General features: G+C 33.2%; 4 protein-coding genes across 4 annotated transcripts; 2 read left to right on the forward strand and 2 right to left on the reverse strand.

Moving 5' to 3' along the window:
* Positions 1–10597: 10597 nt before the first annotated feature.
* On the forward strand, positions 10598–13443 carry LOC131607546 ((3S,6E)-nerolidol synthase 1-like). Its single transcript, XM_058879539.1, has 6 exons — positions 10598–10980; positions 11071–11443; positions 11546–11764; positions 11859–12000; positions 12163–12411; positions 12546–13443. Exons 1-6 carry the CDS (start codon positions 10599–10601, stop codon positions 12831–12833), a joined length of 1653 nt encoding a protein of 550 aa, XP_058735522.1. The 5' UTR covers position 10598; the 3' UTR covers positions 12834–13443.
* Positions 13444–27101: 13658 nt separating this feature from the next.
* Positions 27102–29673, forward strand: LOC131607547 ((3S,6E)-nerolidol synthase 1-like). The gene is made up of 6 exons (XM_058879540.1): positions 27102–27509; positions 27601–27973; positions 28076–28294; positions 28389–28530; positions 28657–28905; positions 29040–29673. Exons 1-6 carry the CDS (start codon positions 27128–27130, stop codon positions 29325–29327), a joined length of 1653 nt encoding a protein of 550 aa, XP_058735523.1. The 5' UTR covers positions 27102–27127; the 3' UTR covers positions 29328–29673.
* A 12050-nt stretch (positions 29674–41723) lies between these two features.
* LOC131605596 (uncharacterized) lies at positions 41724–52775 on the reverse strand. The gene is made up of 8 exons (XM_058877935.1): positions 52679–52775; positions 51113–51280; positions 45508–45641; positions 45172–45205; positions 43726–43789; positions 42892–42933; positions 42616–42797; positions 41724–42039 (listed from the first exon to the last, which is right to left on the reverse strand). The coding sequence occupies exons 1-7, from the start codon at positions 52773–52775 to the stop codon at positions 42779–42781; spliced, it is 558 nt and encodes a 185-aa protein (XP_058733918.1). The 3' UTR covers positions 41724–42039; positions 42616–42778.
* A 7925-nt stretch (positions 52776–60700) lies between these two features.
* On the reverse strand, positions 60701–66245 carry LOC131602772 (uncharacterized). The gene is made up of 3 exons (XM_058874957.1): positions 65923–66245; positions 64626–64788; positions 60701–64482 (listed from the first exon to the last, which is right to left on the reverse strand). The coding sequence occupies exons 1-3, from the start codon at positions 66034–66036 to the stop codon at positions 60989–60991; spliced, it is 3771 nt and encodes a 1256-aa protein (XP_058730940.1). The 5' UTR covers positions 66037–66245; the 3' UTR covers positions 60701–60988.
* Between the last annotated feature and the right edge of the window lie 3151 nt (positions 66246–69396).

A 69396-nucleotide genomic window follows, 5' to 3' on the forward strand; every position in this document is an offset into this window, starting at 1 on the left:
GGATAGACATCAAAATAAACTGGTCCATGACACATACTCGTTTCAATTAAAGCAGTTAAAGATTGTTTAAAATATTTACATCTACCATCCCTGATATATCCCAGGATGCTAGTATTTAATCCTAGCAAAGTCAAAGGTTTAACAGCAACTTGTATTAAACCAACATGGAAATAATTATAATTTTAAAAGGAAGTAAATCCTTTTTCGTTAAAAGTTTGATTGTCTGAGTACTTTCAGAAATTTGAATAGTTTGTTCTAAACTTGTTACAGCAAAACGAGATAATATATATATTTTGCCAAATTTATAAATTTGATTTGAAGATATTGATGGAATTGTCCATTTATTAAGTTTATCCAAAATTTTTGGATATTCCATAAGTTCTTCATGCTTAATCAAATTACTTTGATGATTATAATTCCAAAAACTTATCTTGGAAGAAGGCCCATGCAAGCATCTTTTTTTGGACCATGCATGCATCTTTTCTTGGACCATGCAAGCATCTTTTCTTGGAATAGTGAAAAATATTTTCTGCTTTTGTAAGAAAGTTTGTTTTGTTGTGGAAAATGGAATCCAAGTGCATTTTGTATTTAAATTTTTATTTATTTTTTATAAAGTTGCATGAGCACCATTAAATATACCAAAAAATTATTACGGATTAAACTCTACATCAACCGTTGGTACTCATACTTAATTAAATTATAATTTATTTAATTATTTAATTTGATGACCATTCAACTAAATTGTTAATTGAGAAGTAGTTTATATGATTATATATTAATTACTTAAAAATAATCATGTGCAAAATTATATCTTTTTCACTATGATAGTGACACGTTCTGACAAGTTATACTATTACTACTATATTACAAAAAAAATTGGATACAATACTTTATAAATTAAAATATATTAAAAATATCTAAATTGGATTTGGTTTTTGATATATACTATGGGGAATTTTGTTTTCTCTAAGTCTTATATTTTCAACGACTTCTATTTCTTTCTTAATTGAGAAGTTGAGGGTCTAGCCAACTGACTATGAGCAGAGTAAAATTTATTTATAGAATTCAGAGAATGTCTTCCAGACATAGATCTAGGTATTCTAATAATTCTTTTAGAGCTAAAATTTATCTCTAGATATCCTTCATTTGATTGGATTATTTGATCAACATCCTTATTAAGGATAGGTTTCAGTTCAATGGCCTGAGGGAGGTTCTAGGTTTCCGGAAAATTAATTTCATCCCATTTAAGTAACCTATTAGTTGCAACATCAGAGGTTAGCAGATTTGTTTGAACTAAAGTGGTAGTTCTAGGAAACAATATTTTTTAGCTTTAGGGTTTAAGGTGGTAAGGACTTTGCAATAAACCCTATACCATATAGCCATAATTTTACTACCAGGTTTGAAATTGTAACCATTAGTATGAATAGTTAATTGGAGAGCGTTGTTGAATTCAGTATAGGGCAAGCAACAAAAAAGATTTGGAAATATTGATCCGGGAATTATCGTCCACAGAGATGGAGAGATGTCATTCAACAGTTTATATGGTTTCGAGCTCGGGATTGAATGAGCAAAAAGTAAACAAAGATATAGGCAGGAAAAGAATAAACACATTTTTAGAAGAGAAATAACTTATCAGGAATGTAAATATATTCACTCTTCACAAACATACACTTACCAACCCGTTATACTCAACCTACGATACTCATTTATGTTATCACGTATCTCTCACATAAGCGTCCATCTCTGGAGCACAAACGAGATCATCTCACAACTAAGGTTATCTCTAACGCGAAGTCGCGAGAACATCCGCGTTCTCGCGTCGGTGATCTCTCGTGCGCCGCTCAAACACGAAAGCATTAAGAACAGATACAAACAGTGAATGCTAGCTCTAAATCTATCTCCAGAGTTCAGAACCAACAGATTATCATCCTAGATAAGGATTCAAGAAGTTTATCTCTAGAGCAACCCAAATCCCGAGCATAGAGCAAAAATCCAGGATAACATCAACACAGATTTGTAAAGCAAGTTAAATATAACATTATAATCGGTAAATATTCATAAGATTCAAGTAAATATACAAACAAAACCCAACCAAAGAGAAATACACAAAGAAGAAGAGAAATGAACCGAAAATCTCCTGGTTTGTCAGCTCCGTTCGACGCTTAATACACCCCCGCTCATCCTTATGCAACCTCCGAAGTTGTTTTCTAAGCCAATACTACTCTAAGAATGAAGTTGATGGTGTTGGGACTCAAAAATACCCAACCCATAACCTAAAAATGTGATTTTTGCCCCTTTTAACGAGCTACTGTCTTAGCAGGTCTACTTAGCGGACCCCCTCCGCTCAGCGGACTCAAAATTGCATCCAGACTCTGATTTGCTCCGCTGGAGCTCCGCTCAGCGGACCCCCTCCGCTCAGCAGACTGACAGCAAAAGTGAAATCTTGTTTTCGCCATAAGTTGAGAACCGTAACTCCGATTTTGTTCATCCTTATTTTGAGTCTTTGGAAGTCCGCTTGATGGTGGCTAAGCGGGCTTGCATCAAAATTGCGAAATCGAAGTCGTGCCTTTGACACTTTATTCCTCAAGGCTCCAATAAGCATGAATACCTATGAAAACAAAGGAAAAACTATCAAATGGTATAAAAGTATATGAAAATATAACTATTTACAAAGTATACGTATTTATACACAAAACGGAGAATTATTCAAACAGTATTAACAAAAGTATCGATAAGTGCCACTATTTACATACTCAAAATATCGATATTTTGGCACTTATCAAACTCTCCCCAACTTGAAACTTTGTTTGTCCTCAAACAATGTCAAATAAATCAAAGAATCAAAAGTAATAAACCAAAGAATTGTGAATCAACAAGTTTTTAAAACCAAAAACAAACGTATGGTTTAATACAAAAACGTATAAACAAAGTAAATACTTACCACTATCCTACAACGACAACATGTAAACGAAACGCATCTTAAGTACAAAAAGCATACAAAACATTCTAACACAATACATGCTCACTTCATGAATCAGACCTAGCAAAATTTCATCAATGGATGAAGAACATGCAAAGGTGAGGGACTTTTAACACTCATCCAACAATCTTGCAAACAAAAGATTAAATTATGCATTCATCCAAAAATCACATTGAAGATACAAAAGCAAGAATCACAAGGACTTTTCAAGGTTGTAATGTGGCTTGGTTAACAAACAAGGGATATATCCTAAGGCTAATTGAAACAAAAACTTGCCTAAACCTAAGGGAGTGATCAATCCACCAAATATTCAAACAACAAAATCTTGATTAAACCTCTTCCTTAACCACAAGTTTCTCAAACCAATCACAATACTTATTAGCACAATTATTCACTTCTCTTTTCTTTTTCTTTTTTAAAACTTTTTCTTTTTTTTTTTTCTTTTCTTTTCTTTTCACATTTTTTTCTTTTCTTTTCAACCTCATAGCAACAACCAAATAAGTAGCAACCATTTCTCTCCCCAACTTGAATTCAACCACACCATCATATGAATACTCCCTACTTTCTAGGCAAGGTAAGAATTCATACCAAAAATCATGGTTGAGGGTTCAAGAAAAAAAAGAATCAATCATCCATGCAAAAATGAGAACTAAACACTCAAAGATAAGCATTTAGCAAAAACAACATGGACATTGACAAAAAAGGCTCAAAAGGGTTAACAAATGATCACACACTCACAAAGTGAATTGACTATTTGGTTTTGGTGGTTGTGCTCAAAATGAAACAAAATGCCTTGATCCTTTTCATGCTTTCATAAAATCAACAATAACAAAAGATTAAGCATAATAAAATCCAGTTAAAACAAAGATTGTGGCCTCCAGCATATATGAACAATGGAAAGCTTCCTAACATTTATGGTTTGTGAACTAAAGTGATTCAATCAATAAGCAAGTAATGCAAAAGAATGAATTGTATGGTAATTGTACAAATGAAAAGTTTCCTAAACATGTTATGCTATAGAAAGCGATAAATGAGTACCTTGAATGATACAACTTCAAAAACAATATCCTACCATACATCCGCAGGTTGAAACACTCAAGCTTTGGAAAATCACCTAAAAAATCTTCGAATTACCGAACAAAATTTGAGTACAAACAACCAACAAAAGAATTAGAAAAACAAAACTAATATATACTATTAATTAGCCTTGGTGAGAGTGGGAAAAAGGAGTGAACCAAGTGGAATAGGAACCCCACTTATACAAAGCAAGAAAAAAAAATTTACTGTCATCGCTTAGCGGAGCTAGGCTCGCTTAGCGGATGACAGAAAAACCTGAAAAATCAAAACAGAAATAGTTGTTCCAACTTTCCTCCACTTCACCTAAATACTTCTTAATCCTAATTATAAACAACATTTACAACCGTTGGGGTGCCTCACAACAAGCGTTTGTTTTACGTTGTTAGCTCGACGCCTTTATTGTTTCAGTGTTTGGAAAGTAGCTTCCTCCCGTCATGCCATGGTGACGTCTCACCGCACAAGCCTAAAGAAATAACCAAAGCACTCAACAAACGTTACAGGTACAAATATATACAATGATTAAACGAACATAAAAACGAAAGTATACAACTATATACACAAACAAACACATATGTACAAGTATGGAACAAATACAATTATTATCATACAAAAAGAGAAAATTGGTGAATGTTGGATTCACAAGTTGAAAAGTGAAGATTTGTAAGTAAAGAGCTAATCCGAGATCAACATGTTTCACCAATATCCACCAACAAAAGTATACTTGTATGTAACATATACAAGTAAAATTATATGGTGAACATAAACAAGTAAACATGTACAAGTAAATATATACACGTGAAACTATACAATATATACGTTATATACAAAGCTTAAAACCACGAAAACTATTGCGATGCAATCACAACCATCCCTGACAACGGCGCCATTTTGTTGAATGCAGTATAGGGCAAGCAACAAAAAAGATTTGGAAATATTGATCCGGGAATTATCGTCCACAGAGATGGAGAGATGCCATTCAACAGTTTATATGGTTTCGAGCTCGGGATTGAATGAGCAAAAAGTAAACAAAGATATAGGCAGGAAAAGAATAAACACATTTTTAGAAGAGAAATAAATTATCAGGAATGTAAATATATTCACTCTTCACAAACATACACTTACCAACTCGTTATACTCAACCTACGATACTCATCTATGTTATCACGTATCTCTCACATAAGCGTCCATCTCTGGAGCACAAACGAGATCATCTCACAACTAAGGTTATCTCTAACGCGAAGTCGCGAGAACATCCGCGTTCTCGCGTCGGCGATCTCTCGCGCGCCGCTCAAACACGAAAGCATTAAGAACAGATACAAACAGTGAATGCTAGCTCTAAATCTATCTCTAGAGTTCAGAACCAACAGATTATCATCCTAGATAAGGATTCAAGAAGTTTATCTCTAAAGCAACCCAAATCCCCAGCATAGAGCAAAAATCCAGGATAACATCAACACAGATTTGTAAAGCAAGTTAAATATAACATTATAATCGGTAAATATTCATAAGATTCAAGTAAATATACAAACAAAACCCAGCCAAAGAGAAATACACAAAGACGAAGAGAAATGAACCGAAAATCTCCCGGTTTGTCAACTCCGTTCGACGCTCAATCCACCCCTGATCATCCTTATGCAACCTCCGAAGTTGTTTTCTAAGCCAATACTACTCTAAGAATGAAGTTGATGGTGTTGGGACTCAAAAATACCCAACCCATAACCTAAAAATGTGATTTTTACCCCTTTTAACGAGCTGCTGTCTTAGCAGGTCCGCTTAGCGGACCCCCTCCGCTCAGCGGACTCAAAATTGCATCCAGACTCTGATTTGCTCCGCTGGAGCTCCGCTCAGCGGACCCCCTCCGCTCAGCAGACTGACAGCAAAAGTGAAATCTTGTTTTCGCCATAAGTTGAGAACCGTAACTCCGAATTGCGCCCGATTCGAAGCTTGGAAAGCTTATTCAATGCTCTATCCAATAATGAATGAATGGAAACCAAATTGAATATTTTGATCATCCTTATTTTGAGTCTTTGGAAGTCCGCTTGATGGTGGCTAAGTGGGCTTGCACCAAAATTGTGAAATTGAAGCCGTGCCTTTGACACTTTATTCCTCAAGGCTCCAATAAGCATGAATACCTATGAAAACAAAGGAAAAACTATCAAATGGTATAAAAGTATATGAAAATACAACTATTTACAAAGTATACGTATTTATACACAAAACGGGGAATTATTCAAACGGTATTAACAAAAGTATCGATAAGTGCCACTATTTACATACTCAAAATATCGACATTTTGGAACTTATCAAACTCTCCCCAACTTGAAACTTTGTTTGTCCTCAAACAATGTCAAATAAATCAAAGAATCAAAAGTAATAAACCAAAGAATTGTGAATCAACAAGTTTTGAAAACCAAAAACAAATGTATGGTTTAATACAAAAACATATAAACAAAGTAAATACTTACCACTATCCTACAACGACAACATGTAAACGAAACGCATCTTAAGTACAAAAAGCATACAAAACATTCTAACACAATACATGCTCACTTCATGAATCACACCTAGCAAAATTACATCAATGGATGAAGAACATACAAAGGTGAGGGACTTTTAACACTCATCCAACAATCTTGCAAACAAAAGATTAAATTATGCATTCATCCAAAAATCACATTGAAGATACAAAAGTTTGTTTTGTTGTTGAAAATGGAATCTAAAGGAATTTTGTATTTAAATTTTTATTTATTTTTTATAAAGTTGCATGAGCACCACTAAATATACCAAAACATTATTTCGGATTAAACTCTAGACCAACCGTTGGTACTCATACTTATTTAAATTGTAATTTATTTAATTATTTAATTTGGTGATCATTCAACTAAATTGTTAATTGATAAGTAGTTTATATGATTATATATTAAATATTTAAAAATAATCATGTGGAAAATTATATCCTTTTCACTTTGATTGTGACACGTTCTGACAAGTTATACTATTACTACTATATTACAAAAAAATTGGATACAATACTTTATAAATTAAAATATATTAAAAATATCTAAATTGGATTTGGTTTTTGATATATACTATAGGGAATTTTTTTTCTCTAAGTCTTATATTTTCAACGACTTCTATTTTTCTCTTAATTGAGAAGTTGAGGGTCTAGCCAACTGACTAGGAGCAGAGTAAAATTCATTTATAGAATTCAGAGAATGTCTTCCAGACATAGATCTAGGTATTCTAATAATTCTTTTAGAGCTAAAATTTATCTCTAGATCTCCTTCACTTGATTGAATTATTTGATCAACATCCTTATTAGGGATAGGTTTCAGTTCAATGGCCTGAGGGAGGTTCTAGGTTTCTAGGAAATTAATTTCATCCCATTTAAGCAACCTATTAGTTGCAACATTAGAGGTTAGCAGATTTGTTTGAACTAAAGTAGTAGTTCTACGAAACGATATTTGTTTAGCTTTAGGTTTTAAGGTGGTAAGGACTTTGTAATAAACCCTATACCATATAGCCATAATTTTACTACCAGGTTTGAAATTGTAACCATTAGTATGGATAGTTAATTGGAGAGCGTCTAATAAATTTTTATCAGACATTGATAAGCTTATATTAGGAGAGACATCAAAATAAACTGGTCCATGACACATACTCGTTTCAATTAAAGCAGTTAAAGATTGTTTAAAATATTTACATCTACCATCCCTTATATATCCCAGGATGCTAGTATTTAATCCTAGCAAAGTCAAAGGTTTAACAGCAACTTGTATTAAACCAACATGGATATAATTATATTTTTAAAAGGAAGTAAATCCTTTTTCGTTAAAAGTTTGATTGTCTGAGTACTTTTAGAAATTTGAATAGTTTGTTCTAAACTTGCTACAGCAAAATGAGATAATATATATATTTTGCCAAATTTATAAATTTGATTTGAAGGTACAGATGGAATTGTCCATTTATTAAGTATATCCAGTTTTTTTTGGACATTCCATGAGTTCTTCATGCTTAATCAAATTATTTTGATGATTATAATGCCAAAAACTTATCTTGGAAGAAGTCCCATGCAAGAATCTTTTCTTGGACCATGCAAGCATATTTTCTTGGACCATGCAAGCATATTTTCTTGGACAATGCAAGCATCTTTTCTTGGAATAGTGAAAGAAAATTTTCTGCTTTTGTAAAAAAGTTTGTTTTGTTGTTGAAAATGGAATCTAAGTGCATTTTGTATTTAAATTTTTATTTATTTTTTATAAAGTTGCATGAGCACCACTAAATATACCAAAAAATTATTTCGGATTAAACTCTAGACCAACCGTTGGTAGTCATACTTAATTAAAATGTAATTTATTTAATTATTTAATTTGGTGATCATTCAACTAAATTGTTAATTGATAAGTAGTTAATATAATTATATATTAAATATTTAAAAATAATCATGTGGAAAATTATATCTTTTTCACTTTGATAGTGACACGTTCTGACAAGTTATACTATTATTACTATATTACAAAAAAATTGGATACAATACTTTATAAATTAAAATATATTAAAAATATCTAAATTGGATTTGGTTTTTGATATATAATATGGGGAATTTTGTTTTCTCTAAGTCTTATATTTTCAACGACTTCTATTTCTTCTCTTAATTGAGAAGTTGATGATCTAGCCAACTGACTAGGAGCAGAGTAAAATTCATTTATAGAATTCACAGAATGTCTTCCAGACATAGATCTAGGTATTCTAATAAATCTTTTAGAGCTAAAATTTATCTCTAGATCTCCTTCACTTGATTGGATTATTTGATCAACATCCTTATCAAGGATAGGTTTCAGTTCAATGGCCTGAGGGAGGTTCCAGGTTTCTGGAAAATTAATTTCATCCCATTTAAGCAACCTATTAGTTGCAACATTAGAGGTTAGCAGACTTGTTTGAACTAAAGTAGTAGTTCTAGGAAACGATATTTGTTTAGCTTTAGGGTTTAAAGTGGTAAGGACTTTGTAATAAACCCTATACCATATAGCCATAATTTTACTACCAGGTTTGAAATTGTAACCATTAGTATGAATAGTTAATTGGAGAGCGTCTAATAAATTTTTATCAGACATGGATAAGCTTATATTGGGAAAGACATCAAAATAAACTGGTCCATGACACATACTCATTTCAATTAAAGCAGTTAAAGATTGTTTAAAATATTTACATCTACCATCCCTGATATATCCCAGGATGCTAGTATTTAATCTTAGCAAAGTCAAAGGTTTAACAGCAACTTGTATTAAACCAACATGGATATAATTATAATTTTAAAAGGAAGTAAATCCTTTTTCGTTAAAAGTTTGATTGTCTGAGTACTTTTAGAAATTTGAATAGTTTGTTCTAAACTTGTTACAGCAAAACGAGATAATATATATATTTTGCCAAATTTATAAATTTGATTTGAAGGTACTGATAGAATTGTCCATTTATTAAGTATATCCAATTTTTTTGGATATTCCATAAGTTCTTCATGCTTAATCAAATTATTTTGGTGATTATAATGCCAAAAACTTATCTTGGAAGAAGGCCCATGCAAGCATCTTTTCTTGGACCATGCAAGCATCTTTTCTTGGACCATGCAAGCATATTTTCTTGGACAATGCAAGCATCTTTTCTTGAAATAGTGAAAGAATATTTTCTGCTCTGTAAAAAAGTTTGTTTTGTTGTTGATAATGGAATCCAAGTGCATTTTGTATTTAAATTTTTATTTATTTTTTATAAAGTTGCATGAGCGCCACTAAATATACATAAAAAAATTATTTCGGATTAAACTCTAGACCAACCATTGGTACTCATATTTAATTAAATTGTAATTTATTTAATTATTTAATTTGGTGATCATTCAACTAAATTGTTAATTGATAAGTAGTTAATATGATTATATATTAAAATATTAAAAAATAAACATGTGGAAAATTATATCTTTTTCACTTTGATAGTGACACGTTCTGACAAGTTATACTGTTACTACTACTCCCTCCGTCTCATAATAAGTGTCTTATTTGCATTTTTTCCCTGTCTCAAATTAATTGTCTATTTACAATTCCAATGCATCAATCATTATTATTTTTCCACTATTATACCCCTATTTATTAACTTTCACGCTATTAAACTACTATTAAATGGAGATTTCTAATAAATGATATTATTTTTTTTACTAAAACCAACACATTCAATCATTTTCTTAAAAACCGTGCATTGCTCAAATAAGATATTTATTATGAGACGGAGGGAGTATATTACAAAAAAATTGGATACAGTTATTTATAAATTAAAATATATTAAAAATATCTAAAATTTAAATAAATAAAATATATTTTAAATATTAAAAAGTTAAATTATTTATTAAATAATTAAATATAATAAAATAAATTGGTAAAATATTGAACATTTTGTGATAGATAGAAAAAATATAGCATGGTAGATATATGTTCTATCATGAATCCTATATATAGGTGTTGCTAGTGACCACTTGACTAAACTATATTTCTTTGCCATGCATTTCAAACTCTGTCTATCCTCTTTGAAACCACAAATTGTCTCAACAAATCCACAAATTCTCAAACATGAATCTCTTTCCAAGTGGAACATTGATAGTGTTGAAATAGAAAGGCGCAAGGCACTCATAGATATGAGCAACACTAATTATCCTTCCGAGAAACTTGAGGTGGTTAGGTATGGACTTAAGAATGTTAATGAAAATTCATTGAAAGGTTTGTACATGGTTGATGCCATGCAACGACTAAATATTGATTACCACTTTCAAGAAGAAATTGAAGCATTCATAACAAGAAAATATATGAGTCCTCATTGTGATCTTCATGAATCCGCACTTCGCTTCAGACTATTAAGACAACAAGGTCACTTTATCTCTTCAGGTTAGATTTTACACAAGTGAGTTTGCTTTTTTTTTTTTATAATTAATATTAGGAGACTAATATATTTGTTATTGGAAATTAACATTACAGAGGTGTTTAACAAGTTCAAAAATAAGAAGGAAAAGTTCAATCCAAAATTAGGTGAAAATATCAAAGGAATGATAGATTTGTTTGAAGCCTCTCATCTAAGCATGGAAGGGGAAGATATACTTGATGAAGCTGAAGAATTTAGTAGGAGGATCCTAAATGGAAAATTGGCACAGCTGGATAATCTTGAAGCTATGTTTGTAAAGAGAACATTAGAATATCCTTTTCACAAAAGCTTGCCTTTGTTCAATGCTAGAAAATTCCATGGTCACTTATATGGCACAAATGCATGGTTTGGTTCTTTGCAAGAATTGGCAAAAATAGATTTCACTCTGCGGCAACAATTATACCATCAAGAGATTGCTCAAATTTCCAAGTATGCATGCTAAATAATTTTATTAAATATTTTATTTTCTCATATTTTAAAAAAAATAAGTTATTCCTCACACAATTCTGTACTTTTCATTATTATGAACAGATGGTGGAAAGAACTTGGTTTAGCCAATGAGTTGCCTCTCATTAGAAATCAACCTCTTAAATGGTACATTTGGTCATTGGCATGCCTCATAGATCCTACCTTATCCAAAGAAAGAATCGAGCTCACAAAACCAATATCTTTAATCTATATAATTGATGATATTTTTGATATTTATGGAACTCTGGATGATTTAACTCTTTTTACCGAAGCAGTTTCGAGGTAAATTGCATGATAGTCGCTTATTACATTTCTAAGATGAAAATAAAAATTAAATAAAATGAATGATTGATTGATTAATAATTGTTGAGTGCAGTTGGAATATTGACACAGCTATGGAGAAACTACCAAATTATATGAAAACATGTTTCAAGGTTCTTTATGATCAAACAAATGAAATAAGCTTCAACATCTATCAAAAGCATGCATGGAACCCCAGAGATTCGCTTCGAAACGCAGTAATTAAAAATAAGTTTATATACATATATTAGTATTAATAGTCTATATATATATATATATATATATATATATATATATATATATATATATATATATATATATATATATATATAGCATTCTTGTAATTAAAATACAAAATTTTAAACATTTTTTTCATGCAGTGGGAGAGTTTGTGCAAAGCATTTCTAGTCGAAGCAAAGTGGTTTGCTTCAGGGAAGTTGCCAAATGCTGAAGAGTATTTAAAGAATGGGATAGTAAGTTGTGGAGTGCATGTAGTGTTGGTTCACCTTTTCTTTCTTTTAGGGAAAGGAATAACCAAACAAAATATTGAAAAATTAGACACAATCCCACCCATTATTTCATCTCCTGCTACAATTCTCCGACTTTGGGATGACTTGGGAGATGCAGAGGTAAACACATTTTATGATGTTATTTGTTAAAATATATTGCATATAGAAAATACATTGATATTATTTAATTTGTTGTATATATTGAGTACTAATTAATATTTTTTAAATTTTTTTATGACAAAATATATATAAAGGACGAGAATCAACAAGGAAAAGATGGATCATATGTGAGTTGTCTAATGATGGACCAGCCAGAGTATTATTGTAAGAGAAAAGCAAGAAACGAGGTTATTAGTAAAATATGCAATGCATGGAAAAGCATCAATAAAGAGTGTCTATTTGATAGCCATTTCAATAAAGAATTTAAAAATGCTTCACTAAATCTTGCAAGGATGGTACCATTGATGTATAGTTATGATGATAAACACTCCCTTCCATTGTTAGAGGATCAAATACATTCCTTACTTTATGATCAAGTTTAATAAGATATATTGTACTCTTGGAATTAAACTCAAAACTTTGAGTAATTCTTTATCGCTACATAATGATAATGAAAGAAGGAATAACGAAAGTTTGAAAAGAAAGGTGAATTAAGGTTTGAGCAAAATAAGAGGAGTATTAGAAGTGTGCATTCTATATATTCCATTATACTTGTACTATTCTGTTCTATATAGGTTATGCAGTTAAAATAGTTGGTTAGGTGGTTAAAAGTTTGTTACATTAAAGTTACTTGCTATGCCTAGTATATAATACTAGTAACTATTGTATTGTAAGTTGTGAAGTTTACACACAAAAAGATATTCAATCATAATGTAGAGCATTTTACAATTCTAGTATGGTATCAATCGCCTCCGATCCTTTCTCTTCTGCTACTCTTCTTTTTTTCCATCATCATCTTGCTTGAGTTCTGAGCTTCAGAGAAGCTCCGATCTTATCCTCTTGCACCTTCATCTTCACCATCAATTGCGGCTTCAACTGAACCAAATACACCACTTGGATCGTTTTCAAACTCCACAAATCATAGCGTCTTTGGACCGAAACTATCCATCAAGCTTCAGGAGAACAACTTTCTCCTATGGATAGAATGTATCATCCTCTCCCACAAACTTCACAAATTCGTGGCAAATCCGACAATCCCTCCGATCTTCAAATCCGATGATGATCCCATTGCTAACAAGGTTTGTGAAGAATATGAAACCTGGATCGTTCAAGATGAAGCTCTTTTCAAGTATTGGCAAAAATAGATTTCACTGTGCGGCAACAATTATATCATCAAGAGATTGCTCAAATTTCCAAGTATGCATGCTAAATAATTTTATGAAATATTTTATTTTCTGATATTAGAAAAAATAAGCTGGTCCTCACACAACTCTGTATTTTTCATTATTATGAACAGATGGTGGAAAGAACTTAGTTTAGCCAATGAGTTACCTTTCATTAGAAATCAACCTCTTAAATGGTACATTTGGTCATTGGCATGCCTCGTAGATCCTACCTTATCCAAAGAGAGAATTGAGCTCACAAAACTAATATCTTTAATTTATAAAAAAATGAAATAAAAGAACAAATCAAATTGATTGAGCAACAGTTTAAAAAAAGAAGTGTGTAATGATTTACCAAATGCTTTTTGGGATAGAAAGATGTTAGAACAAGATTTGTTCTTATCAATTATCTTAGTTTTGATGATAACAATAATATGAATTTTGCTTAAGATAATATGGTACTCTAATCCAATGCAATTTCCCTTTCAGGAAATATATAAAGAGTACGCATAATTCAGCGCTCAGAAGATGTGTCTCGAATGGTTCAGCATGCAACATCAGAACATGGTCTGGCAAGACATCAGAAGATGGTCGAAGCAGAATCAGAACATGGGTCTATGGAAGCATCAGAAGAACATGAGATCAGAAGCACTGAAGATCAGAAGATGGTATCACGCTCAGAAGCACTTCAAGGTCAGAAGATCAGAAGATGCTGTGCACCAAGCTGTTTGACTCTGATGATATTCAAACGTCGTATTCACAAACATCAGATCAGAAGGAAGTACACGTGGCAGACTACGCTGACTGACAAAAGGAACGTTAAAGCTACTAAAGGCTACGTCAGTAGACACAGCGTGAACAAGGCTCGAGGTAGTTGACAAAAGCGTATAACATTAAATGCAAAGCTGTACGGAACACGCAAAGCATTAAATGCATTCAACGGTCATCTTCTCAACGCCTATAAATATGAAGTTCTGATGAGAAGCAAGGTTAACGATCCTGAACAAAGACAATTCAAATTAACTTGCTGAAACGCTGTTCAACTCTAAACTCAGAATCTTCATCTTCATCAAAGCTCACTACATTGCTGTTGTAATATCTTAGTGAGATTAAGCTTAAATTGTAAGAGAAATATCACAGTTGTGATTATCGCTTTTAAGAAGCATTTGTAAACTCTTGAATAGATTACATTAAGTTGTAAGGAACTAGAGTGATCAGTTGATCAGTATACTCTAGGAAGTCTTAGCAGTTAGCTGAGCAGGAAGTCTTGGCAGTTAGCTGAGCAGGAAGTCTTGGCAGTTGGCTGAGCAGAAAGTCTTAGGAGTGAACTAAGCCTAGAGTGATCGTGTTGATCAGTAGACTCTAGAAAAGTCTTAGGAGTGAACTAAGCAGTTGTTCCTGGAGTGATCAGGTTGTGATCAGAAGACTCTGGAAGACTTAGTTGCGGCTAAGTGGAAAACCATTGTAATCCGTGCGATTAGTGGATTAAATCCTCAGTTGAGGTAAATCATCTCTGCGGGGGTGGACTGGAGTAGCTTCGTTAACAGCGAACCAGGATAAAAATAATTGTGCATTTTATTTTTATCACTCAAGATTTTAAGTCACACTTATTCAATCCCCCCTTTCTAAGTGTTTTTCTATCCTTCAATTGGTATCAGAGCGCCGGTTCTAAGGTGCAAGCACTTAACCGTGTTTATAAAAGATTCAGGAAGAGAAAAACGCTTCATCTAAAAGATGGTTGATGAAAGTGAAAGGACTATACCTACACCTGCATCTACATCTGGCTCTGCTGAGCAATACAACGGTAACAATGGTTATACTAGACCGCCGGTATTTGATGGTGAAAACTTTGAATACTGGAAAGATAAACTGGAAAGTTACTTTCTGGGTCTAGATGGTGATCTATGGGATCTTCTGATGGATGGTTACAAACATCCTGTAAATGCCAGAGGCGTAAAGCTGTCAAGGCAAGAAATGAATGATGATCAAAAGAAGCTTTTCAGGAATCATCATAAATGTAGAACTGTTTTGCTGAATGCTATCTCTCATGCTGAGTATGAGAAGATATCTAACAGGGAAACGGCCTATGACATATATGAGTCCTTGAAAATGACTCATGAAGGAAATGCTCAAGTCAAGGAGACAAAAGCTCTTGCCTTAATCCAGAAGTATGAAGCCTTCAAGATGGAGGATGATGAAGACATTGAAAAGATGTTTTCGAGATTTCAAACTCTTACTGCTGGATTGAGAGTTCTTGACAAAGGATACACCAAGGCTGATCATGTGAAGAAGATCATCAGAAGCTTACCCAGAAGATGGGGTCCGATGGTGACTGCATTCAAGATTGCGAAGAATCTGAATGAAGTTTCTCTGGAAGAGCTTATCAGTGCCTTGAGAAGCCATGAGATTGAGCTGGACGCAAATGAGCCTCAAAAGAAAGGTAAATCTATTGCATTAAAATCTAATATCAAGAAATGCACTAACGCTTTTCAGGCTAGAGAAGAAGATCCTGAAGAATCAGAATCTGAAGAAGAAGATGAACTGTCCATGATTTCCAGAAGGCTAAATCAACTCTGGAAGACCAAGCAAAGGAAGTTCAGAGGCTTCAGAAGTTCAAGGAAATTTGAACGTGGAGAATCTTCTGATGAAAGAAGATTTGACAAAAAGAAGGTCATGTGCTATGAATGCAATGAGCCTGGACACTACAAGAATGAATGTCCAAATCTTCAGAAGGAAAGTCCCAAGAAAAGGTTTCATAAGAAGAAAGGTCTTATGGCAACCTGGGATGAGTCAGAAGATGATTCAGAAGATGAGCAGGCCAACTGTGCGCTGATGGCGACAGAAGATGACGGATCAGAATCTACATCAGAATCAGATTCTGAAGAGGTATTTTCTGAACTTACTAGAGATGAGTTAGTTTCCGGTCTAACTGAACTTCTGGAACTCAAGTCTCAGATTAGTCTCAAATACAAAAAGCTGAAAAAGCAATTTGAATTTGAAACAAAGAAGCTTGAGTTGGAGAATTCTGAATTAAAAGAAAAACTTTTAAAATTATCCAATAATGTTGGATCTCCTTCTGATTCAGAAAAATCCACTCCTAGTCTGAACCATATTCTGAAAGAATATGATTTAAGTTTCAGAAAGTTCTTATCTAGAAGTATTGGCAGAAGTCAGCTAGCTTCTATGATATATGCTGTGTCTGGAAACAAAAGAGTTGGCATTGGTTATGAGGGTGAAACCCCATACAAACTTGAACCTGTTGATGAAATGAAAATTACATACAAGCCATTGTATGATCAGTTCAAGTATGGCCACTCTCATGATATTAGGCACACCTCACATGCACAAAGTTTTCACATAACACACACTAAGAAGCATGTGACACAACCTAGGAAATATCATGAAACTCACATTAAGAATTATCATGCTGTTCCTCCTATTGCTTATAATGTAAAACCCAAGTTCAATCAGAACTTGAGGAAATCTAACAAGAAAGGACCCAAAAAGATGTGGGTACCTAAGGATAAGATTATTCCTATTGCAGATATCCTTGGCTGCAAGAAGGACAAAGCACAACATGTCATGGTACCTGGACTCTGGATGCTCGCGACACATGACAGGAAGAAGGTCTATGTTCCAAGACCTGGTACTTAAGTCTGGAGGAGAAGTCAAGTTCGGAGGAGATCAGAAGGGCAAGATAATTGGCTCTGGAACTATAAAGTCTGGTAACTCTCCTTCCATTTCTAATGTACTTCTTGTAGAAGGATTAACTCATAACCTCTTATCTATCAGTCAATTAAGTGACAATGGTTATGATATAATCTTTGATCAAAAGTCTTGCAAGGCTGTAAATCAGAAGGATGGCTCAATCCTATTTACAGGCAAGAGGAAGAACAACATTTATAAGACAGATCTGCAAGATCTTATGAGTCAGAAGGTGACTTGTCTTATGTCTGTTTCTGAAGAGCAGTGGGTCTGGCACAGAAGATTAGGTCATGCTAGTTTGAGAAAGATCTCTCAGATTAACAAACTGAATCTCGTCAGAGGACTCCCTAATCTGAAATTCCAATCAGATGCTCTTTGTGAAGCATGTCAGAAGGGCAAGTTCTCCAAACCTGCATTCAAGTCTAAGAATGTTGTTTCTACCTCAAGGCCATTAGAACTCTTGCACATTGATCTGTTTGGCCCAGTCAAAACAGCATCTGTCAGAGGAAAGAAATATGGATTAGTCATCGTAGATGATTATAGCCGCTGGACATGGGTAAAATTCTTGAAACACAAGGATGAGACTCATTCAGTGTTCTTTGATTTCTGCATTCAGATTCAATCTGAAAAAGAGTGTAAAATCATAAAGGTCAGAAGTGATCATGGTGGTGAATTTGAGAACAGATCCTTTGAAGAATTCTTCAAAGAAAATGGTATTGCCCATGATTTCTCTTGTCCTAGAACTCCACAGCAAAATGGGGTTGTAGAACGAAAGAATAGGACTCTTCAAGAAATGGCCAGAACCATGATCAATGAAACCAATATGGCTAAGCATTTCTGGGCAGAAGCAATAAACACTGCATGTTATATTCAGAATAGAATCTCTATCAGACCTATTCTTAATAAGACTCCCTATGAATTGTGGAAGAATAGAAAGCCTAACATTTCATATTTCCATCCTTTTGGATGTGTATGCTTTATTCTGAACACTAAAGATCATCTTGGTAAGTTTGATTCCAAAGCTCAAAAGTGTTTCCTTCTTGGATATTCTGAACGCTCAAAAGGCTACAGAGTATACAATACTGAAACATTGGTTGTGGAAGAATCAATCAATATCAGGTTTGATGATAAGCTTGGTTCTGAAAAACCAAAGCAAGTTGATAATTTTGCAGGTTGTGATATTGACATATCAGAAGTTGTTGAGCCAAGAAGCAACGCATCAGAAGCAGAGCTTCTCAGAAGCAAAGAATCTGAAGATCAAGTATCAGCTTCTCTGGAGGATCTAAGTATTTCTGAAGAACCATCTGTCAGAAGATCATCCAGACTCATCTCTGGTCATTCAGAAGATGTCATTCTTGGAAAGAAGGATGATCCAATCAGAACAAGAGCATTCCTTAGGAACAATGCAGACTGTCAATTAGGTCTTGTATCTTTGATCGAGCCAACTTCTGTTGATCATGCTCTAGAAGATCCAGACTGGATAATTGATATGCAAGAAGAACTAAATCAGTTTACAAGGAATGATGTTTGGGATCTTGTTCCTAGACCAGATGGATTCAATATAATTGGTACAAATTGGGTCTTCAGAAACAAGCTCAGAATGAGAAGATGAGAAATTCTTACGTATGAGTATCCTTTGATATGAAATTTTTGTTAAGAAGTTCTGATAGAAATCAATTAGAAATTGTGATTCAGTTATTACTAACGTTTCAGTGTCTAAGTTGATTCAGAATCTCTCTTTAAAGCAAAACAGCTGTAACTGGCTATCCAGATGGTAAACACGTGTTCACTACTCCTGGACAAGCGTGCGTGCAGTTGAGGGGACGTCTACTTAGGTAACTGTGCAAATCACGTCTTTTGTCATTATTATCTCTCCTCATGTCACGTAACATTAAATGCTTTTCATCATTTACTCTCTTTCAGTTTTCTTTTTATACTCTTCAAACGGTTCTTTTCCCTCTCATATTTCTCTCTCTCTGCATTCGGTTTCTTTTTCATCTCTCTCTTTTCATATCAAAAACCCTAGCAATTTCCAATATCTGAAAGTTCATCATGAATCCATCGTCAAACTCTGGGAATCAAGACAATGATAGGAAACAAAAGAGAAAGGCATCTGCTGAACCAGAATCCAAACCTAAAAGAGTTAGGATCTCCTATGACCCTCTCAAAATATATCAACCCCTTGACGATTCTCGTCAATCACCTCCCTCTTCAAAGACCTCCACCACCTCTTCCTCCTCATTCATCCTCTCGGAACCACCTTCTTCACCATCTGATATCTCCTCTCCTTTAACCCTTCCTTCAGATATTTCTTCATCCCTCTCATACCCTTTTCCCCCCAGAACACCTAATCCCTATAGTGTTGTTCTTCCCGACTCAAGGATCACTGTCAACCCTCCAACCCCTCCCACTCAAACATATCTGGAGCTTTTACATGCTGATGTAAATGGCTGGTTGGAGATTCTTGGTGCCGCTCACCTTAATCATCTGGATGAGTATGCTACAAACAACCTCTGGAATACCTTTCGTCAGGATTTTCTGGATAAGGCTACAGACACTCAGAGAAGGATTATGTCTGAAGCCCCTGGTGTTCGTGGTCTCCGGTTGGAAGTTGGTGAGAGCAGCCATCACTGTCTCATCAGGAACAGAAGAGTTCTTGAAGAGAAGATACCTGCAGATGAGTTGGAAGAAGAAAATCTCTGCAGAGATATTGTGGTGTGGAAACCCCGGTCTTCTGTGCTACAAGCTACAAGCACTGACGGGATTCATGACATCAGTGGAAGAAGAAAAGCTCTGCAGATGAGTTGGAAGAAGAAAATCTCTGCTGAGTTTCGTTCCTTCATGACAAGGCAAGCTACAAGCACTGACGGGATTCATGATGTTCTGGCGCGGATTTTGCGTAGGCTAGGATCTTAGTCTTTTGGTCTTTGTAGTTTCCTTTCCTTGTTACATCTGTTTTCATGCATTCTTCTTGTAATCCTCTTTTGCTGATCAATGAAAAAGTTCCTTTGTGTTTTACATTCCAGTAAATGTTATCTTTTGTCGTTTTATACATCTGAATCTTTTTATATATTCTTTTTGATGTTATGACAAAAAGGGGGAGAAGATAAATGATAAATGATTTGATTAAATCTATCAGTTGCTGGGTAAAGGCTCCCACACATTCACTAACAAGAACTGCAAGTTCTATATGGTTTAAGTGTTTTGCAGGTACAGAGAAGTGAAGTGAATCTTCAAAGCAAACACTAGAAGCAAAACCATGGAAACTGAAGCAAGCTGAGTGCTGTCAAGCTTCAGAGATCAGAAGCAAGAAAGAAGAATGAATCAGAAGCACTGATAATAGAATTTGAATATCATTGTCTATCCTGTTATGACAAAATTCTATTTGCCCTGATACATATAATGTTATGGCTCTGATACATTATTTGCTCTGATACATGTTTTTAGCCTAAATGCTCTGATACATTTGGCTCTGATACATATCATGTATTTGAATATACATTCTATGTTCTAACTCGTTCATGCTGACTTTTGTCGTTTAGTTTTTTGTTCTGTAACATTTCAGGATGTAGAGATGCTCAGATGATGCTCTGGTACATTCAACAATGTTCTGATACAAATCTAGCATGAAGTGATGTTGGTAGACATTCAAAGTTCTGAAGCTATCCGAGGGAAGCAGAAATCAGAAGATGTGAATGCTCCAAAAGATCCAGAAATTCAAGTTCTGAAGCTGTCCTGAATGGAAGCAGAAATCAGAAGCTGTGAATGTTCTGAAGATCAAAGAAACTCAAGTTCTGAAGCTGTCCTGAATGGAAGCAGAAGTCAGAAGCTGTGAGTGTTCTAAGGATCTAAAGAAATTCAAGTTCTGAAGCTGTCCAATGGAAGCAGAAGTCAGAAGCTATGAATTCTCTGAAGGCAGAAGCTTATATGATCGTCTCTACCGAAATAATCAGGGAAGTCTTTTATCAAAGTTCTTCGAGTATTTATTTCAGGGGGAGATTATTTATCTCAGGGGGAGACATATTCATATGCTTATGCTATAGCTGTGTAATTTGTCTTTTGCCGTCTACTCTTTCTGATCGCAAATTCATATCATTTATATATGTTTTTGTCATCATCAAAAAGGGGGAGATTGTTAGAACAAGATTTGTTCTTATCAATTATCTTAGTTTTGATGATAACAATAATATGAATTTTGCTTAAGATAATATGGTACTCTAATCCAATGCAATTTCCCTTTCAGGAAATATATAAAGAGTACGCATAATTCAGCGCTCAGAAGATGTGTCTCGAATGGTTCAGCATGCAACATCAGAACATGGTCTGGCAAGACATCAGAAGATGGTCGAAGCAGAATCAGAACATGGGTCTATGGAAGCATCAGAAGAACATGAGATCAGAAGCACTGAAGATCAGAAGATGGTATCACGCTCAGAAGCACTTCAAGGTCAGAAGATCAGAAGATGCTGTGCACCAAGCTGTTTGACTCTGATGATATTCAAACGTCGTATTCACAAACATCAGATCAGAAGGAAGTACACGTGGCAGACTACGCTGACTGACAAAAGGAACGTTAAAGCTACTAAAGGCTACGTCAGTAGACACAGCGTGAACAAGGCTCGAGGTAGTTGACAAAAGCGTATAACATTAAATGCAAAGCTGTACGGAACACGCAAAGCATTAAATGCATTCAACGGTCATCTTCTCAACGCCTATAAATATGAAGTTCTGATGAGAAGCAAGGTTAACGATCCTGAACAAAGACAATTCAAATTAACTTGCTGAAACGCTGTTCAACTCTAAACTCAGAATCTTCATCTTCATCAAAGCTCACTACATTGCTGTTGTAATATCTTAGTGAGATTAAGCTTAAATTGTAAGAGAAATATCACAGTTGTGATTATCGCTTTTAAGAAGCATTTGTAAACTCTTGAATAGATTACATTAAGTTGTAAGGAACTAGAGTGATCAGTTGATCAGTATACTCTAGGAAGTCTTAGCAGTTAGCTGAGCAGGAAGTCTTGGCAGTTAGCTGAGCAGGAAGTCTTGGCAGTTGGCTGAGCAGAAAGTCTTAGGAGTGAACTAAGCCTAGAGTGATCGTGTTGATCAGTAGACTCTAGAAAAGTCTTAGGAGTGAACTAAGCAGTTGTTCCTGGAGTGATCAGGTTGTGATCAGAAGACTCTGGAAGACTTAGTTGCGGCTAAGTGGAAAACCATTGTAATCCGTGCGATTAGTGGATTAAATCCTCAGTTGAGGTAAATCATCTCTGCGGGGGTGGACTGGAGTAGCTTCGTTAACAGCGAACCAGGATAAAAATAATTGTGCATTTTATTTTTATCACTCAAGATTTTAAGTCACACTTATTCAATCCCCCCTTTCTAAGTGTTTTTCTATCCTTCAAAAGAAACATGTTATTTCTTTACCTTATCTTGATAACTTTAATGAAAGTTAGAATCCCACCAAAGCTAGGCCAGCTCAAATGAACCATGAGTATTTGGAGCTATGCAAAAAAGAGATAGAATCTCTTTTGGAGAAAAAATTAATAAGAAAATCCAAATCTCCTTGGAGTTGCACAGCCTTTTATGTTAATAATGCTGCTGAAAAAGAACGTGGGGTCCCAAGACTTGTTATTAATTACAAGCCTCTTAATAAGGTGTTAAGATGGATTTGGTATCTTACTCCTAATAAAAAAAGACCTATTAGATAGAATAAACAATGCTTTAATCTTCTCTCTGTTTGATATGAAATCTGGTTATTGGCAAATTCAAATTAATGAATCTTATAAGTATAAAACAGCCTTTATTGTACCCTTTGGACATTATGAATGGAATGTCCTTCCGTTTGGTCTTTAAAATGCCCTCTCTGTATTTCAAAATATTATGAATGATATTTTTAATCCTTATACCAAATTTATAATTGTTTATATTGATGATGTTTTAGTTTTTTTCTAAAACGATAGATCAACATATTAAACATTTGAAAATATTTAAAAGATTAATTAAACATAATGGATTAGTTATATCTGCTCCAAAAATGAAATTTTTTCAAACTAAAGTTATATTTCTAGGTCATGAAATTGACCAAGGAACAATAATTCCTATACGAAGAAGTATTGAATTTGCTTCAAAATTTCTCAATATTATTACTGATAAAAAACAATTACAAAGATTTCTTGGTAGTCTTAATTATATAGTAGATTATTATGAAAATCTTGCTAAAGATACTACCATATTACATGCTAGGCTTAGAAAAAATCCCGGCCCTTGGACTAATGAACATTCTCAGACAGTCCAAAGAATTAAAAATAAGGTTAAATGTTTGCCTTGTTTATCTCCTGCTAATCCTAAGTATTTCAAAATTGTTGAAACTGATGCTTCAGACTTTGGCTATGGAGGAATCCTTAAACTGGTTATACCTGATACATCAAAAGAAGTTTTAGTTAGATTTACTTCTGGAAAATGGAATCCTACTCAATCTAAATATTCTACTATCAAGAAAGAAATGCTTTCTATTATAAAATGTATTTCAAAATTTCAAGATGATCTTCTTAATAAGAAATTCTTATTAAAAATTGATTGCAGCTCAGCTAAATCAATTATTGAAAATGATCTTAAAAATCTTGTTGCTAAGCAAATTTTTGCTAGCTGGAAATCTCAATTATCTATGCTTGAATTTGATATTCAACACATTAAAGGTGAAAATAATTCACTTGCTGACTACCTAACTCGTGAATTTTTGCAGGGGAAAAATGATGACCCCATATAGGGGAAGAGGCCGCAGCTATGGTCGTGGTGGAAGAGGGAGTAACAATAGGTTACCTCAACCTGAATCAAACATTCCTCTAATAGGGGATTGGACTACAGTTTACAAAGGGAGAAAAATGAAGCAATTACCTGCATCTTCATCAAAAAAGGAAGATACTGCTTCCTCCTCTAATAAAAATACATCCTACAAGGAAGTTGCGGTTAACAACCCATCTCAAGAACAACTGGATTATTTTTAAAATCCAGTAACTGAAAAAATCATGTATGTTGATGAAGAAGATATTAAGATAAATCCAAATGATGGATGGTCTATCAAAACGAGATACCTCGAATCACGAGGATATCCCGGTCTTCATGGAAAATTTAGGCCTCACCTAGAAATTCTTTTGACTGTTACCGAATTGGTAACAATTACTCACCACTACCAAAACAATAATCCTGAAAGTTTTATAAACTTCAGTAAATGTCATATTAATAAAATCTTGTTACCAAGAGAATGGGGTCTCAACCCAAATGGTGAAAAAGCAATAAGAATTGCTGAAGGAAAGTATATTTACTTTAATTATTGGGACTATGTCCAAGCTTTTACTCAAGCTTTTTATTATCAAAATCCTAAGAATAAGCATTCTTGGTTTTTCTCTATTAATTCAGAAATGATTAATAGACCAGTACCAAATTGGTTTTATGAATGGTGGACTAAATTTGGTCAGTCTTTGGAAATTTTACCCAAAGAATTACTTGATTTGTACAATCCCTGGTGTGATAATAGTCCACTTATCATAAATATTTTATCTGAAAATTTAATCATAGGGCAATGTCCATTTTTATTATTTGCCAAATTTCAGATTCCTTGGATATGGAGATGGTCTATCACCATATCTCAAGATAAATTCAACATTCCAATTTTAGAAAGAAATTTATTCTATAAATGGTGGAACAAGATGAGTTATGAAGAAATCCAGAATAAAATTATTCTGATTCAAGCTGCCATAGCTGAAGATCAAAATAATAAAGTCAAAGAGCAGAGCTCGCAACAAATGTCCATGGGAAATTTGAAGAACTTCTTCCAAAGAAAATATCCAAATGAAACAGAAGAAGAAATTATGGTCAGAACTTTGGACTATATGAAGAATCATTTCTTCTCCACTTTTCCAACAAAGACATCAAAAGATAAAAATTCATCTATGAAGACTAGCTCTTCTATGGGATCATTGGATTCCAACAATTTTGATTGTTTAGCAGGAGAAGCCCAAGCAGGGGACCATGCTGATGAAGATTTTTGGGATGCCATGATTCAATCTATGGCTCAAAAGACAAAGGACAAAGCAAGAGATAATAGAATCCCGAGACAAAGAGAAATGGACAAGAGAGAATCTTATCTTGTCTACCATTTCAAAAAACAATAAATGATAAGAATATTATCTTATGAGAAAAAACATTGCTAAAGACAAAAGAAAAGATATGAAAGCATCTTATCTTGGAAGAAGGCACATGCAAGCATCTTTCCTTGGAATAGGGAAAGAATATTTTCAGCTTTTTGTGAGAAAGTTTGTATTTTGTTAATTATTATTGACGATGGGGCCCAAAGTGTACCCGACAATAATAATTCACCTTTGTTTATTGTAACCGGCTATCATAGGTAGCTCTTACAGGCTTAAATAGTAAGCCTTTGTATCCCTTTATAAAAGGAATTTCTTTTCTTTTGTAAGCACGCAATTTTAAGAAAATAAAAAGTTTGTTGTATGCTCTGTCTTCTATCTACCCTCTCTCACTAAAATACATAAAATTTCGATCCTGCTTCTGCTGTAGTACACTTCTTATGCTCTGTCTTCTATCTACCCTCTCTCTCGCTGTGAGTTAATTATATATGTTTAAAGTCTAAAAACAATTGAATTTTAGTTAATCCACAGTTAAAGTAGCATTTATGAATAACTACAACAAATCGATGATGTATAATGTTTTCCATGACAATAGATAATAACATAATACTCTGTTATCAGTAAATGTATACTATAGCAATTATAATACACTTAATTTTTTTTTCTCTTTTTGTCTTGTATGTGTATAGTCTGTAAGAGTTATTTTATCGACATACTTGATGAGATTTTATTTATTTTTAATATTCATTTTACTCGTATGTTTTTAATAAGTTCGTACCAATAAAATAAATTATTTTTATAATTTAATAATTTATAAATATTAATAATTTATTAATAATGGTATATTATAGAAAATACAAAAAATTTATATATTATTACGGATTAAACTCTAGAACAACCGTTGGTACTCATACTTAATTAAATTGTAATTTATTTAATTTAGTGATCATTCAACTAAATTGTTAATTGATAAGTAGTTAATATGATTATATATTAAAATATTCAAAAATAAACATGTGGAAAGTTATATCTTTTTCACTTTGATAGTGACATGCACATTCTGACTAGTTATACTATTACTACTATATTACAAAAAAATTGGATACAATTATTTATAATTTAAAATACATTAAAAATATCTAAAATTTAAATAAATAAAATATATTTCTAATATTAAATTTTTAAATTATTCAATCAATAATTAAATATGATAAAATAAATTGCTAAAATATTGAACATTTTGTGATAGATAGAAGGAAAAAAGTATCATATTAGATAGAGCCTTGCTATTCATACACTCACTTTTGCCTACACCGTAGCATACAAGAAAGCAAATTGCTGGTGGCACGGAAATCAAAGCTAGATAAATTAATAAAAAATAAAATTAGTATATGTGGGGTATATTAATACGGTGTATATGTTAATACGGTGTATATGTTAACTTTAGTGTAAGTCTAGCATTTCTATATATATATATATATATATATATATATATATATATATATATATATATATATATATATATATATATATATATATATATATATATATATATATATATATATATATATATATATATATATATATATATATATATATGTTCTTTCATGGATCCTATATATAGGTGTTGCTAGTGACCACTTGACTAAACTATATTTCTTTGCCATGCATTTCAAATTGTGTCTATCCTCTTTGAAACCACAAATTGTCTCAACAAATCCACAACTTCTCAAACATGAATCTCTTTCCAAGTGGAACATTGATAGTGTTGAAATAGAAAGGCGCAACGCACTCATAGATATCAGCAACACTAATTATCCTTCCGAGAAACTTGAGGTGGTTACGTATGAACTTAAGAATGTTAATGAAAATTCATTGAAAGGTTTGTACATGGTTGATGCCATGCAACGACTAAATATTGATTACCACTTTCAAGAAGAAATTGAAGCATTCCTAACAAGAGAATATGTGAGTCCTCATCGTGATCTTCGTGAATCCGCACTTCGCTTCAGACTATTAAGACAACAATGTCACTTTGTTCCTTCAGGTTAGATTTTACACAAGTGATTTTCCTTTTTTTTATTTTATAATGAATATTAGGAGACTAATATATTTGTTATTGGAAATTAACATTAAAGAGGTGTTTAACAAGTTCAAAAATAAGAAGGAAAAGTTCAATCCAAAATTAGGTGAAAATATCAAAGGAATGATAGATTTGTTTGAAGCCTCTCATCTAAGCATGGAAGGGGAAGATATACTTGATGAAGCTGAAGAATTTAGTAGGAGGATCCTAAATGGAAAATTGGCACAGCTGGATAATCATGAAGCTATGTTTGTAAAGAGAACATTAGAATATCCTTTTCACAAAAGCTTGCCTTTGTTCAATGCTAGAAAATTCCATGGTCACTTATATGGCACAAATGCATGGTTTGGTTCTTTGCAAGAATTGGCAAAAATAGATTTCACTCTGCGGCAACAATTATACCATCAAGAGATTGCTCAAATTTCCAAGTATGCATGCTAAATAATTTTATTAAATATTTTATTTTCTCATATTTTAAAAAAAATAAGTTATTCCTCACACAATTCTGTACTTTTCATTATTATGAACAGATGGTGGAAAGAACTTGGTTTAGCCAATGAGTTGCCTCTCATTAGAAATCAACCTCTTAAATGGTACATTTGGTCATTGGCATGCCTCATAGATCCTACCTTATCCAAAGAAAGAATCGAGCTCACAAAACCAATATCTTTAATCTATATAATTGATGATATTTTTGATATTTATGGAACTCTGGATGATTTAACTCTTTTTACCGAAGCAGTTTCGAGGTAAATTGCATGATAGTCGCTTATTACATTTCTAAGATGAAAATAAAAATTAAATAAAATGAATGATTGATTGATTAATAATTGTTGAGTGCAGTTGGAATATTGACACAGCTATGGAGAAACTACCAAATTATATGAAAACATGTTTCAAGGTTCTTTATGATCAAACAAATGAAATAAGCTTCAACATCTATCAAAAGCATGCATGGAACCCCAGAGATTCGCTTCGAAACGCAGTAATTAAAAATAAGTTTATATACATATATTAGTATTAATAGTCTATATATATATATATATATATATATATATATATAGCATTCTTGTAATTAAAATACAAAATTTTAAACATTTTTTTCATGCAGTGGGAGAGTTTGTGCAAAGCATTTCTAGTCGAAGCAAAGTGGTTTGCTTCAGGGAAGTTGCCAAATGCTGAAGAGTATTTAAAGAATGGGATAGTAAGTTGTGGAGTGCATGTAGTGTTGGTTCACCTTTTCTTTCTTTTAGGGAAAGGAATAACCAAACAAAATATTGAAAAATTAGACACAATCCCACCCATTATTTCATCTCCTGCTACAATTCTCCGACTTTGGGATGACTTGGGAGATGCAGAGGTAAACACATTTTATGATGTTATTTGTTAAAATATATTGCATATAGAAAATACATTGATATTATTTAATTTGTTGTATATATTGAGTACTAATTAATATTTTTTAAATTTTTTTATGACAAAATATATATAAAGGACGAGAATCAACAAGGAAAAGATGGATCATATGTGAGTTGTCTAATGATGGACCAGCCAGAGTATTATTGTAAGAGAAAAGCAAGAAACGAGGTTATTAGTAAAATATGCAATGCATGGAAAAGCATCAATAAAGAGTGTCTATTTGATAGCCATTTCAATAAAGAATTTAAAAATGCTTCACTAAATCTTGCAAGGATGGTACCATTGATGTATAGTTATGATGATAAACACTCCCTTCCATTGTTAGAGGATCAAATACATTCCTTACTTTATGATCAAGTTTAATAAGATATATTGTACTCTTGGAATTAAACTCAAAACTTTGAGTAATTCTTTATCGCTACATAATGATAATGAAAGAAGGAATAACGAAAGTTTGAAAAGAAAGGTGAATTAAGGTTTGAGCAAAATAAGAGGAGTATTAGAAGTGTGCATTCTATATATTCCATTATACTTGTACTATTCTGTTCCATATAGGTTATGCAGTTAAAATAGTTGGTTAGGTGGTTAAAAGTTTGTTACATTAAAGTTACTTGCTATGCCTAGTATATAATACTAGTAACTATTGTATTGTAAGTTGTGAAGTTTACACACAAAAAGATATTCAATCATAATGTAGAGCATTTTACAATTCTAGTATGGTATCAATCGCCTCCGATCCTTTCTCTTCTGCTACTCTTCTTTTTTTCCATCATCATCTTGCTTGAGTTCTGAGCTTCAGAGAAGCTCCGATCTTATCCTCTTGCACCTTCATCTTCACCATCAATTGCGGCTTCAACTGAACCAAATACACCACTTGGATCGTTTTCAAACTCCACAAATCATAGCGTCTTTGGACCGAAACTATCCATCAAGCTTCAGGAGAACAACTTTCTCCTATGGATAGAATGTATCATCCTCTCCCACAAACTTCACAAATTCGTGGCAAATCCGACAATCCCTCCGATCTTCAAATCCGATGATGATCCCATTGCTAACAAGGTTTGTGAAGAATATGAAACCTGGATCGTTCAAGATGAAGCTCTTTTCAAGTATTGGCAAAAATAGATTTCACTGTGCGGCAACAATTATATCATCAAGAGATTGCTCAAATTTCCAAGTATGCATGCTAAATAATTTTATGAAATATTTTATTTTCTGATATTAGAAAAAATAAGCTGGTCCTCACACAACTCTGTATTTTTCATTATTATGAACAGATGGTGGAAAGAACTTAGTTTAGCCAATGAGTTACCTTTCATTAGAAATCAACCTCTTAAATGGTACATTTGGTCATTGGCATGCCTCGTAGATCCTACCTTATCCAAAGAGAGAATTGAGCTCACAAAACTAATATCTTTAATTTATAAAAAAATGAAATAAAAGAACAAATCAAATTGATTGAGCAACAAGTTTAAAAAAAGAAGTGTGTAATGATTTACCAAATGCTTTTTGGGATAGAAAGAAACATGTTATTTCTTTACCTTATCTTGATAACTTTAATGAAAGTCAGATTCCCACCAAAGCTAGGCCAGCTCAATTGAACCATGAGTATTTGGAGCTATGCAAAAAAGAGATAGAATCTCTTTTGGAGAAAAAATTAATAAGAAAATCCAAATCTCCTTGGAGTTGCACAGCCTTTTATGTTAATAATGCTGCTGAAAAAGAACGTGGGGTCCCAAGACTTGTTATTAATTACAAGCCTCTTAATAAGGTGTTAAGATGGATTAGGTATCTTATTCCTAATAAAAAAACACCTATTAGATAGATTAAACAATGCTTTAATCTTCTCTCTGTTTGATATGAAATCTGGTTATTGGCAAATTCAAATTAATGAATCTTATAAGTATAAAACAGCCTTTACTGTACCCTTTGGACATTATGAATGGAATGTCCTTCCGTTTGGTCTTAAAAATGCCCCCTCTGTATTTCAAAATATTATGAATGATATTTTTAATCCTTATACCAAATTTATAATTGTTTATATTGATGATGTTTTAGTTTTTTTCTAAAACTATAGATCAACATATTAAACATTTAAAAATATTTAAAGGATTAATTAAACATAATAGATTAGTTATATCTGCTCCAAAAATGAAATTTTTTCAAACTAAAGTTAGATTTCTAGGTCATGAAATTGACCAAGGAACAATAATTCCTATACGAAGAAGTATTGAATTTGCTTCAAAATTTCCCAATATTATTACAGATAAAAAACAATTACAAAGATTTCTTGGTAGTCTTAATTATATAGTAGATTATTATGAAAATCTTGCTAAAGATACTGCCATATTACATGCTAGGCTTAGAAAAAATCCCGGCCCTTGGACTAATGAACATTCTCAGACAGTCCAAAGAATTAAAAATAAGGTTAAATGTTTGCCTTGTTTATCTCCTGCTAATCCTAAGTATTTCAAAATTGTTGAAACTGATGCTTCAGACTTTGGCTATGGAGGAATCCTTAAACTGGTTATACCTGATACATCAAAAGAAGTTTTAGTTAGATTTACTTCTGGAAAATGGAATCCTACTCAATCTAAATATTCTACTATCAAGAAAGAAATGCTTTCTATTATAAAATGTATTTCAAAATTTCAAGATGATCTTCTTAATAAGAAATTCTTATTAAAAATTGATTGCAGCTCAGCTAAATCAATTATTGAAAAAGATCTTAAAAATCTTGTTTCTAAGCAAATTTTTGCTAGCTGGAAATCTCAATTATCTATGCTTGAATTTGATATTCAACACATTAAAGGTGAAAATAATTCACTTGCTGACTACCTAACTCGTGAATTTTTGCAAGGGAAAAATGATGACCCCATATAGGGGAAGAGGCCGCAGCTATGGTCGTGGTGGAAGAGGGAGTAACAATAGGTTACCTCAACCTGAATCAAACATTCCTCTAATAGGGGATTGGACTACAGTTTACAAAGGGAGAAAAATGAAGCAATTACCTGCATCTTCATCAAAAAAAGGAAGATATTGCTTCCTCCTCTAATAAAAATACATCCTACAAGGAAGTTGCGGTTAACAACCCATCTCAAGAACAACTGGATTATTTTTAAAATCCAGTAACTTAAAAAATCATGTATGTTGATGAAGAAGATATTAAGATAAATCCAAATGATGGATGGTCTATCAAAACGAGATACCTCGAATCACGAGGATATCCCGGTCTTCATGGAAAATTTAGGCCTCACCTAGAAATTCTTTTGACTGTTACCGAATTGGTAACAGTTACTTACCACTACCAAAACAATAATCCTGAAAGTTTTATAAACTTCAGTAAGTGCCATATTAATAAAATCTTGTTACCAAGAGAATGGGGTCTCAACCCAAATGGTGAAAAAGCAATAAGAATTGCTGAAGGAAAGTATATTTACTTTAATTATTGGGACTATGTCCAAGCTTTTACTCAAGCTTTTTATTATCAAAATCCTAAGAATAAGCATTTGTATCCTTATATAAAGGGAATTTCTTTTCTTTTGTAAGCACGCAATTTTAAGAAATTAAAAAGGTTGGTTGTATGCTCTGTCTTCTATCTACCCTCTCTCTCTAAAATACATAAAATTCCGATCCTACTTCCGCTGTAGTACACTTCTGGTATCAGAGCCTGGTTAGAAACTAAGGTATATTTCTTAATTCAACTATTTGTCTATGACAATTAGTGGCTAAATTTTTTGTTGTGGAAGGTTAGGTAACTTAGAAGAAACTAAGTATGTAGGTTTTTCTCTTGATATTAGTAAATTTATATCATGGCAAAAAGTTGTATGGGTTTTTTCAAAATTGAAAATGTTTTTTAGTGTTTTCCTATATTCATCGTTTTTTCCATGGAAGGGAGGGTTAAGATGAATTTAAAAAATAAATTGTTTGCTGAAAAACATTGGACATCTTTGATTTGGGAAAAATCCTTCTATCCTTTCGGTTTGATAGTTAAACAATGTTTTTGTTTACAAAGATCACTTATCAGTTGTTGCCTAGATATATTTGTACTGAGAGCAAGAGTTATATTTACCTACTTAGTTTTACCTAAGGTAGCTAATTGTCCACAACATCCTTAGCCAGCCATATTTATGGACTCTGATGATGATAATCATCACAATAATTTGATTAAACATGAAGAACTTATGGAATATCCAAAAAAAATGGATAAACTTAATAAATGGGCAATTCCATCAGTAGCATTCAAATCAAATTTATAAATTTGGAAAAATTGATATATTATCTCGTTTTGCTGTAAAAAGTTTAGAACAATCTATTCAAATTTCTGAAAGTACTTAGACAATCAAACTTTTAATGAAAAAGGATTCACTTCCTTTTAAAAATTATAATTATATCCATGTTGGTTTAATACAAGTTGCTGCTAAACCTTTGACTTTGCTAGGATTAAATACTAACATCCTGGGATATATCAGAGATGGTAGATGTAAATATTTTAAACAATCTTTAGCTGCTTTAGTTGAGACAAATCTGTGTCACGGACCAGTTTATTTTGATGTCTCCCCCAATATAAGCTTATCCATGTCTGATAAAAAATTATTAGACGCTCTGCAGTTAACCATTCATACTAATGGTTACAATTTCAAACATGGTAGTGAAATTATGGCTATATGTTATAAGGTTTATTACAAAGTACTTACCACTTTAAACCCCAAAGCTAAATAAATATAGTTTCCAGGAACTACGACTTTAGTTCAAACTAATCTGCTGACCTCTAATGTTGCAACTAATAGGTTGCTTAAATGGGATGAAATTAATTTTCCATAAACCTGGAACCTCCCTCAAGCCATTGAACCAGAACCTATCCTTAATAAGGATGTTGATCAAGTAATCCAATCTAGTGAAGGAGATCTAGAGATAAATTTTAGCTCTAAAAGAATTATTAGAATACCTAGATCTATGTCTGGAAGACATTCAGTGAATTCTATAAATGAATTTTATTCTGCTCCTAGTCAATTAGCTAGACCCTCAACTTCTCAATTGAGAGAAGAAATAGAAGTCGTTGAAAATATAAGACTTAGCGAAAACAAAATTCCCCATGGTATATATCAAAAACCAAATCCTCCTAGAGTAGAATTACCTACTCCCTCAGATATGGACTTCCAGTTATAATGTTAGATTATTCTCCAGGTATTAATTTAAGAAACCTTGTCAATAACGAGTTTCAACATGCAAGATACACCCACTTTAGAGAATGGTTTTTTAAAAAAAATTCGGCTCCTGTGTTAGCAAGTTTTAAAGAGGAGTACTATACTCAAATGTCTATGAACCAAGATTTCATTCCCTTTGTCAAATGGTTCATTAGTTACTTTATAAGTAAGCAAAAATAAGAATTGGTTTCCATGAAACATGACGAGCTGATAGTCCTACAAAAGCCTTGGGAAAGTATCCAAGGAGAAAAAATGGAATCTCCTTTTCCCCCAGAACAAACAATAAGTTTGGGTTCTCATACCGAAGCTACACCTTATCTTACCCTCCAATTACAAAGGGTTGAACAAAACCAGATTACTCTAAAGGAATTAAATTCCATAATTAGATCCAACAATTATACTAATGCCTACCTTGTTTGTCTAGGAGAACAATTTATTTCTCTAGAAAAAGAACTTTTATCCATTAAAGACCTTTTAAACAAACAAATAGCGCGTCAAAAAATTATTATTGACCTTATTAATAAGCCTAATCCTCAGGAACAAGCTTCTACATCTAATATTTTAAATGTTCCTATAATTCAACCTCCTATTCCTATAGAAGGATTTAAAATGGAAACCAATGGTGATGAGTTTGTCTGTATTCTTGAGAAAAAGCTTAAAGATTTACATTTAACTGTTATGTTTAATCAAGACTCTTCCAACGAAGAAGACATTAATGATTTAACAAATATGTTTGTTGATTTAGACATTGGTAATCAAAATACTAGTGAGATAAACCCTGTTTATAACTCTAAACCCTTAGAAAAATATTATTATAAGCGTCCCTCTCCTCAAGACATACTTTTTGAGGAACCTGAACCCTACAAAAATTCATATTCTGGAAAAGCCATTTATGAATGGAATATTGATGGATTTAATGACAAGCAAATCGTTGATAAAATACATAGAATAATTATGTATTCAACTGTTTGTAAACAACACGGAAATTCTGACAACGATATTGCCTCCTTCATATCAACTGGATTTGTTGATCAATTAAGAGGCTGGTGGGATCATTATCTCATTGAAAGTCGGAAAAAAGATATTCTTCACCATAAGAAATTAGTTATGTCTGAAACTCCTGCGATTGGAGCAAGTGGTATTGCCACCATAGGTGAAGAAGATGCGGTTTATACACTGTGTCTCTCTATCCTTCAAAATTTTGTTGGAACCAATGTCCGTATTGGAGAAAAACTTCAAACTCTACTTCAGAATCTAAGATGTCCTTCTCTTACACATTTTAGATGGTATAAAGATACCTTTTTTTCTAGAGTTTACCAATTAAAAACCCCTAATTCTATCCACTGGAAAGCCAAATTTATTGATGGTTTACCCATTTTCTTTTCTGAAAAGGTTAGAAATTCTTTAAGAAGTAAAAATGATGGGATAAATATTAATTACCATGATCTTACTTATGGTCAAATTATTAGCACTTGTGTTAATGAAGGATTAATCTTATGTAATGATATTAAGCTTAGAAATCAGCTTAAGAAACTGAAACTTTCTGAAAAACACCAAATGGGTGAATTCTGCGATCAATTTGCCTTTGATCTTGGAAGATCTTCGGAGAATAAGAGAAAGAAAGGAAAATATTCAAAAATAAACCTTATAAAAATAATAAGGATATTTATAAAAAAATTTATAGAAAGAATAAGAAAAGGAGTCACTTAAATAAAAATATACCAAAAGATAAGCCTTTTAATCATAAAGGCAAAAGAAAGGCTAAAATGCTTGATGTATCTTGCCACAAATGTGGTAAAGCTGGTCATTATGAAAACCAATGTTGGACCAAAAAAGCTCTCAATGAAATTCAGGATGAACAATTACGCTCCCAACTTGAGAGAGTTTGTTTAGTTAAGTCTGACACAGAGACTAATTCTTCTAATAAAGATATTGACATGATCTATGAATTATCATTAGATTATTCCTCTGATGATTCTGACAATAATAATTGTCAATGTAATCAAATTGATTACTAGAAGTCTATTGTGGACATGAATGGTCTTAATGTTCTTACTACAGAACAAGATTAAGCCATAAAGGCTATTGAGTCTATCTCTGATAATAAGCTTAAAATAAAAATGCTTGAAGTCTTAATTCAAGAAAATTATAAAAAAGAATCTCCTATTATTATTGAATCCCCTACCAATTAAGTGAGGTTTTATCCAAATTTCAACAATCTAATATTCGTGAAACTCCTGTTTCCTTTGCTTATTTACAAAGAGAAATTAATCCTTTGAAATCTGAAATTACTCAGATAAAGAATGATAATCAAAGATTATCTCAAAGGGTCTCCTTACTCGAAACAGGTAACCTTAAAGTTGAAGAAATATCTTCTACTAGCAGTCCTTCTACTAATGATAGGTTTCTTACTCTTATTGACAGAATAATTTCTCTAAAATAACTTTAGTTATTTAATAGAATTTTTATTTTAGAAAATGAAGTTGCTCTTATTCATAGTGACGCTGACCTTAATTGTCTTCAGGAAAGAATTGTTCCTACCAAGTATTATACCAAAACCACTCAAACCCTTGCACAGGCTAGTGGTGACAAACTAACAGTTAATTATAAATTACCTAATACATATGTTTGTAATCAAGATATTTGTTTACCTACCCATTTTATCTTAGTCAAAATTATGACTCATAGAGTTATTCTTGGAACTCCTTTTTTAAATAGCATTATGCCTTTAATTAATGTTGACACTAAAGGCATCACTACCAAGATTAATGGTAAAACGGTCACTTTTGAATTTATTACTGACCCTCATATTAAAATGCTTAATGATGTTAAAAGTATTCTCTTTAATAAAGAAAAACAATTAAGTTTTCTTAAAGAAGAAATTAGTTTATTAAATATTAATGAACAACTTAATAAAAATGAAATAAAAGAACAAATCAAATTGATTGAGCAACAGTTTAAAAAAGAAGTGTGTAATGATTTACCAAATGCTTTTTGGGATAGAAAGAAACATGTTATTTCTTTACATTATCTTGATGACTTTAATGAAAGTCAGATTCCCACCAAAGCTAGGCCAACTCAAATGAACCATGAGTATTTGGAGCTATCCAAAAAAGAGATAGAATCTCTTTTGGAGAAAAAATTAACAAGAAAATCTAAATCTCCTTGGAGTTGCACATCCTTTTATGTTAATAATGCTGCTGAAAAAGAACGTGGGGTCTCAAGACTTGTTAAACAAGACCTATTAGATAGATTAAACAATGCTTTAAACAATGCTTTAATCTTCTCTAAGTTGATATGAAATCTGGTTATTGACATATTCAGATTAATGAATCTGATAAGTATAAAACAGCCTTTACTGTACCCTTTGGACATTATGAATGGAATGTCCTTCCGTTTGGTCTTAAAAATGCCCCCTCTGAATTTCAAAATATTATGAATGATATTTTTAATCCTTATACAGAATTTATAATTGTTTGTATTGATGATGTTTTAGTTTTTTCTAAAACTATAGATCAACATATTAAACATTTGAAAATATTTAAAGGATTAATTAAACATAATGAATTAGTTATATCTGCTCCTAAAAAGAAATTTTTTCAAACTAAAGTTAGATTTCTAGGTCATGAATTGACCAAGGAACAATAGTTCCTATACAAAGAAGTATTGAATTTGCTTCAAAATTTCCCAATATTATTACATAAAAATAACAATTACAAAGATTTCTTGGTAGTCTTAATTATATAGCAGATTATTATGAAAATCTTGCTAAAGATACTGCCATATTACAAGCTAGGCTTAGAAAAAATCCTGGCCCTTGGACTAATGAACATTCTCAGACAGTCCAAAGAATTAAAATTAAGGTTAAATGTTTGCCTTGTTTATCTCTTGCTAATCCTAAGTATTTCAAAATTGTTGAAACTGATGCTTCAGACTTTGGCTATGGAGGAATCCTTAAACTGGTTATACCTGATACATCAAAAGAAGTTTTAGTTAGATTTACTTCTGGAAAATGGAATCCTACTCAATCTAAATATTCTACTATCAAGAAAGAAATGCTTTATATTATAAAATGAGTTTCAAAATTTCAAGATGATCTTCTTAATAAGAAATTCTTATTAAAAATTGATTGCAGCCCAGTTAAATCAATTATTGAAAAAGATGTTAAAAGTCTTGTTGCTAAGCAAATTTTTGCTAGCTGGCAATCTCAATTATCTATGCATGAATTTGATATTCAACACACTAAAGGTGAAAATAATTCACTTGCTGACTACCTAACTCGTGAATTTTTGCAGGGAAAAAATGATGACCCCATATAGGGGAAGAGGCCGCGGCTATGGCCGTGGTGGAAGAGGGAGTAACTATAGGTTACCTCAACCTGAATCAAACATTCCTCTAATAGGGGATTGGACTACAGTTTACAAAGGGAGAAAATGCAGCAATTACCTTCATCTTCATCAAAAAAGGAAGATATCGCTTCCTCCTCTAATAAAAATACATCCTACAAGGAAGTTGCGGTTAACAACCCATCTCAAGAACAACTGGATTATTTTGAAAATTCAGTAACTAAAAAAATCATGTATGTTGATGAAGAAGATATTAAGATAAACCCAAATGATGGATGGTCTATCAAAACGAGATACCTCGAATCACGAGGATATTCAGGTCTTCATGGAAAATCTAGGCCTCACCTAGAAATTATTTTGACTGTTACCGAATCGGTAACAATTACTCACCACTACCAAAACAATAATCTTGAAAGTTTTATAAACTTCAGTAAATGCCATATTAATAAAATAATGTTACCAAGAGAATGGGGTCTCAACCCAAATGGTGAAAATGCAATAAGAATTGCTGAAGGAAAGTATATTTACTTTAATTATTGGGACTATGTCTAAGCTTTTACTTAAGCTTTTTATTATCAAAATCCTAAGAATAAGCATTATTGGTTTTTCTCTATTAATCCAGAAATGATTAATAGACCAGTACCAAATTGTTTTTATAAATGGTGGACTAAATTTGGCCCGTCTTTGGAAATTTTACCCAAAGAATTACTTGATTTGTACAATCCCTGGTGTGATAATAGTCCACTTATCATAAATATTTTATTTGAAAATTTAATCACAGGACAATGTCCATTTTTATTCTTTGCCAAATTTCAGATTCCTTGGATATGGAGATGGTATATCACCATATCTCAAGATAAATTCAACATTCCAATTTTAGAAAGAAATTTCTTCTATAAATGGTGGAACAAGATGAGTTTTGAAGAAATCCAGAATAAAATTATTCTGACTCATGCAGCCATAGCTGAAGATCAAAATAATAAAGTCAAAGAGCAGAGCTCCCAACAAATGTCCATGGGAAATTTGAAGAACTTCTTCCAAAGAAAATATCCAAATGAAACAGAAGAAGAAATTATGGTCAGAACTTTGGATTATATGAAGAATCAATTCTTCACTTTTCGAACAAAAACATCAAAAGATGAAAATTCATCTATGAAGACTAGCTCTTCTATGGGATCAATGGATTCCAACAATTTTGATTGTTTAGCAGGAAAAGCCCAAGCAGAGGACCATACTGCTGAAGATTTTTGGGATGCCATGATTCAATCTATGGCCCAAAAGGCAAAGGACAAAGCCACGAGATAATAGAATCCCGAGACAAAGAGAAATGGACAAGAGAGAATCTTATCTTGTCTACCATTTCAAAAAACAATGAAAGATAAGAATCTTATCTTATGAGAAAAAACATTGCTAAAGACAAAAGCAAAGATAAGAAAGCATCTTATCTTGGAAGAAGGCACATGTAAGCATACTTTCTTGGAATAGGGAAAGAATATTTTTCAGCTTTTTGTAAGAAAGTTTGTATTTTGTTAATTATTATTGTGACGATGGGGCCCAAAGCGTACCCGACATTAATAATTCACCTTTGTTTATTGTAACCGGCTATCATAGGTAGCTCATACCGGCTTAAATAGTAAGCCTTTGTATCCCTATATAAAGCGAATTTCTTTTCTTTTGTAAGCACACAATTTTAAGAAAATAAAAAAGTTTGTTGTATGCTCTGTCTTCTATCTACCCTCTCTCACTAAAATACATAAAATTTCGATCATGCTTCCGCTGTAGTACACTTCTTATGCTCTGTATTCTATCTACCCTCTCTCTCGCTGTGAGTTAATTATATATGTTAAAAGTCTAAAAACATTTGAATTTTAGTTAATCCACAGTTAAAGTAGCATTTATGAATAACTACAACAAATCGATGTTGTATAATGTTTTCCATGACAATAGATAATAACAAAATACTCCATTATCAATAAATGTATACTACTAAGACTATAATACACTAAATATTTTTTTCTCTTTTTCTCTTGTATGTGTATAGTTTGTAAGAGTAATTTTATCAACATACTTGATGAGATTTTATTTATTTTTAATATTCATTTTACTCGTGTGTTTTTAATAAGTTCATACCAATAAAATAAATTATTTTTATAATTTAATAATTTATAAATATTATCAATTTATTAATAAAGATATATTATAGAAAATACAAATATATATATATATATATATATATATATATATATATATATATATATATATATATATATTATTATGGATTAAACTCTAGACCAACCGTTGGTACTCATACTTAATTAAATTGTAATTTATTTAATTTGGTGATCATTCAACTAAATTGTTAATTGATAAGTAGTTAATATGATTATATATTAAAATATTCAAAAATAAACATGTGGAAAATTATATCTTTTTCACTTTGATAGTGACATGCACTAGTTATACTATTACTACCATATTACAAAAAAATTGGATACAATTATTTATAAATTAAAATATATTAAAAATATCTAAAATTTAAATAAATAAAATATATTTCAAATATTAAAATTTTAAATTATTAAATCAATAACTAAATATGATAAAATAAATTGCTAAAATATTGACCATTTTGTGATAGATAGAAGGAAAAAAATATCATATTAGATAGAGCCGCTACAAAAAAAAAGGTCTCCTGCCACGCCCAAGAAACCGAGGCTATATGCAAAATAATCGTGGCGTAACGCTGAGGACACGGTTTGGCCACAGAAATCCAACTGTGGAGTATGCGGCCGTGGCCTAAAGTAAAGTCCACGGTTTTTTGGTATATACCACGCCTTTTTGACAACCATGGCTTTTTTAGGCCACGGTTTAGGTAGTTTGATTAAGGCCGCGGTTTTTATTTGCCATGACTGCAAAACTGTGGCTATATGGTAAAGCCATGGTTTCAATTTAACGTTTACGATACAGTTTTGCTTCAAGATATAGCCACGGTTTGGTTATGACCACATATTTAAAACTATGGCTATATTTTGTATGTTTTAAACCATTAATCTTGCCACGGTTTATTTCTGTTTCATTACATAAAAATGCCATTATAGAACTAATTTTTTAGACATTAATGATTAGACTCTAATTACAAGCAAATTAACATTTACTTCAAAAACAAAATATTCATTAAGAAATGACGTTACGTACCCACTAATAAGTTCGATAAAATATAGATAATTAAGTTTTGATGTCTTCCCAAATTCAAAACCATGGGATTCAAAACAAGAGCTAAATTAAATACTTAAAAACAACAAAAATCCATTGACAAAGCTAACTCTATCTTTCCTCTTACAATTTGCACCACCAAACAAACTCTACCTAGAAACTGGACATTTGAAAATAAAAAGAAGTACATTGAGCTGAATCTTTCCTCTTTCCTCTCCAAGAATTTGATGTAACTTTAAGTGGAGCCGGCTAATGACTGAAGTAAAGCTACTGCATCTCCAGCATCCTTTGTTGTTACCAATGCTGGACCTACAGGACACAGTCCAAGTAAGTCCCGTGAAGATATTGATTACTTAAGCATCTAGTTTAAAATAAATCATGAGGAAGAATACAAATGCTCGTATGAAATAAGACTAAGCTATAGTATTCAATAGATAAAACATAAAAATTAACAATTAAGGATGGTACTCTAGAAACAAACTTCACTTGGTGAGTTCAAAGACATGAAAATTATTTAGAACGCTATACAAACCCAATTTGGGAAACCTCTCCCGCACCAACTCTTCAAAAACAAATTGATCCACATGATAAAATGAATATGTATTTGAACCAAATTTGTATGTAATTTATGTAATTGTGTATGTAATTGTGAGGGTAATTGAACCAAACTTGTAAAGGTGTAAGCTATATAACATGTGCAAGTAATTTAGGAATTCAACCTGTAAGATATGTTCTTTCATATATAGATTGTTACTTGATCTAATAGAGGTGCATCCACCTCTATTAGATCCTCTTCTAGTTAATACACTTCCAGTTAACTTCCATTCCACTTACAGTTCAACAAAACATTGCATAAAGTCACAAACAGGAATGTTGAAGAATTACCAAATCCAGTCCAAGGGATAAGGCATCTAGAGCAATGAGCCATATCAAATGAGTTTGATGAGAAAGGAAGTCTTTGAGTAGAGATGACACCAAGAATTTATTTGATAATGATGATGATGTCCATATCCCATATCTTCACCACTCAGATTCAGTTGGAGTGAATTTATTTGATACCCTTCCATCTGAGAAAAAACAACATCACTAACTAAATAACTTTCATAATAAACCCACTAAATTTTATTTAGCAGAGGTAGTTTCAATTCAAATGTTTGTTACCCTTTGTCTGAGAGCTCTGTTAGCCTCACATAGCAAGTGTTCCTTCACAAATGATGCAAACAAGTGAGCATGAGGAGTAACTTGAGGAAGAAGATAGCAGACAATTATAGAGAATGTTCTAGCTTGGAACTGCTCTAAATTGTTTACCTTGGCATACAAGTCATTTGTTATTGTCTTTTAGCAGTCTAGGAATAAATGGATCAATTGTATTCCACTTCTAGTATAGTATAATATAATCATGTTAAATGGATAAACCTCATCCCAACTCCTTTTGTTAATTTAAAAATCTAACTCTTCACCCTATAAAACAAATTATGTATAATTAAATCCATCATGTGAAAATATTTGAATTTAAGAAATAGTTATAAACAATTAAAATTAACTTATAAATTTGAGAGTATTTCCATATCTAAAAAAATTAATATACTCAAACGCTTCTCATAACCATTCAAAACAAAAATTCAATCTCCCAAATCATGTTATACAAATTACCAATACTTGTTGCTAGTTTGATTATCTTTTCAGCAAGAGGTAACAATCAGCAGTTCAAGTTTCTAGTTTCCTTATCAGTAAAAACAACTTCTGATTGACTGCAAACTTGACACAGTGGGAAGGAACACCTCTCAGCATCAGCTGAAGTCCACCAATCAAAGTGAAGTTGGGTTTATCATGTCACTAGTTAAGGTCGATAACATTACATGGATCAATCAAAGAATTTTCTGATGAATCGTGTATAATGACAACATTATAACACCCTACAATCTTAAGTGATATTTCGGATTAAAATAAAATGGAGTAATACAAATAAATATAACATGGGAAACATTTACATACTCTTCAGGCGGAGAACGTGAAAGTCCATCAGCTGTGATGTCATATAACCTTCCATACATGATGTATTCAAACTAGGGGTGTTCAAAAATATGGTTAAATGAATTGTATCCTAGAACCGAACTGAATTGCACTATAAAAAAACTGAACCAATTAAATGGTTAATGAGCTGAACCATTTAATTTAAACAATTTAAATTCAATTTAAAACCGGTTCAGAACCAGTTTTCTTTTATAAACTGAATTAATTATATAAATTAATTTTTCATAAAAATAATAAAAAATTAATTGAGAGTAAAAAAAATCTGAAATTAGAAAATAATATATTTTTTTCAAAAATTTACAGAAAATCAAAATAAAATAAACAATATTTTTATAAAATAAAAATTCTGGAAATAAAAAATTTTTAATTTATTAATAAAGAGTAATAATTGTATTCACACCAAGCTTCTGAGCACTCGCAACGATCTTGAACGTATCCGAATTAACACTAGTAAAAAAAAGATCTCTTTTTTTTTTAATTGAAATTTTCAAAACGCAGTGTTTCAAAGTTTTCTTGTTGTTGTTAGAGAGAGAAGAAGAAACATTAATGCCAATAGTGTTGTTGTGAGGATTTTGTTGTGAGTGCATTCATCAATGGTGGTGGGTTTAGGATTGAGTTCAGAGGAAGAAGATGAAGGGGATTCAAAGACCGGATTGGATTATAATTTTAATTTTTTAGTGAGGGTAAATTTGAAAGTTTTTTTGGTGAAGGTAAATTTGGAAAGACATGGTTGTTATTACGTCATAATCTTTTTGCAAATTTATTAGTTTTCAAACAAAAATCAAAATGAAAACAATTCGGATTTGATTAGTTCTCGGAAATTGAGAACGAGTCCAATTAGAAAATTTTATGTTAAAAATCCACTATTTTCTCATTTTTCATCAATTTTTAATTATAAAATTATTTCATACATTAGTATATCACTAATATCAACATATTTGGATTTAAATGAGAATTTTAAAATTGTCATTTATTAATAAAGAATAGTGATCAAGGCGGACACAGTGAATAATTGAAGTGTCTATACTAGAAAAAAAAATATGGTAGATCGGGTTTTTTAACAAAGATGGTGTATCGGTAATTACTTTAAAAAAAATTCTGAAAATAAAAAAGTTGAAAATAAATATTTTGAAAATATTATTCTTTTAATATAATATATATATATATATTCATTTTTTAAATATTAAAAAAATTGGTTTTAAAGGAGTTCAAAATATAAAATTGGTTTCAAATTGCAAATTGATTATAAACTAGTTTATAAATATAAACTGGTTCTAAACTAGTTTTAAATTGAATTGAAACCATTTTAACAGTTAATTGAATTTTTATTGAAATGGTTATTGCAAACTAAATTGAACCATAAATGTGGTTTGGTTCAGTACAGTTCATGAACCATGAACACCCCTAATTCAAACTGTTCTTGAATTGAAACTGGGCCATCCTGGAGAGGGAACCAATTCAGTGAAAAGACAATATCCATTACTTGTAAGAAAATAAAATCATTTAAACTGCTTTAACTTTAACAAATATCTATTGTAGATAACACGAAACAAACATATCCCAACTGAAAAGCTCAATAACATAATATTGTGAATACAATTTGTGTGTGAGATCAAAAGAACGGTTTTATTGGATAAGTCCGCAAACGATCAAACAGATAATTAAGCATATATTAGAGTTGGATTATATTGATAAAAATACAATATAGCATGGAGCCACAAATGAAACGAGTATTAAATTTACCTTGGTATTTAAAACAAGAGATGGAGACAAAGCCAACAAGAATCTTTCCTTTCTGTTGATAGGATAAATTTCTGTATTTACATCTAGAAGCATGTACATGCCATACTTCTCACTCCGTGCAACGATCCGGGAAACTACAAAAGATATTCATGAAACTATAAAGTTTATGCCAACTTAAGCTTAATCAATTCAAGTATCAAAAGAATGTAGACAGTAGAAAAGCACACATATAAATAGAGAGAATTGCAAAGCTATTTACCTATATGTAACAAGTAGAAATGAAACGAGTGGCGAAATACACGGAGATTTAATATAAAAAATGGCATCTGAGGAGTAGTATAATTAACTCTATGAAACAATTTTGCAAATCTAAAACACCCATAACACAAATGCAATTTGAGCCTATTTTGATTTATTCTTCAAAAATAAAAACAAAATGAGAGATGTACATATTTTGAAGGGTTTCTCCCAACCATGCTAATCTCCGAATAAACCTGCAAAAGCATATGAAAATAAGCTATCGGGATGCCTTATAAACATCAAGAACTACATTTAATTTATATCATTTGTAAGTTCTTCAATTTCACAAAACTGAAACTGAACAAAAACAACAAAAATACTTACAATCATAACCTACAACGTTGCAACAAGCATCACAAAGCAACAAGAGCCGACCAACTGAAATAATGGAACACGCTAACACAGATAAAACCTCACACTCAATAAACACTGACTCACCAAATTACAACATCAGCAGACACACAACAGAACAAGAAAATGCAGAAGAAGAAGATGAGCATGAAGAACAGTAACGAAGAGGAGGAATCGAGTTAAAGAGCAAAGTGTATACCAGGGGTTGGGTTTGATTTGGGGATTAGGGTTTTTCCTGTTTGCGTCTTGTTTGATTTTGCTAGAGAGCGACGCAGTTGAGAGGATTTCGTTGTTGTTGTTCACAGCGTGTGGGTGTGTGGGTTCGTCCGAGTTTTAAGAGCTCCTGTCATGGCGGAAAACAATCGAGAGTGGCGAGAACAGAGTATTATGTTGCTATGTTTCGTGTCCATCGCGAGCAGAAGAGTGAGGAGAGAACAATCGATGTTGTTGTTTACGGCGTGTGGGTGTGTGGGTTTGAAACAGAGAGGCGGAGAGAATTAGTTTTAGGGTTTCCATAGATACAATATAATAAGCAAAGGATTTATTGTATTTATGTTTTCAATTTTTTTTCCTTTATTTAGTTTAATAAAATTAGAAAAGAAAATAATTGACAAGAGGGAAACTAAAAAAAAGAGGGAAGTTCTGGCGGGATATTTTTTTTTTGGTTTGGGCCACAGTTTGAAGTGAAAATTATGAGGCGGCAGTTTTTATTTGCGGCTTAAAATATCTACAGCTTGTTAACCGTGGAAAATGAAGAAAAGGCCACAGTTTCATACTCCGGATTCAATATTTTATGACATATTTCTACACTTTGAAAACCCTGGCCAAATCATATATGTGGCCACAATTTCTGAGCCGTGCAAAATTTTAGCGTGGCCTTAGGCCAAAAATGTAGTAGTGAGCCTTGCTATTCATACACTCACTTTTGCCTACATCGTAGCATACAAGAAAGCAAATTGCTGGTGGCACGGAAATCAAAGCTAGATAAATTATTTAAAAAATAAAATTAGTATATGTGGGGTATATTAATACGGTGTATATGTTAACTTTAGTGTAAGCCTAGCATTTCTGTATTATATATATATATATATATATATATATATATATATATATATATATATATATATATATATATATATATATATCATGAATCCTATATATAAGTGTTGCTAGTGACCACTTGACTAAACTATATTTCTTTGCCATGCATTTCAAATTGTGTCTATCCTCTTTGAAACCAGTGTCTCAACAAATCCACAACTTCTCAAACATGAATCTCTTTCCAAGTGGAACATTGATAGTGTTGAAATAGAAAGGCGCAACGCACTCATAGATATCAACAACACTAATTATCCTTCCGAGAAACTTGAGGTGGTTAGGTATGGACTTAAGAATGTTAATGAAAATTCATTGAAAGGTTTGTACATGGTTGATGCCATGCAACGACTAAATATTGATTACCACTTTCAAGAAGAAATTGAAGCATTCCTAACAAGAGAATATGTGAGTCCTCATCGCGATCTTTGTGAATCCGCACTTCGCTTCGGACTATTAAGACAACAATGTCACTTTGTTCCTTCAGGTTAGATTTTACACAAGTGATTTTGCTTTTTTTATTTTATAATGAATATTAGGAGACTAATATATTTGTTATTGGAAATTAACATTACGGAGGTGTTTAACAAGTTCAAAAATAAGAAGGAAAAGTTCAATCCAAAATTAGGTGAAAATATCAAAAGAATGATAGATTTGTTTGAAGCCTCTCATCTAAGCATGGAAGGGGGAGATATACTTGATGAAGCTAAAGAATTTAGTAGGAGGATCCTAAATGAAAAATTGGCACAACTGGATAATCATGAAGCTATGTTTGTAAAGAGAACATTAGAATATCCTTTTCACAAAAGCTTGCCTTTGTTCGATGCTAGAAAATTCCATGGTCACTTATATGGCACAAACGCATGGTTTGGTTCTTTGCAAGAATTGGCAAAAATAGATTTCACTGTGCGGCAACAACTATACCATCAAGAGATTGCTCAAATTTCCAAGTATGCATGCTAAATAATTTTATGAAATATTTTATTTTCTGATATTAGAAAAAATAAGATGGTCCTCACACATTTATATATATTTTTCATTATTATGAACAGTTGGTGGAAAGAACTTGGTTTAGCCAATGAGTTGCCTTTCATTATAAATCAACCTCTTAAATGGTACATTTGGTCATTGGCATGCTTCACAGATCCTACCTTATCCAAAGAAAGAATTGAGCTCACAAAACCAATATCTTTAATCTATATAATTGATGACATTTTTTATATTTATGGAATTCTGGATGATTTAACTCTTTTTACCGAATCAGTTTCGAGGTAAAGTGGTTTGCTTCAGGGAAGTTGCCAAATGCTGAAGAATATTTAAAGAATGGGATAGTAAGTTGTGGAGCGCATGTAGTGTTGGTTCACCTTTTCTTTCTTATAGGTAAAGGATTAATCAAACAAAATATTGAAAAATTAGACACAATCCCACCCATTATTTCATCTCTTGCTACAATTCTCCGACTTTGGGATGACTTGGGAGATGCAGAGGTAAACACATTTTATGATGTTATTTGTTAAAATATAATGCATAAAGAAAATACTTTGATATTATTTATTGCATATATTGAATACTATTTAATATTTTTCAAATTGTTTTATGACACAATATATAAAGGACGAGAATCAACAAGGAAAAGAAGGATCATATGTGAGTTGTCTTATGATGGACCAGCCAGAGTATTATTGTAAGAGAAAAGCAAGAAACGAGGTTATGAGTAAAATATGTAATGCATGGAAAAGCCTCAACAAAGAGTGTCTATTTGATAGCCATTTCAATAAAGAATTTAAAAATGCTTCACTAAATCTTGCAAGGATGGTACCATTGATGTATAGTTACGATGATAAACACTCCCTTCCAGTGTTAGAGGATCAAATACATTCCTTACTTTATGATCAAGTTTAATAAGATATATTACTCTTGGAATTAAACTCAAAACTTTGAGTAATTCTTTATCGCTACACAATGATAATGAAAGAAGGAATAAAGAAAGTTTGAAAAGAAAGGTGAATTAAGGTTTGAACAAAATAAGAGGAGTATTAGAAGTGTGCATTCTATATATTCCATTATACTTGTACTATTCTGTTCCATATAGGTTATGCAGTTAAAATAGTTGGTTAAGTGGTTAAAGGTTTGTTACATTACAGTTACTTGTTATGCCTAGTATATAATACTAGTAACTGTTATATTGTAAGGTGTGAAGTTTACACATAAAAAGATATTTGTAATACGCTGAACTGACTTTTTATCGAAATGCTGCGGTATGCAAGAGTCGCCACCGACCTTTATTTTATCCAGTATATAGAAAGGCTAAAGAACAGAAAAAGACCTTTTAAAAAGATTTTGAGTTCGGGGGGTAAGTTATACAAAGGGAATGTGTAAAGCACGCTTTGCATCCATGGTTTTCCATGGGCTCTTAATTGCTTAGCTCACTTTTGAATTGTTTGAAATTTTTGAAGTGTCGTGTGTGAATAGAAAAAAGATTTTGTTAAGGACTTTAGCTTGTAAATAAGCGTAGCCTTTTTGAATTGTTTTGAAAAGGAGGTGTGAAAAGCATTTGAAAGTTTGATTTGAATATGAGCAAGCAATTGAGAACTACCTACCCTAAGTTTGAAAAATCGTTCTTTTAGCTTTTCGGGCGAAAGGATCTATCCATACCATGAGACGGCAGGAAGTCTTTCAATTGGATGTTAAGGGTCAATCATCTTTTATCGAGGCAACTTCGAGGGACGAGATGATTTTCAATCTCTTACCTTCCTTTAGGTATCCTCGGAATCGAGGGACTTGACTATTTAGTATAATTAGAGGCAACAGGCAACGAAGGCAGCAAGTAACAAGGCAACAAGGCAACCAAAGGGATTACCCTAAAGATGTGTGGGTGCACAATCACGTGGTTAACTTCGATGATATTCATCTTGTAAATTAGTGATCTATGTTCAATTCATGGTTTATCACTCCCTAAGATTACTAACTAGGCAATTAATATAAATAAAATTAAAGGCAGAAAATAAAATCATACGCTACTACAATAAACACCTGTAGGGCAGAAAAATAAAGGCAGGAAATAAAAGCTACAACTATTACAAGAAAACTTATTGCGGCCTATACACATTTTCTAGAATTTAAATGGCATAAAATTAAATAATAGAAATAAAAGTAAATAATTAAATAAAAAGGCAGAAATAAAAGGTAGAAATTAAAGCGGAAATTAAATAAAGGCAACCCTAAACCTTGAAGGTTAATGGCTAAAAAAAACTTAATGGGTTATCTATGGTTTTTGAAGTTAAAGAATTTAAATTATTTAATTAATTACCAATTACTTAACCTAAAATTAATCTAAAAATAAATTAATTATATAATTATATACCTAATTTAAATTAACCTAAATGTTTAATTTATTTTAATTGATAAACCTAAAAATAAATAAAACCTAGTGATTAAGTTAATTAGAAAATTGTTTATTACAAAGAACTAAGTTGAAATTGATTTTAATATATCCTAAATATAAATTTTAAAGTTATTTAGAATAATTTAGGTTATGATTCATAAACATATAAACATTAGTAATGAAAAAAATTAAATAAGTGAAGAACAACAACAGCATCGGACGACGCTCCAAGGGGTTTTTTTTTTTATGATTTTGAATTTGATTTCCTAGCCTATCCTCTTGCAACACATGGCGATGCATTTTTTTATAAAAAAAAATAAAATAAGTGACACATAAACTAGGGAAAATGAGAAGAAATACTTTCCAGATCCCCTTTCTTCTTTCTCTCACGATATACGATATGCTACTCTGCTTTATTCCCTTTTGACCACAATCAACAACCATAGCAAAAACAAAAAGCAACGTGACTCTCACCTGAAAGAAGTCGGCGGACCGGAGTGGAGGAGATCTCGGTCGCGGTGGTGGTTCCTCGCCGTCGGAGATGATGGTTGCTCAAACGGAGGGGACGACGGCCTTGAACAGCTCGGTGGTGGACGGAGGACTCGTGATGGTTGTCGTCGGATCTTCTTTTACTCCTTCTCCCTGTATAACAAACAAAATCAGTGATATAGCAAAATAGTTTAATGATTTAATGAGTTACATAGATGAGGTTTTGGATTTGAAATCTGTCTTGATGAACTCTAGTTATTGACAGAGTGTTGAATTGTATTGTCTTCATGGTTAATAGCTTATGGTTGAATGAATTTGATGGTGGCTGAAGCGGATCGGCTTCGATTTCTTCTCTTTCTTTTTTTTCAATTTTCTGCAAAAGAAACAACAACAAAACTTATATGTAATTTTGTTTCAATTAATGGAATTATCGAAGTATAAAGATGAAAGTTGTGTTATTGTGAATTTGTGGTGGAGGTTGGATTGTTTAGTTGATTGGTGTTTTGCGGTCTTGATCGAGTGGGATGGCGGCTGCTGTGGAAGGAGATCGACATTGCGGTAGTTCGTCAGCTGTGGGACTCGCGGCTATGCATCAAATGTGATTGCCACTTGCTTGTGCAATTTCCATATTCCTTTTTTCCCTGCAAAAGACAACAACACAAATTGGTTGTATAACATTTTACATATTATATTGTTAGAAGATAAAAGGATTTTATCTTGAGAAGGTTGAGCGGTTTTGATCAATTTGTTGAGTGTTGGTGGTATCGTTTACATGATGATGATGTTTAAGTTAAAGGAAAAATGTGATATGAATGTTAGTGTAACTATGTACGCATATGTGCAGAGTGTGTACATGTGAATTAGGGAATGGTGTGGAAGATTGGCCTAAAAAAAAATAAGGGTTAGGGGAGGTTAGTTTCGTGAGAGAGTTTTAAGATTAGTGGTTAGTCTTATATAGAAAAACATTAGGTTAAATAAAAATGGAAAATATAATTTGTAATTAAAATTTTATTAAGATGAAAATTAATAATTAATTTGCTTCAAATCTTTCTAGAAATAAAATAATCAAATCAAAAATACAATAAAATTAATTTGTTAGAAAAGCTAAATAAAACCTACCTTATATATTTTTTTGTGTTTTTTGGATTAAAATGCATAGAAAATTTAAAAAAGTAAAAAATAAATATTTTTTAAAATACTTAATTAGGTAAAACGAAGATCAAAATTAAATGATTAAAAAACTTATTTTTTGTGATTTTTTGAATATAAAATAAAAATAGTAATAAACTTAAAACTAAAGTTTAGAAACGAATAAAAAGGAAAAATGTCAGAAGTGAGATTTGAACCCGGGATCTCTCGCTCGACATTTGCAAATATATGAGGGCAAATTTTGGGGTATGACAATATTCAATCATAATGCAGAGCATTTTACAATTCTAGTATGGTATCGATTGCATCTGATCCTTTCTCTTCCGCTACTCTTCTTTTTCACCATCATCATCTTGCTTGAGTTCTGAGCTTCAGAGAAGCTCCGATCTTATCCTCTTGCACCTTCATATTCACCATCAATAGTGGCTTCAACTGAACGAAATACACCACTTGGATCGTTTCCAAACTCCACAAACCATAACGACTTTGGACTATCCATCAAGCTTCAGGAGAACAACTTTCTCCTATGGAATCAACAGGTAGAAGGTATCATCCTCTCCCACAAACTTCACAAATTCGTGGCAAATCCACAAGTCCCTCTAATATTCAAATTCGATGATGATCGCATTGCTAACAAGGTTTCTGAAGAATATGAAACCTGGATCGTTCAAGATTAAGCTCTTTTCTCTTGGCTTCTTTCCACTATTTCGGAATCGGTGCTTCCTAGGGTTCTTTCTTGCAAACACTCCTATCATATTTTGGATCAAATCCATAAACACTTCAATGTTGTGATGAAAGCTAGGGTTTATCAACTCAGGGTTGCATTAAAAACAACAAAGAAAGGAAACTGATCGATTTTTGAGTATGTGCTTCGTATTCGAGCTATTGCTTATGCGTTTCTTGCAATTGGAGATCCTATTTAAGATAGAGATCAAATTGATGCGATTCTGCCAGGCTTACTAGAGGAATACAATCCATTTGTCATGATGACTAATGGAAAAGGTGAACTCTCATCCATCCATGACATTAAAGCGCTTCTTTATATTCAGGAAGCTCAATTGGATAAGTATCACCAAGAACTTGATCTTACAACATCTACAGCTAATCTTGCTCATACTGAAGACTCTAATACCAAGTCCACCAGAGGTGGCTTTCAACAAGCAAGAGGCAGAGGTAACTACTCCATGGGATATGGTTGTGGCAGAGCTCGTGGCACTTTCACTCCTGGGAATCGACCTACCTGCCAGTTGTGTGGCAAATATGGTCATTCAGTGATAGATTGTTGGCATAGGTATGATGAGAATTTTGCACTTGTGCCACCAAAGACTACTCAGCAATCCACCTCTGCTACTAATGATCAGAAGGACAAAGCTACAAGCTCCACTCATGCCTCAGCTCTAGTGGCTCATCAAGACAACTACTCCATTCCAACCAATCTTGAAGCACATGCCTGGTTTGCTGACTCGGGTGCTTCCCATCACATTACTTCTCATAAATCTTACAATTAGCACTCACAATCATACACTCGCTCTAATAAAGTTCTGGTTGGTAATGGTCAGGCCTTAAATATTGAATTTGTTGGGATAGCACATATTAAATCTAAGGCTGCCTCATATCCCTTATTATCTCTATCTGAGATCTTACATGTCCCTAGCATCACTCGTAATTTACTTTTTGTTTCCAAATTTGCCAAAGATAATAAAGTCTTTTTTGAGTTTCATGCTAATAATTGTTTTGTAAAATCTCAGGCATCCAAGGAGGTGCTCCTAGAAGGATCCCTTGATGCTAATGGCCTCTATTGTTTTCCCAATTTATCCTTGGAGTCCACTTTGCAACCTGCTACAAATTATGCCAATGTGTTGAGTTCTGAACAGGTTACAAATCCTTCAGTTTCCTCATTTAATAAATTTTCCTTATGGCATAATAGGCTAGGTCATGCTAATGCAGTAGCAGTAAAGTCTATGCTCAAACTGTGTAATCTTTCTTTAAGCAATAAAAATGATATTGAATTTTGCAATTCTTGTTGCTTAGGTAAATCTCACAGAATTTATGATCCTTTAACATCAACTATTTACTCTAGTCCTTTTGAGCTCATTCATACAGATCTTTGGGGACCTTCCCCTAATCCTTCTAGTCAAGGATTTTATTATTATATACCCTTTGTAGATGTTTACACCAAGTATACTTGGGTGTATTTTTTTAAAACATAAGCCTGAGGCCCTAGGAATCTTTAAACAATTCCTCACATTTGTTAACACACAATTTCAAACCAAAATCAAAGCTATCCAATCTGATTTTGGTGGTGAGTACATGCCCTTCATAAAATTTCTCATTGATCTTGGCATTAATCACAGACTGACTTGTCCTCACACCTCTCACCAGAATGGCACTGTAGAGAGAAAACATAGAACCATAGTGGAAATGGGATTAACTCTCCAGGCTCATGCTAACGTCCCTATGGAATATTGGGATCATGGTTTTTCTACAGCTGTTTATCTCATTAACAGACTCCCAACACCAGTCTTCACTAACTTCACCTCTCCATATCATGCTCTCTACAAGCAAATTCCTGATTACTCCAAATTAAGGACTTTTGGCTGCTCTAGCTTCCCTCATCTAAGACCCTACAACAAAAATAAACTCCAACTTAGGAGTGCAGAGTGTGTGTATCTAGGAGTTTCTCCACAACACAAAGGTTATAAATGTCTAAGTGGTGAGGGCAGAATCTACATCTCAAAAGATGTGTTTTTCAATGAAAGGGTCTTTTCCTATCAGACCTTGTTCAAAATCACAACATTGTTTGGTTCATCTCCCCCCCAAGTTTATCCCTTTCTCTATAATTCTGCCAACTCTACCTACTAATAGTGACAATATAGTATTGAATATCAGCAGTCCTGTTCAGACTACACTTCACCATAATGGACCTGTCCACATCTCTGAAAACAGTCCAACTCAGTCTTTTACCAACTCTCCTTCTTTGAATCTTGAAATACCTGCCAGTCCCACTAATGACCAGCAGTATGTCCCTAAAGAGGCACAAAGTGTCTCCTTACAACCTACAGAACCAGGAAATGAAAACATTCAAAGCCCTCCCTATCAAACCAATGAGCCTACTGCACCTCCCTTGGTTCCAAATCAACATGTTATGCTCACTAGAGGAAAAACAGGGCACCTCAAACCCAAAACATTTTGGGCTCATTGTAAACAAACAAATCTCAAACAAGCCTTAGCTCAACCTAAATAGTTTGAAGCTATGCAACAAGAGTATGACTCCCTTATAGCCAAAAATACTTGGACACTTACCACTCTACCTTCACACAGAAAAGCCATAGGCTGTAAATGGGTTTTCAAATTGAAAGAAAACACATATGGTACCCTGAATAAGCACAAGACTAGACTTGTGGCAAAGGCTTCAACCAACAATATGAGTTTGACTTCCATAAAACCTTCTTCCCTGTAGTAAAGCCAACCACCATCAAAGTCATCCTTACCTTAGCCTTGACCTACAAGTGGGATGTTCAACAAATAGACATCAACAATGTCTTCCTCAATGGTAGCTTACAATTGGAAATCTATATGAAACAACCACCAGGATTTGAGACATCAAATACAACTCTGGTTTGCAAACTAAATAGCGTTACCTATGGCCTAAAGCAAGCCCCAAGGTCCTGGTATGAAAAGTTACATCAAATACTCTTTAGATTTGGTTTTGTAGCAAGCAGGTGTGATCATTCTCTTTTCACCTACAACCATCAAGGTGTTGTATTATATGTGCTTGTATATGTAGATAATATACTTGTGACAGGTTCTTCATCTCATCTCATTCATAAACTGCTCAACCAACTTCATCATCAATTTTCTCTTAAAAAGTTAGGGAAACTTGAATACTTTATGGGTCTGGAAGTCAAATATCAAAGGAATGGGTCTCTTATACTCACTCAAACAAAGTAAATCAGATATCTCTTGGCTAGAGTCAATATGGAAACTTCAAAAGGAGTCCCTTCCCCCATGCTCAGTCAACGCAAGCCAAGAAAATTTGGTAGTGATGTTATAGAAGATTCATTGTTCTACAGATGTGTGGTAGGGGCTCTTCAATACATCACACTTACAAGAACAGACATAGCTTATTGTGTCAATAAGGCATGTCAGTTTATGGCAAATACCTTGGATAGCTATTGGAGCATGGTTAAGAGAATTCTCAGGTATTTTAGTGGCACATCCACTCTTGGTTTACTTCTTTCTCCTGCTCATCCCAATCAGGCACTTTCTCTAAGAGCTTATAGTGATTCTGACTGGGCTAATGATCCAGATGCTAGGAGATCAAGTTTTGGTATATGCGTTTTCATAGGTCCAAATCTGATTTCCTGGAGTTCAAAGAAACAGACCCTTGTTGCTAGGTCAAGTGTTAAGGCTGAATATAGGTCCATAGCTCATACTACTACAGAAGTTCTATGGCTGGAATCATTGCTGGAAGAACTTAAAGTGAAGTACTTCTCTCCTACACTTCTCTGTGATAACTTAAGTCTTGTACTCCTGTCTCACAGTCTGATTCTCCATGCAAGAACAAAGCATATTGAACTCGATATGTACTTTGTCAGAGAAAGAGTTACTGTCAACAAACTCAAGATTCAGCATGTACCTGCCTCTGCTCAACTTACAGACATCATGACCAAGCCCCTTTCAACTACTGCATTCCAAGATTTGAGGAATAAACTCAAAGTAGTTTTACTTCCACCACATTGATCTTGTGGGGGGTATTAGAACTATGCATTCTATATATTCCATTATACTTGTACTATTATGTTCCATATAGATTATGCAGTTAAAATAGTTGGTTATGTGGTTAAAAGTTTGTTACATTATAGCTACTTGCTATGCTTAGTATATAATACTAGTAACTGTTATATTGTAAGGTGTGAAGTTTACACACAAAAAGATATTCAATCATAATGCAGAGCATTTTACAATTCTAGTAAGGAGGAAGAAGAATATTTTCTGTAGAATTTCTCTCTGTTTATAAGCTGCAATTATTCTTTGCAAATTACAATTGTTCAATGTTATACAAAATAAGGGTTACTCTCTCTATTAAAAAATTTAGGTTTCTTTCTCCCTAAGACAAAGTCCAAAACTACAAAATCTCACATATTTTGGTCTAAGTCAAAATCATGTGTCAAGCAACCTGCTTCGACACTTCAACACCTAATATAACTCGACACACATTAGACTATTTTGACGCACTCTTATTTCTGTCAAGCAACATGATGCTTCGACACAAGGGATTAAAATCACAACACACCATCTAATTCATTGTGTATAAGTTATCTAGATTCATCATAGCTCTTAACTTCTTAAATACTTCGACATGCACATCCTCTGTCATGATGTTTGTAATCTGATTCTCAATTTTGCAGTGTTCCACGTTCAGCTTCGCTTTTGCTACCTGCTCTCGAAGATAGTTGAACCTCATTTTGGTGTGTTTGCTTCAACCATGTGCTATCGGGTTCTTCGCCATATTAATAGCTGACATGCTTTTGATCTTCATGGTAATTGTTCCATGATCATTCCCTATAATCACTTCGATCGAGTTCGCCATCCATCTTGCTCGACATGCACAGAAAGAAACAACTATATACTCTACTTCACACGATGATAGTGTTACTACTGGCTCTTTTCTTGAACTCCAAGCAATTGATGTTTCACCTAACATAAACACATAACCTGCTATGGGTTTTCAATCCTCAGCATCACTACACCAACTTGAGTCAATGTAACCCACTAACTTGCAATTTTTCCTTCATCAGTTGCATGAAATAGAATGCCATAGTCGACAGTTCCTTTCAAATACCTTAGTATCCTCGTAGTTGTTGCTAGGTGTGATACCTTTGACTTCTGCATGAATCTACTCACCACATCCATAATGTATGTTATGCCAGGCCTTGTGTGACAAAGGTATCTTAATGAACCAATAATTCTTCTGTATTGGGTTTGGTCGACATCATATTCGTCTGAGTCTTTCGACAATTGCAGTCTTGGTTCAGTAGGTGTCGAAGTTGAGTTGCATTCTTACATCTTAAATCTCTTGAGTATTTCACTTGCATATCTTCTTTGATGCATCATCAAGTCTCTACTACTCTTGTAGAATTTTATACCAAGGAAGTATGAAATGTCGCCTAAATCTAACATTTTGAATTCTATGCTAATATTACCTTTGAAGTCTTCGATCTCTTTCTTGGAGCTACCTGTTATCAACAAGTCATCAACATAGAGACATAGTATAAGCAATTCACCCGTACTTTTTCTTACATATACTCCATGATCAGTTGTTCACTTCACAAATTTCTACTCCCTTAAGAAATTGTCAATCTTCTTATTCCAAGCTCTTGGAGCTTGCTTAAGTCCATACAAGACTTTATGCAGCTCGTACACCTTTCTCTTTTCGCCATGTTTCACAAACCCAACAAGTTGTGTAACATAGAATTCTTCGCCTAATGGGAGATTCAGGAATTCACACTTTACATCTATCTGACATATGTGCCAATTGTTCGTGTTTGCTAGACCAATAATCAACCTGATTATTTTGATCCTAGCAACAAGTGCAAAAACTTCATCGAAGTCGATTCTTTCTTTTTGAAGAAATCCTTTCGCCACAACTTTTTCCTTGCGTCGAGTTACTTCTCCTTTGGGATTCTTTCACCTTGTATACCCACTTCACATTAATTGTCTTCTTACCTTGAGAAAATTCAACAAGTGACCAAGTGTCTTCTTACCCACTTTGAATCCTTTAATGCCTCAATTGCATTGACTCGACATCTGCATAGAAAACATAGTGTACAAGCTCACCTTAATTATCGACTGCATCATCTGATGTAATCACACATTCTTGCAACCTTGTAGGCATGTGTATAGTTCTTTGAGGTTTGCTTGGACCTGCATCACCTCGGACTTCTTCTTGTTGAACTTCTTCTCTTTCGACTTCAGTTGCTAGTTCTTCACATAAGATTCTTACTGAATCCTTCTTTTTTATTTTTTAGTCCAATCTCATTCCTTAAGCTCGTCTATGATCATGTCCTTGTTGATCACTACTAGCTTGTTCACTGGGTCGAACAATTTGTATCCACCAGTCGAATGATATCCTATTAGAATCATTTGACTAGACTTGTCATCAAGTTTTCTTCTTAAATGATCGGGAACATGTATATGTGTTATAGATCTAAATACCTTCATATGACTTAAGCTAGGCTTGACACCAGACCAACATTCTTCTGGTATTTTAGCTTCTTCGTCAGACATTTGTTCAAAACGTATGTTACAATCGACACAGCTTCACCCTAAAATTTCTTAGGTAAATGTTTGTCTTTGAACAAACTTCTTACCATGTTCATGATGGTTCGATTCTTCCTTTCTGTAGTTCCATTCTGTTGTGGAGTGTAGAGTGGCATCACCTCATGCACAATTTCTTCTTTTCATATAATAAATTGAAGTCTTCTGACACATACTCTCCACCACCATCAGTCCTCAGAATCTTGAGCTTTTAACCATTTTGTCTTTCAACCACATATTTAAACTTGGAAAATACCTCGATCACTTCGCTTTTACTCTTGATTAAGTCCACAATTTTCGACTAAAATAATCTATGAATGTTACAAACTATTTGTTATCTCCATAAAAATAATAATCTCCTTGAACCACATAAATTTTGTGTTCATCATCTTCTCTTAACTGTTTATGTTTTAGGACTCATTTGTTATAAATTATATAAAAATAATAATTTTAGTAGCGGAATTCAACTTACTTTAAGAGTAAGTTTTTTCTAGTTTACTCTTAAATTAGATTTAATAGAATGGTTAATTAAATAAAATGGCTAATTATAATTAAATAAAAATATTAATTATTAGATTAGATTTAATTTAAAGGCTATGATTCATAAAGAAAATCATTTTTAAAAAATGAATTATAAAAAAATCAAGTAACTTACACAAAACAACTTCTCGTTAAAAGCGGATTATAAATTAGAATTTTTTTTCAATTTTTCATTTGTTTGAAAAGTTGTAACAAATTGAAGAAAACTTTTTTGGAATAATTATTTTGTTTACAAAAGTGAATTTTTTCAAAAAAAAAAAAAAAAAACTATAACCGTTCTTTTTTTTGGTTCAATTATATCTGTTTCTTAGTTTTATGCCATAATCCACTAACAAGTTTACAATTGCAGTGGCTGCAAGGAGTTCTTGTTGTGCTGAATGCACAATCACACTTTTATGGAACTCCACAAGCTTGACTCACATAAATTATTATTACAAAATAATAAATGTACAAAACTAATGATGCCATGGAAACTAAAAAGATGTGGTTAAATTCAACAATAATTATTAAATTTTTTCCACCACTTTTCTTTTATAACTGCTGAAAAGAAAAATGTTGCAAAACTTTTTGGCGTAGAAGGGTGTTTTGTGATAATCTACTAACAAGTTGCAACAATACATACAACATTCATTCTATTCACGTTTAGAAACAACATTTTCAATTTTCATCTGAAAATAACTTATGAAAGGTCTCGTGTGTGTGTAAATTCATCAATATTTATGAACATAATATGGCACCTTCTAGTCCTCCTTCAATCAATATCCACAAACTAAGCTAATAAAAGGAAGAAAAAACTACCAGCTTGAAAAAAGGGGGATTTTGCACCTCGAAGTAGGAATATTGATTTCATCATCACCCAGCTGTTAATGAATTCAGCTTCTTTTCATACATTTTGGAACGTCGAAGAGCATCTAAAGCTTCAGCTTGTTTTCCTGATCGTTTCAAACTAACTGCTTTCAGCTTTTCTTCTTTGATTCTTTCTTCTAGCTGAATTTTCTCTTGGTTAGAGTTTTCAATTTTGGCAACAGATTTCACAGTCTCTTGTTTTTCTGGGCTTTTTTTCGATGCAACATTTAGACCTTCAAGTCCAACAGATTTCAGAGCAGATAAGAGTTGAGGATCAAGAAAATCCTCAACGGTCACATCATCTACTGCATCAGACTTATTGGCATCATGAGCAGCCAACTCCTCCAACTGTGTTTCAATTGCCTTTGCGCGTTCAAACTCGGCTTCGGCTTCCTCTGTTCGGCCATCTCTCCGTAGCTTTAGGGCTTGACGTTTGTGTGCCAGAGACTCCTGCTGCAACTTGAAACGGTCCCGACTAGTCAAAGGCTTTGCAGTAGTACTTGGTGCAGCAACACTTGCGGCAGCAGCACTTGGGGCAGCAGCACTTGGTGAATCTTGTTTCTTTTGCACAGTATTTGATGCATTGGAAACATTGCTGGTGGATGCGGTGTTTGGCTGTACGCTTCCATCCTCCAACCTCTTCTCTAACAGCTTGGCCTGTCGGAGTTCGTCCCTGGCTTCTGTTAGTTTCCCTTCTCTTTTCAAAGCAAGTGCTTTCCTTTTATGAGCCAAAATTTCTTGACGCAAGGAAGGGTCATCTTGAGAAGCATAATCTGGAACAGCATTCGACTGGCTTGTGTTTGATTGGTCTTGGCTGAGATTTGCTGAGGAGTCCAAATGAATATTAGAACCAGCTTGAGACAAACTAGCTGAGCCAGCTTTATATTCTTCTTTTTGATTTTGAGACAACATTTCAGAACTGCTGCAACCATCACCAGTAAGTAAATCTGGCATATGCACAGAATGACCACTTGAGGACCTATGACCATTGATTTTTTCCACTTTCATCTTTTTTGCGAGATTTTCACCTGAAGCACCCACCTCAGAAGATATTGGATGCTTATCATCTGCAAAATGAAAGGTTGCAGGACTAAAGTTATCTGATTCAACACCATTCTTAAGTGAACCAGCCATGGATGAGGCTGAATTGTTACCGACTTCAGCAGCAACTCCCCAACTTCCATGTCTTTCCTGGAAATCAGACGATTCAGACGGAACAGATTTTTTATCCAGGGAAGTATTCAGTAACGAGTCCTTGTTTTGGCTCTCAAAGTCTTCCATTTGGGCTTCCAGATTCTTGGCCATCCTTAAAATGTCATCTGCCTCTTCTATTTCCCCTTTGCGCCTCAAAGCAAGTGCCTTCCTTTTCAACACTAAGAGTTCTTTTTGAATCTCTCCTTTGTTCCTTTTAGTCGTAACAGTGCTAGTAGCATCCTTAACTGGTTCTTCTTTTATGGTCACGGGCTCAAATCCATCATCTTTCCACCCTAGATTAGTAAGCATTGAATTCAAGGTTGGGTCGTGCATATCCTCTTCTGAAACAACCACATCCCTTTCTTCATCAACTGCCGTGTCAACTGGAGAATTAAAGAGTTCTTTCTTCATAGGAGCCTCAACCTGCACTTTATTCTTCAGAGCATCCATCTCTTCTATCTTTGCTTCTAATGTTTTGGCCATTTTAAGAACTTCTTCAGCATCTTCAGTTTTTCCTTCCCGCCTTAGAGCAAGGGCCTTTCTTTTTAAGCTCAAAAGTTCCCTCTGAAGTTCAACCTTACTTCTTCTTGGTGCTTCAAAGGGGATATCTGTAGAATGCTTACTTTGAGAAGTATTATCGATTGGAATAAAATTATCATCATATTTCTTCAAAGGCTTGTTCGAAGAATTAGAAGGTTTATCATTGTCATCATTCCAACCCAAGTCTGTAAGGAGTGAAAGATATGTTGGATCAGACATGTCTTTATCTGTAACATCATCTTCACTTCCTTCCTCAACTGGCGGATTTCTACTTGCTGCATGCAAGATATTATCAGTATTCATCAATGTTGATTTATGACTTGGAGCATTATCCATCTCCAGCAGTTGATGCTCAAGAGCTGCACCCTTGCGCATTTCTTCTTCTGCTTCATTCATTTTCCCTTCCCTTTTCAATGTGAGAACCTTCTTTTTCGAATTCAAAAGCTCTCTCTGAATCATCAACCGGCTTTTGGGTGCCACCGTGGAAGTGGCATTATTATTTTTCTCATTACCGGTAACTTCAGAACTCTCACTTTTCCTAACAGGAGTGAATTTTTTTAACATGGTATTATCGTCATCAGACCCAATGTTGTTAAGATCCCTTTCCAATAACTTTGACTTTTTCAATAACGCCATTGCTTCTTCAGTGTTACCAGCTCGCTTTTGATTAACAGCCTCTCTTTTCAATGACTGAATTTCACTAAGCAATGCTTCTTTGTCAAAGGTTTGAGATTTGGAAGATGTATTTTCAGGTTCAGTCCAACCTAGTGATTCCAGAGCACCAGCCAACTCAGGGTCCATCAAATCCTCATCGGTCACTTCTAAATTACCATCAAGATTATCAGAAATGCCCAAGAGATTATCAAAATCAAAATCATGCTCACGACCATGCAGATTTGAAAATTCTTTATCATCATCCATGCCACGAATTAATGCTGACAGCTCATCATCAGAATCTTCAGCATCACCAAGGAGTTCTTGCTCTTCCAGTTGCTTTTCTAAAATTTTAGCTCTTTTCAATTCCTCTTTAGCTTCTGCAAGCTTACCTTCACGCTTCAGCGTTAGAGCCTTCCTTTTCATGGCAACAACCTCAGACTTGTCGATCCTGCTGCCCTTTTCTTCACCTGTTTTTGCAAAGGTTTCTCCAATTAATGATGAGAGTTCACCCTCCAAGCTCAAATTTGCTGATTTTTTATCTTCCTTGTGTAGATCCAATTCAGACCATCCCAGTTCTCTAAGTTCTGAAGTAAGATCATCCTTATCCTTATCATTCTTAGGAAGTGACTTTATTTTCCTGCCAGACTCTACAGGAATATCTTTGATATGCATATCAGACACGTTTTCAGAAGGCAGCACCTTCTTCCGAGCCGCCTTCCTTAGCTGAATTTCCAAAGCATCTGCCTGCCTCTCAAGCTCCTTTCCTCTCTTAAAAGCTCTCAAGGCTTCATCAGACTTCCCATCTCCTTTTAGAATTTTATACCTGCTTTTTTCTGCTAAAGCTTGCTGGCGTAACTCATCAGGAGTGGTGGATTCAACATCAATACCCAAACTATTAGTCCTTTCATTTGATATAATCTTTTGTATATCTTCATCGTCATGAATGGAAAATCCTTTAGTACTTGAGGAAGATGTAACACCAACTGATCTTTGGCCACTACGACCTTTGTCACTGGTTGACCGTATCCCTAATGAGAGGGGCTCCTCATTTTGACCAAGAATCTGGTTCAGAATTTCATCTTCTTCTCTAGGTGCTGATTTCAAGCTTCCTGGAGAAATTGGAGTGAATATTCAAAAGAAAGGAACTGTTTAGTAACAAAGAAAGCAAAATGAAGGAGTGATACTCTAACACAAACAAGCACGGGTCGAAAACTGAAAGTCGTGAATTCAACAAAAATAGGAGAATACATACCTCTCCCAGCCCTGCGTCCCTGTCTCAGCTCAAACCGTGCTGCCTCTTCAAGCTTCTTACAAGGTTCACATATTCGTACAGGCGAATCACCCTGTCCACGTAAATTCATTCTTTGTTGGGTACAACTTCCACAAAACAGGCCCCCGCACCTTCTACAGTGGTGCTGAAAAATAATAATAAATTTTCCAAAATTTAATTTGGACAAAAGATTCAGTTTGAGTTCAACCAGATTATAACAAGCAAACATGTAAGATCACCTTTCAGTACAAAGTATTTCCTTTTTCATAAAAACTCGGAAAATTAAGAAACATATTTCATTCAGAATAGCCATTCCCGGTTAGCGGCACGGAGCGGCCGACCCCAAAAGTGGGATAGCGGGATGACCGCTATATTTGATAATTTTTGGACAAATTACATATAGTAATTATAAACATATATTTAATGTAAGATTAAACAAATAGCTCAACACATAAAATACTCATAAACAAAGCACACATGACTCTTGTAGTGCAAAAAAGGTTAAGGTTGAGTCTGAACTCAAATTTGATTGAAAAATCCAAAATTACCCTTAACTCTGAAGAAAGGGGTAATTCTTATAGGGAAAAAGAATAGCAGGTCAGAAACCGCCCCAGGCCTGGAATTGCTCTGCTTTGCTATCCTGTTATTTACCCTATAGTGTTCTGCACCGCAAAGGCTCTTCCCATGGCAGTCGGCCTCCGCTCTAGTATAGCGGGATAGCGCCGCTATTGACTAGTCTGATTTCATTTAATTTAACCAAAGATTCCTTGAAGCTTAAAGATTGATAAAAACAATTAAAACTGGTAAATATTTGACTGTATGTGCATTTAGCTTGATAGAGCAAAGAAAATTTATAAACTATTTGACTGTAGTCTTGACAGCACGAAATTACTCTTGCTAATGCAACTACAATAAAAGTAGCATCTAAGCTGGGAATGAATTAGCATCAATCTAATTCATCGTTTCTCTTATGAACACTAAAATTAACTAATAATATTAAGAAAACCAACCAGCACAACCAGATCATATGAAATGTTGAATCATTAGTATACAAAACCTTTTTTACTGGGAAAATATAAGCAACAAATATTCATTATTGCATGAAAAGATTAGTGAAAGCTTAATTTAGATCATGAGTTTTTCTCTTTAATTGAAAAAAGTTGAAACATTTAACAGTATCCCTTTCCTCCACCACCAAAAAAGGTGAATAACCGGATCATCATGATACATAACTTGAAGAAACTGTAATCGAATAATGAATGATGATAACGGGATTAACCTTGCGATTGATGAAGGTGAATTGAGCGGAACATCCCTGGCAATTAGACGCATCCACGACCCAATTATTTCCTCGAAGCGAGGGCTTTGGGGGCAACCCGATCTTCTCCAACATGTTGCGCTATCTCTCGATCTCGGAAAATAGAAAAAAGGATCAGAAAAAGTGTTGTCTCTGGAGTGGAAAAGTGGTGAATAGTAAGGAGGAGAAAGAAGAAAATCGATGATGACGATGAGAAACCGAGTACAGAATTCCGTTTCACGCACTCTCGTTGATGATGGTGTTAGTTTTTATTGGATTTTGATTTTGTTGGGGTTTCTATTTGCACCCCTAGTAGGTCTATTAGAACTCTATCTATCTATCTCCTTAAATTTAATGTTTTCTAGGATAATAACCTTTCTCTTTTCTTAATTATGTTTTCAATTAACCAACATTACTCTAAATTCTAGGATAATAACCTTTTTATATTCTTAATATTTTTTTTTTTGAAATTCAAGAAGCATACTCTAAATTTAAAAATTCAACATTACTCATTTTTTATATCGCTCCTATTGAAATCAAATAATAGAATATCTACTGACACTATTAAGTATTAACCAATCACCCTCGTGTATTTGTATTTACAAGAAGTTGATTTTTAGTTGATTTTTTTTTTAAAAAAAATCTCTTTGAATTTTTTATTTGATATATTTAATATAAAAAAATATATTTTAAAGAAAAAATTTAGAAAAACTTAATAAGACTAATTTACAAAATTCTAATTTTTATTTTTATTCTTCTTGTCAGATTGTAATCTTGATCGTGATTATACAAACCATGAACATTTCAATGATAAGAGATTTTATTAAAGATAAAGTCGGTCTTGTGGTCAAGTTATCTTTTACATCTTATAGGAATTATATTAAAAAGTGTTAAATATATTTGTAATCCTCTTACTTTTAGTCTTTCAAAATAATTCTTTTAAATAATGATTCTTTTTAAAATTTACATTCACACTTTTGATTCCTTTTGATAAAACAGTCACTAAAATCGTTTTATTAGAAAACAATCATTAAAATCCTGGCTAATTTTGTCGTTAAGTTACAAGAGGGATCAAAAGTGTGGATGAAAATTTTATGAGAACCATTCTTTGAAAGAAATATTTTGAAGTACTAAAAGTAAAATATAAGATATTTAAGAGGACTACAAATATATTTAACCCATTAAAAATATGTATCAAAAAATTAATTTTGCTATAAATATATAATAGAAAAAAGGATATCCACTGAACCAATCATTATCACGTATTTTGCCCAGTCACCTTAATATTTTTAAGTTAATTGTGTGACATAATTGAATGTTGAATCCCTATTGAATAAAAGCGTAAAACTATTTTACACTATCATTTCACTATTTTTAATCTCAATATATAATATGATAAAATAATTATAAATTTTGTTGAAAGGGTGAAAAAGAGCATTAGTGTCAGCACACCTCTTTTTTATTAGCACCAATACTAAAGAAGTTGACATAAACTCATCTCACATAATTTAGTTGTGAAGGAAAATTCTCATGTGGTTGAAAACCCATATCTTAAAATCGTTAAAAAGGAAGTTAGAGACCTATCCGAAAAAATAAAAAATCATGAAGAGAAAGAATTCACCCTTCATATTTGATGTGGAGCCTCATGTCACCCTTTAGATAAAGTACCCCCTAGTCAAAAGAGGAACCCACTTCATTGAAAGCGTTTTCCAAGCCTCGTTTGTTGACGAAGACGAAAACCATGTCTAACATCTCTTGATCCACCTATGGTAGTTGGTCTTTATCTTTGAACTCCATGTTCGTCTAAGGTTGCCTTTATCCTTTCTTACTTCACTATCAACATTTAAGAAAGAATGATATGATTGTGAGTATAAGCACGTGATTAAGACTTTAATCGCCACATTACTTCATTATTGATTGGATCGTAATCGAAAGCACTTTAATGTGTCCTTATATACATTTGAGCTTTTTCGTTATGCTTAAAGTTGCCTAAGTATTTTTTGTATGTTAAAGGCAAAATTGAAAAAGTAAACCCCTAAGAACTTCCCAAATATCAAGACCGACTATGGCACCTCCCCCATTTACAAAAACATCAGTCATTGAAATTTCCATGTTAATCACCCCACGAATCTTGACAAACAACAAGTGAAGCAGTAAAAAGAAAATCAAGATTATTACCTTCAAGAACCACAATGTCTGATGTGCGAGGAGGTCGAATCACCTAAATACCAAAATGGTCACTTGAGCAGAGAGAGAGAGAGAGAGAGAGAGAGAGAGAGGGAGAGAGAGAGAGTAGAAAAGTGTAGAGTCGAGCGCAATTGAAGGAATACGAATATCATTAGGGGTTTAACAGACTAGGGTGCAAAAGGAAGTTATTTTCTCCTTTTGACCTATATATATATATATATATATATATATATATATATATATATATATATATATATATATATATATATATATATATATATATTGGCAGCAAGCGACCCTGCGGTCAACAATCAAAAATCGAGGAAATGCATTATTGCAACCAACGATCCATATTTAACATTGATCCTCTCACGATACTCGAGTACTTCAAGAAATGTATCACCTCTACCCAAAAACCTAGTGCCACATGGAGGAAGATAATTGTGAAAGATTTAGACGACAAGACAAACATTAAATGTCCATGTTCTTGATGTCACCTACTCCCACTCAAAACGTCTCCAACCCCGACTCCAAGACAAGGACTTGTTCTGGTGCATCGAGGAAGCTAGGAAGTCCAGTCTAGAGGTCAGTCTCGAAATAATCATCATAATTCTAGCTTCATAAATGATAGCAAGGACTCTGAGGCAACTATTTTAGATCGATCAAATGGCCTAACGAGATCGGCCCAACTCCAACAACTCAATCCAGAAAATCCTACAAGGGAATAGAGAACATGTATACCTTCTCCTGGAGATCACACATTAGATCCGACTTGCTCGCCCATCATCGACCTTTATATCTAATTGGTCGATCTTCTGCACCTCATGTCGAACCAAGCTGAAGAAATATTAATTGGCCATCAAATATAAGCCCACTCACGCCTAACAAGAAGTACTTTTTACTCACTCTTACAAAATTGCATCTCTCTGACTTTACTGACTTGACATTAAAGTGCTGACTTTGTAGGCACATCATTGCTCAACTGCATCAGATACATGCACCAACGTATGAGAATAACTCTACATCTACACGTCATTAGTCTTATTAATCTTATGTTGCACCATAGAATGATTTTTCTTGGTAACACTTTATATAAAATCAGGTGCACTTTTGTATATGATGAGAGAGATACAATTAGGGTTAGGGGTGTTTGCGGTTCGATTTGAATCGATTTTATGATAAAAATTCATCTGATTTAAATATAAATTTACTCACGGTTCGGTTTGGTTTTGGATGATTAATTAAAAAAAATTAATCCAATCCAATTTT

The sequence above is a fragment of the Vicia villosa genome, linkage group LG5, assembly GCF_029867415.1.
Source record: "Vicia villosa cultivar HV-30 ecotype Madison, WI linkage group LG5, Vvil1.0, whole genome shotgun sequence".
Lineage (NCBI taxonomy): Eukaryota > Viridiplantae > Streptophyta > Magnoliopsida > Fabales > Fabaceae > Vicia > Vicia villosa.

What these genes read in the sequence shown, in the direction of transcription:
- LOC131602772 (XM_058874957.1), bottom strand. Translation starts at nt 66,036, where the DNA reads ATGTTGGAGAAGATCGGGTTGCCCCCAAAGCCCTCGCTTCGAGGAAAT. An exon ending in TCACCTTCATCAATCGCAAG is followed by an intron (nt 64,789 to 65,922) that starts GTTAATCCCGTT and finishes ATTATTTTTCAG; the next exon opens with CACCACTGTAGAAGGTGCGG. An exon ending in GGGACGCAGGGCTGGGAGAG is followed by an intron (nt 64,483 to 64,625) that starts GTATGTATTCTC and finishes CAATTTCTCCAG; the next exon opens with GAAGCTTGAAATCAGCACCT.
- LOC131607547 (XM_058879540.1), top strand. Translation starts at nt 27,128, where the DNA reads ATGCATTTCAAATTGTGTCTATCCTCTTTGAAACCACAAATTGTCTCA. An exon ending in GAGATTGCTCAAATTTCCAA is followed by an intron (nt 27,974 to 28,075) that starts GTATGCATGCTA and finishes TATTATGAACAG; the next exon opens with ATGGTGGAAAGAACTTGGTT. An exon ending in GAGATTCGCTTCGAAACGCA is followed by an intron (nt 28,531 to 28,656) that starts GTAATTAAAAAT and finishes TTTTTCATGCAG; the next exon opens with TGGGAGAGTTTGTGCAAAGC.
- LOC131605596 (XM_058877935.1), bottom strand. Translation starts at nt 52,775, where the DNA reads ATGGATAGTCCAAAGTCGTTATGGTTTGTGGAGTTTGGAAACGATCCA. An exon ending in AATTCAAGAACAGTTTGAAT is followed by an intron (nt 43,790 to 45,171) that starts TAGGGGTGTTCA and finishes CCTAGTTTGAAT; the next exon opens with ACATCATGTATGGAAGGTTA. An exon ending in TCACGTTCTCCGCCTGAAGA is followed by an intron (nt 42,934 to 43,725) that starts GTATGTAAATGT and finishes TCATTTGTGAAG; the next exon opens with GAACACTTGCTATGTGAGGC.
- LOC131607546 (XM_058879539.1), top strand. Translation starts at nt 10,599, where the DNA reads ATGCATTTCAAACTCTGTCTATCCTCTTTGAAACCACAAATTGTCTCA. An exon ending in GAGATTGCTCAAATTTCCAA is followed by an intron (nt 11,444 to 11,545) that starts GTATGCATGCTA and finishes TATTATGAACAG; the next exon opens with ATGGTGGAAAGAACTTGGTT. An exon ending in ATGACTTGGGAGATGCAGAG is followed by an intron (nt 12,412 to 12,545) that starts GTAAACACATTT and finishes ATATATATAAAG; the next exon opens with GACGAGAATCAACAAGGAAA.